Genomic DNA, 60948 nt, shown 5'->3' on the forward strand with positions numbered 1-60948 from the left:
CTAAAGCATGACTCTCCATTTGCTCTCCATTAAATCTCATATTTAAAGAAATCGGATTCAAATGTTCTTTCCTAAGGGCTTGTTTGTTATATTATGTAGCCTATATGTTTATGCAAATGAATGTCTGTAAATTAAGATTCTGCTTGACTACCTCATTTTAATCTCAGTAGTTCCACAGTAGTAACAGAAATACCAGTAATTATATACCAGTAATAACAGAATTATTGTATTTTGGCCAATACTTCAGTTACAATGGCACATTTATACAAAGAATGTTCAAGTCCAGTCAGTTTCCACAGAGTTTGAAGCAATTTATCATAATTCTCAGCTCACGCTCATGAGAAACATCTCTCAAACTGTGTTTTTACATCGTGACTTTCAGCAGAATGAAACGGGAGACGCCACCCAGAAAGCGATGACCTCTGACCTTGTCGTAATGCCAGCCTCCAGGCGTGCTGACTTCACAGAAGCAGATGCACACAGCTCTTTCTGTTGTGTTCTTCAGCTGCCAGGCTCTGGAGCCATGGGGAGAAAAGCTCAAGGACAGGGAGAGAGGAGACGGAGCCCTCGCCTCCGGGCCTGTTCTGGATGCCACTCTCAGCTGTTGCCCAGGTAACAGGACAGGCGGGTTTATGGGATAATGTGGGCGGCTGGTGTTCTGGTTTGTGGTTATCAATGCACAACATACCCTATAGCGTATAATTAAGCACATAACCAACAAGATTATATATATATATAATCAAAACAACCTCGAAGAGGAGTCCACTGCAATAAAAAAAACACAGATTATAAACCTAATGAGCCCGAGCAGGAGCGAGTGTGTGTGTGTGTGTGTGTGGACGGTTTGACAAGCCGAGGAGATTCCACTTTGCTTCAACTCTCCAGATGCCATCACCATGACTACACCAGGCTGGGAACCTGACCTTTGACCTCTCAAAGGGTCACTAAGTGACCCCTGCTGTTTGTACAGAGAAACTCCTTAGTGACGATCGAGGGAGAAAGACATCTGGCGGTGCGTGTGTGTGTGTCTAGTGAATTACTAGGCATAATGGACGAATCCATAACTCTGAATAAAAGTTTTGGACATTTACAATGATAGAGTGGGGTTTTGAATTTTTATGCCGTGCCGTGTGATGCTTGTGCGATTGTCTAAAATAAGTAATATTAAAGCGAGTGTCTAAAATAAGAAATATTAAAACGTTACGTCTCTATTTCTCCGATCTGACAAACTAGCCTATGTCGGGGGAAAAGTCTATCAATGTGCTATTTCTTTTATACGCCCTCACTTTTTTCTTTTCCATATTCATTTAACATGACATGCACTTGTTTTGTGCTCTCTCTCTCTCTCTCTCTCTCTCTCTCTCTCTCTCTCTCTCTCTCTTTATGTCTATGACGCCCACATTCTTAATGTGTGCATCTCCAACTCTATTATTCTCTCATGCTATTGGACATTTCTAACTACGCCCAATTCTCTCTCTATCTCTCTCTCTCTGCCTGTGTCTTACATATTTATATACTACGAGTACTAAATAGTATTAGAAATGAATGCATCCTAGATCATTTAAACGGAACTTTTTATTTTCTGTTTCAAATAAATGCTGTTTTTTGAACTTTCTATTCATCAAAGAATCCTGGAAAAAAATCTATCAAGATTTCAACAAAAAATATTAAGCAGCACAACTGTTTTCAACATTGATAATAATAATACACGTTTCTTGAGCATCAAATCATCACATCAGAATGATTTCTGAAGGATCATGTGACACTGAAGACTGGAGTAATGATAGGCTACTGAAAATACAGCTTTGTCATCACAGGAATAAATTACATTTGAAAATATATTACAATAGAAAACAGTTATTTTGAATTTTAATAATATTTCACAATATTACGGTTGTTTAGATCAAATAAATTCAGCCTTGGTGAGCATAAGCTACTTTCAAAACATTAAAAAAATCTTACTAACCCCAAACTTTTGAACAGAACATTGAAAATATGATGCCAAAAGTGCCCATATGGTTCAAATTTCTGGTGAATTTTGCAAATGTGTACAAACAATTAGTTAAATGCTGCTATTTGTCAGTATGTGTTCAATATTATATAAATGACTTCTCCAGTTCTCTTAGTTAAATCTATAGTTATCAATTTAATACTGCCATTTTGATGTTTCTGTGCCAGATAAATGTTTTAATTGCTAATTACATAGTTACATTTAATTGCTAATTACATATATGCTAATTATAGCTTCAGTGTAGTTAGTCTTGATAAGCTAAATGAATGAATGCAAATAAAAAACACTCAGTCATACTATACAGTAAAGTGGTTCATAACATCAGTATGCAAACTGAAATACAGCCATTATCTATTTATTATTTTAAATGGTATTTTATTATTATTGTAAGTTCTGCAAATAATTAAAAGAAAAAAAAGTTCTGTATTCCATTGAAATCTGCTTTTAAACTCATGGACTTTTAGTCTTGATTGAGTGGCAGCCTCAGAAGGAGCCCGGGGCCTTGCAGGCCACAGGGCAATAGTGCATGATAATATACAGAACAGAAACACGCGGGAGTCAAGCAGAGCCCAAACACACATCCTGTCTCCTGTAGGACTCCAGGTGCTGCGCCGTATCACATTTCCAAGCTCAGTCCCCAGAACGCTGCCAGTCAACGTGCCGAGAACTCGGAGCGAAAGACCGTCTGTGTGTTTGAGGGTGATACAGCACATATGGCCCAAATGATCTGGCAACTCTATTTATTACACACAAGAAGTTAAATTGAGCCTTATGAAGAGTGTGTGAACATACAGGCCTGGCAGCGGCCAACCAGCGTGATGTTGCGCAGGCCTGAACGAGTGTGTACGTGTGCCTGGAATTTCTATATACCGTGGTTAGAGGCCATTTCTCTCTCCCAAGCGCACTGAATCGAGCTCTGTCAACTGGTTTAAAAAAGTTTTCCACGTCTTGATTACTGTCATCTTCAATCACATCTCATTGGACAGCCATAAGGGAAGCCGCATTTTAATTAGTCATATTAATTAATACAGCTGTTAAGAGTCTCGGTCCAGTTCCCATTACCATCAAATAATTTCACATGCCCAAACTAGAGTTCATGCAACATTGAGTTGTACTTCTGATTTTTCGTCGTTGTTGTTGTTGTTGCTTTTATCTCACTTTCCAGGTGTAATTGATTCAAATTAGTTCCAAACTCACATGAGAATTTACTTAAATCTTATTAATGTTTGTAGCCAGATGAGTTTCATTAATATATAAACATCTCTCTGGAGTTTTGGTCCCAGGAGCTCTAATGCAATAAAGCATCTTTAACCACCATCTGCCCTGAATTATGGTCTAATTACCTAATAACCCCCAACATAAACGAACAGAATATAATGTTGTAATGTTTTAATGTAGCACCTGCATAATAATGTCATCTAAACTTGCTATCTGACAGTTGTAAACATCTGAATTTCTGCTGTTGCTTTAGTCGATGACTCCGGGTTTTCTTGTGAATGAGTGATGCTGTGTTTTCATAACCGAGACAGATCTTCAGCACTTACCGTAGATAATTCAGAGCGTACGTTCACCCCGTCACTTTATTACACACTTTATTAAAGCACTCTGACCAGAGATGAGAGGCTGCAATATCCACACCATTATTTTTCTTAATGCCTGCGATCTATCTCTGTGCATTAATGCACCCGCAAAGGATTTCACCGAGTGTGTGTGTGTGTGTGTACAGTAATTGTGAGCTTTTTACATTTAAAAACAATAAATTAAAGGAAATATAATGAAATGCTTTGTTTACAAGGAAATATAATTTTATGCAGACATGTCACGTCTTTGACGTTCTATTGAGATTCTTCATGTTTTTCATGTTATTGGTACATATCCAAAACATCATCTGAATTACCAGCTGTGCAGATCCAGACTCACTGATGTGTGTGTGTGGTTCATGTACACCCTATGTTATGGGGACATGTTTTGGTCCCCATAAGGAAAACAGCTTATAAATCACATTAAGTGATGTTTTTGGAAAATGTAAAAATGCAGGAAGTTTTCTGTGATGGGTAGGGGGTAGAATATACAGTTTCTACAGTATAAAAATCATTATGCTTATGGTAAGTCCCCATAAAACATGAAAACCCAACATGTGTGTGCGCGTGTGCTAGCAGCTGAGCGAGGTGAGGTGTGTAAATCGTGTTTGCTGATGTATGTGTTTGGCATTCTTATGGTAATGGTGTCAGATAGCATGTAATGAATTCATTATACTGCCTTATTGCACCCTCATCTGCCAACAGAGAGCCACCCAGGGACATACTGTACGTGTGTGTGTGTGTGTAGTTGAAAAATATTATATGGCATTATCATTTCTAATAAGATAATAAGGATCCTGCTTTTGTTTAACTATAGGGAGTGTTTCTTTTTATTTAACGACAAAGCATTTAAATGCTTGAATGTATTCACATTCATTTTTTTAGTCAATTTATTCAGTTATTTTTTCTTAATGTCTATCTGTTATATGGTGTAGCAGTCATTTGTAGTGTGTAGAGAATCTCGGGTCCCATACGGTTGAGTATATGGCGCTCTTTTGCTAATCTTCTCTGCCCGCCCTCGTTTCTTTAGTTATGAAATATTGGTTGTAACATGAAAACAATGGCTATGGAAATGTTTAAACAAACATTTGATTGCAAAATGGAGAGGATCAGTGACAGGCTCTAAATTTATTAATTTGTTTCTGTACCGATTAGTTACATCCCAAACTGCACTGCGTATTGCTAATTATGACTATATATAATTATTCATTACTGAAAATGATGATGGCAACGGAGGAAAAATAATTTGCCAGTGGAAATGAAGGTTGATGGAGTATTAGTTATGTTTGGAATGGAATACTGGCACACTGCACAATATGTACTGTATACTGCATGGAAATAACCATCATAGACACTGACAGGAACAAACCCCACCAAATATTTACATTAGTGGTCAGTCTGGATGAGTTTTTCTTATTTTATTACATTTGTTCCACCCGAATATGTGGTTACATACTAGCTATAAAGCCTACTATATTTTAAATAGCACACAAAATGCAACAATACTTTCAAACAGCAGTATCCTACGTTGACCTCAACAATGGCATGCTGCATTCAGCGAGAAGCTAGTGCCATCTGGTTATCGTCTTGAAAAATAAAAATATTTATTTTGCATTTTAAAACCAATTGAGTGTAAAAATTACTATCTGATCAAAAAATGTATCAAAAATGCATTCAAATTATTACAAACCATTGCAGATATTAGTTCTGGTTCATTCACATTTTGACAAACAGGCTAGGTCATCTGGATATTCAATGCATACAGAAAATGTGCATGTGGTGCACTGCGCAATGCATTATAGCCTACATAGGCTACAGCAGTAATACTGCAGTACTAGTAGCATACTATTTGAACAAAGCCACTGAGTAAAGTGTCAGATCAGACTGGGAGTAAAAAAGTCAAGCACCTCATGTTTGAGTAGGACTCTACACACAAACTCTTTACCTCACAAACACTCACTCACGAACTCAAACACACAGAATCTCCTTCCCACTTGCTCTGCTTGGCTTCATATTTCTCCATTACGCAGGTTTTTAAACACCTCTTGTACTCCTATTAGAGAAAAAAGAAGCAGAAGAAGAAGAAGTTCTGCACTATTTATCCCGTCAGACTATCAATCACTGTCGCTCTCGCTGCCCCGTCTTGGGCGCAAAGACAGCGCTACGCGGCCAGCCATTTGTCAAAGCGGCCCCGGAGGCTACGCATGGCTGTGTCCGGGGAGGACGGCCTGTCGTCGGGCCGACGTGGATGAACGAAAGCGCTATGCAAATTAGCGGCTAATCTGTGGCGGAACACAGGCGCGCCCGGCTCGCAGGTTCCATTACTCCTCTTTAGCTCGGTTGATTATGATTAAACTGATGCCTGCCGATCGGTTTTAACCCTTTTGCCCGCCAAAAAAGCAGCCCGGTGCGGATGCTTCTGTTTGGCTGGAGGCGCGTGGAAGATGAACTGTCTGTTTATATAAATAAACACGCTAAGTTTGAGTCACGATGGTTCCCCACAGAATCAGCAGTTTAGAGTGAAACTCACCTCTTTGAGATTATGTTAATGAAATAACCTTATCAAAATGAGAGAAAAGGAGTGGCTCAGGTTGCGTTGACACACTTCACACCATCTCCAATAGTTGAGTTTTTGCCACCTTTGCTGGAAAAAAAGCCTGAAAGATGAAATTTAAAGTCAGCTTGAAACAGTCAACATTGTCCCAATATGTAGTGAGCAGGCAGCGTCCTTTACTGTCCTTACCAGTACACGAATTCATGAACACAATATAGCCTACCGATTCATGAGCTATGGAGCTAGGAGTTGATTGAGACGCACCCTATATCTGATGCCGCTTTTCCACTGCATCATATATGCAACTATATGCTCTCTTTTGGGGGGTTTTCCACTGTAGGCTACCTAGTACCTGGTACTATTTTTTATAGCCTACCACCTTGGTTGAGGTTCCAAGCGAGCCGATAATAAAATGTGACGTGTAAACACTGCAGATCGCTGATTGGTCAGAGAGTATCTGCAATCACTGATCAGAGAATATCGTCACTACAGCGATTTGCGACAAGAGACACCAAACCCGCTGGATTTCAATAGTCAGCAACAGCCAACCGCAGTATAATTTGTTCACATTCATGACTTTTAATGACTTGCTTGAAACGACCGTTGCACACAACTTGAAAAAAGAAATGCAGTATCGGGGTCAGAAACCGAGGTGGCGGCGCAACTATAACGATCAGTCTATAATCCCACCCACTTTAAAGCGGTATTAACTGCAGTGGAAAAGCAAACCGAGCCAAAGTAAAGCGAGCCGAGTCGTACCTGCGCAGTGGAAAAGCGTCATGAGTGACCGGCTTCTCGAACAAGAAAAAAATGTGGGGCGGGTCTTGATTTTGTAAATGGGGAATTGATTGGACCATTATATGGGTGTGGTTTGCTGTTGCTGTGATGTCACGTGAGTGACAGTTTGCCCCGCGCTCACGCCAGTAAACACATCATCAGAGAAGAGAAGAGATGTGAAGTTACTTTGATTAAAGATTATGAGGACACACAAATTTTGATTAAATAATGACGTGGACGAATATATCATTTACAATAATAGTGCTATAGTTTGTTTTCATGGTGACTTTAAAGGTTCTTCACTACAAATTCTGAACTCAGAATCAAATGTTGGAAGTTGTTTATTTCATTCATTTTGATCACTGTATATGTTTTCAGCAGGAAGACGCAGTGGATAAAAAGCGATGGAAGCAGAGATGTTTTGATTGATGGGTTCTATCATTCACTCCCCCTTCACCACATCGACAAGAACGAGTGAATGAGGTCTGCTAGCCACAAAATAAGACCTCTCTGTAAAAACATGCTCTAAGCGAGATTACTGAAGAATGAGAGCAACAACCCTAATTTTCATTTAAGTTAGGCCTATGTAGTGCACTCATTTTTGTTTGCGCTTTTGGTACGTTTTTCAACCCCCATAATAATCCTGTTCAGGGTCCATTGTCCTCTCTTGTCCATACAATTTTACAGTTTTCTTTTATTCCTGAACAACGAAATCTTTATGCGAATACAGCACGCAGACCAGTTTGCTGTTTTCTTTCCCTGATGCATCCATTATAATGCGCAAGGGAAAATAAGGAACAAGGGAATTGGAGATGTGAAAGAGAGAGGGAGGATTCTATTCAGTAGAATAAAACAAAGAAACAACAAAATAAATGTCATCCTTTTTTTCCTCCTCCTTTAAAACCACTCTATCTGCACCAGTAGCCCATCTGTCTATTTCCTTCCCTCTACGGACTATGATATGACATAACTTCATTCTCTCAATAGATTGACAGTAATTTCATTTTCAATTTGTTGTGGTTCAAGGCAGTAATGATGACTGACGGGAGCTACTGCCACCTGGTGGTCAAATAGAAGACTGCAGCGCTTTAACCGCACAACTGTATCATCTCCACAGGACGAACCTGTTGTTCAAGAATCTCGCCACCAGGAGGAGCACTAATACAACACATACCACGATTTCAATAGACACAAGGTAAATAAAAACAATGTAATTCATGTTGATTGTGCTGTGCATTCCAAAGACATGTGATTTTTTTTAAGTCAAATTTGAATTGTAACAAAATCATTTCATGAAAAACTAGGCTACTTTTTATGCTATGCAGAATTAAATCGAGATTAATGAAATTAATGATTTTTAACTGAGGTAATAGAATAGCCTATGTTGAATTGTAATTTCAATGTGAATAATAATAATAATAATAATAATAATAAAAAAAATCTATTATACTTCCCATAGGCTACATGAAGACTTTTTCATAGACAATGGTGAATTTCCAAAAACACCTAGGCTTATATTATAACCAATAGCCTATGTAAAATGGCATCAATAGAAATTTGCATTTAATTAAGATGGCGTTTCAAAAATTGCAACAAATTATTATTATTATTATTATTAAATAAATAGTTTTAATATAGGCCTATTATTTGACCTATGAACCATGGTGGAAGACCACATTTTCCAGAATGTTCTAATTTACCCTGAAAGCTGGTTTACAAAATAGAAGCATGCCCATTTTGTTACGCTGAAGAGTTTTCTGTGTTGTGTCTGCCTTGAATATCTTTCAAATGCAATTCAGTAAATTCATCTTCCTGTCCTTACAATTCTTCATCCCGTAGACATTTTATTCAAATTCCAACTCATCAATTCTTAAATTCTGATTCTTTATTATGAACTGCTGAATGTTCAAAACTAAAGTCAGACAGCCTATATTATCAGGAATAGGCCAGACGCTTTAGATGCCCAAAATGTTCCCTTTAAATGAAAATGACTCTTGTCGGGCCAAATGAAGTTTCCCATCAGAAGCTATAAGATAATGATTAATGGACTGTGTGTTCTGCAGACTGTGGAGAGGCCGATCTTGGCTGCCATGAGCAAACTATCAACGCCAGAGCCCAGCTGGTGCTGAACAGCCTTTCGAGTGGGCCATCAAATGTGACTTGTTCTTATTTAATCCCCGTGTGAATGAACCCCGCATACCCTGTCCTACCGCCAGTTTAACACATGAACCAAGCAGCCCCCAGACAGAGGGCAAGTCCTCCTTAAAACACCCAGCTAGGGCAGCGGTCAGCCATTAGTCTCCCTCAAACAGCCTAATCGCACCAGTGGGCATCCTGGCATCAGGCACTTCACTGGCCAGTGTTCCTGTTCAAACTAATGCCAGTGCCAGGACTGATGACTATTACCTCTCAAATAGACAGGACTGAGAGTCTGCCCTCTACTGGTCGGATGTGGAATTGTTCTTTCTTTCTTTCTTTCTTTCTTTCTTTCTTTCTTTCTTTCTTTCTTTCTTTCTTTCTTTCTTTCTTTCTTTCTTTCTTTCTTTCTTTCTTTCTTTCTTTCTTTCTTTAAATATATATATAAAGAACAGATGCATTAAAAAAATTCTCTCTCTCTCTCTCTGAGAGAATTTTCTTCAAAATGCATCTGTTCTTTTAAAGATGTTTAACACATGTTTATAAACACATTTAGTGTGGACACATTTAATTTAGAAATATAGAATGTGATGTTTTAATTATTTTTTTTATTGGCTTGTGAATAAGTCTTTGTTTTTGGGGTATGATGAGACTAGTTGTTTTTAAATAGGCTATTGCCAGTCAAAAGTTTGGACAACTGTTTTTCATAATTTTAAAGACCTGCTTAAAGATCTGAAATGCTTAAATTAGTTTTGCGGACAAATATAAGTTGTGCTTATGTATGAATATCTTTACAAAAGCTGGATGAAGCTAATGGTTAAGGAAAAGCATTAAACAAGTGTCCTGAGAGAATATTAAAGGGTTAGTTCCCCCAAAAATGAAAATGCTGTCAGTAATTACTCACCCTCATGTTGTTCCAACCCCGTAAGACTTTTGTTCATCTTCGGAACACAAATCAAGATATTTTGGATGAAATCTGAGAGCTGGCTCACTCCTTCATGCTGCTAGGTAACCGATATTTGCTGGCCCAGAAAAGTTAGTTAAGACATTGTTAAAATAGTCAAAGTGACTACAGTGGCTCAACCTTAAGTTTATCAAGCGACGAGAATACTTTTTGTGAAAGAAAAATAATGACTTTATTCAACTCTTCATTTTCTTCTGTGTGGGTCTCTGAGTGAGTTCACGAGAGCGTCACGACGCATGTGTGAGAACTGAGAAGATGACGCTCACGATTATTTGATGGGAAAGTGTGAAAGGTAAGCCATTTATTTTGCGGCACTGATAAGGCACTTTTACATTTTCCCGTTGGTTTCTCACTATTTGGACATCCAGGAAATGCACACTTTAGAACTATTTTATACTCTACATCGAGACCCATCTGCGTCATCTTCTCAGTTCTCGCGCATGCGTAGTGGCGCTCTCGTGAACTGAAAATGAATTGTTGAATAAAGTCGTTTTTTTTGTTTTTTTTTTTTCGCACAAAAAGTATTCTCGTCGCTTGATAAACTTAAGGTTGAGCCACTGTAGTCACTTGGACTATTTTAACGATGTCTTCACTAACTTTTCTGGACCGGCAGATGCAATTACTAGCAGCCTATGAAGGAGTACCTTAAAGGCACACTATGCAGTTTCCGTTTTTCCGTTTTTTTCTCAAACAGTGACCCCTAGAGTCGCTGTGGAGTACTTGTAACGTTACTGTCGTAAATTAGCCTGGCAAGCCAGACCTACATCAAGCTGTTAGGTCTGGCAACTCACCATAGACACGGCTCAATCCGAGGGGCGGGATAAACGGCTGTCTTTCAAATTCCCTCTGCACGCAATAGGAAAGCGCTTCAACCAACCAGAGCGTTTTCCCAACAGCGGAGCTAACGTTAGTTAACTTTTGCCATATCTGGCCGGCAAAACTACGAACACATCTTCCTTTTTTTAAGAATGACTTAAGTGCCGTTCTTTGCTCTTTTCTCAAAGAAAAACCTAACTCCAAGTCCTCCAGAGTCGTGGCCAAAGCCGATTTGAAAGACTGTTCGCCAGCAGCAGCCGCCATTCTTTGTTTTCAAGTGGCAGGTAACCGTCGCAACTCTGTCGTCATTATGTTAAGTCCGCCCCGCCTACTCTATACACGACGTGATTGGCCTGACCCAATTTAGGTTTTTGCAGCTCTAAAGTCAACTGAGAGTTGCTAGACTACCGTGGCTGCAAAATACATTTTGCTGCCGCCAGGGTGCGTCTAGATTTCTCGGCTAGTCGTAAATACCAATCACGCAGAGCCATCTCTCTGCACTCTTCCGACCGCACTTTCTTTATTTTCTTCGTCGACTCTGCCATGATTCACGTCTGAAATGCGTGCTAGTGTCTTCCATAGAGGCTGCTTCATATGTTGTTGATGTATGTGACGTCGTGCCGTAAAGCAAGTCGTGATTTGGCGGGGCGCCACCTCTCAAACTTGCATTGCTGGTTTTGCCCCCCCCCTGCTTTGCTATCGGGATGATTCGCCCTACTACGAGTTCGTTTACCATCAAAATGATTTCAAAGCTGTTATATTAAGGTACAAATCTTGCATAGTGTGCCTTTAATTTGTGTTCCGAAGATGAACGAAAGTCTTACGGGGTTGGAACAACATGAGGGTGAGTAATTACTGACAGAATTTTTCATTTTTAGGTGAACTAACCCTTTGAGAGAGGAAAATAAAATATAACATAGTTTCTATATTTTTTTTACATAAAAAAATAAATAAGTAAAAACACACCAAAAGTGAAATGAATAAGCCTCAGGCTGGAAAGCAAATGTATGCCTCTGCAGTAGAAAGTGCAGCTCAAACCTATCAGCTGTGCTGTGCCTGTGCCATTCTGGATTGCAGAAGAAAGTTCAACGCTCCTACTTCAGCAATATAAACTAAAGTCATTTACTTATTTGTATGGTTAAACTGAATTAATGAAGGTCAGCAGCAAAGATAGGCCTATTGGTTAATAAGGTGAGATTAAATACATAAAGTATTAACATAGCAGGTTTGCATAATATTCTGAGTTTGCATTTCACAGTCCTTATTCATTTTGAGGAATACTGAATCTGTTTTTGTTAGTTAGATGAGAAAATGTGTGTGTGCAATAATGGGCCGTTTACACAGCAGTTTTTAACATAAAACATAAAACTTTTTACGTGCTTTGGCCGTTAATTTACACGACAACAGTATTTCGGGAGCCTGAAAACGCAAACTTTTGAAAACCGGTTTCAAAGTGCAAGTTTTTGAAAACGATATCATCCCGTGTAAACTACAAAAATGTGAATTTGTGAAAACGGTGACGTCATGCTCATGATTATTACATGTCCAGTCTATTGGTGCGTAGTGTTTCTTAAAGTGAATACTACAGTGTTTTTGGTCGTTTTCGCGGATCCGTGGGAACAGGGATTGTTTTGACAATGCTGACAATGGACAAAGGAAGAACTTTTCCGTTTTTGTACATCGTTGTCGTGTAAACGAACCCTTAGTCTTGAACTAAAATAACCATTATGTTTACACACAACGCCTCTGCACCTTTCTCTTGATTTCTCACTGCGCGGAGTGCTCTCAGCCATTAAATGAGAAAACAAAGTAACTTATTTGAAAAATTAACTCAGATATTTTATTGTAAATTTATAGTTACTTGAAAAAGTATGTCTTCATGAAAAACAAAAAAAAAACATTCACCAAAGTAAATAATGTCATTAAACAGATTTGAGAGAATTGTCAATATAGCATTTCAAGATACATTAAATGCTATTTATTTATTTTTAAAAGAATTGAACAAGAAAGCACTGGATGCCTGAGAGTCTTAAAAAAGAGAGAAAAAGTGACGCACTACTATTATTAACACAATCCCTGCTGATCACATTCCCAATGGCCATTAACTTTATACCCTCTTAAATATAAGCTAATGTAATATCAAAAGCTGATCCAGTCATTAATCTTCTACACCCAATCCAAGTATATATTTTAGCTATTGTTCCATGAGGCTGATGTGACATAAGCCTGTTTATCAGGCAGAGGGAGGAGGAGCCTGGTGTGGGTGTCTGTGGGAGGAGACATGCACCTGTGAATCTACACCTGCTTGCCAAAGAGAGCGAGAGGGACAGCCAAGCTGGAGAGGAGGCAGAAAAGAAGAGACAGAAACTATAATTAAAAGCTGGGTCCTATAAGGCGATGACCTCACCTGCTGGACTCAACCGAACCAAAGGATAGTGACCACTCTAAAGCAGATAACAAGTATCTCAACGGACGTACATTGACCTGCGCAGGTGAGAGAGGCTTATTATAGCTACCAGAATTCAACTCTTTAAACTCCATGGATTATCATCCAGTTGCATTTAGTTTCATATTAATTCGTTTACAGATAAGTTACTGTGTTACTTGTTTGCTAAAGGTAAAATCATATGGAAATGAATACTGAGTTCTGGAAAAAAATAGCTGATTAAATGGGAATTGATATTAAGTTCTAGAGAAAAAAGGGAATGAGCTGTGAATTTTAATAACCTTTGGACAGACACATGATTAAACATTCATAGCAAACAGTGAACCTTTATCACTGACTAACCATGCATAATGAGGAGCCTGAGATGAGTGTGTGTGTGTGTGTGTGTGTGTGTGTGTGTGTGTGGAGGGTTAGTGTGTGTGTGTGTGTGTGTGTGTGTGTGTGTGTGGAGGGTTAGTGTGTGTGTGTGTGTGTGTGTGTGTGTGTGTGTGTGTGTGTGTGTGTGTGTGTGTGTGTGTGTGTGTGTGTGTGTGTGTGGGGGGGTTATTGCAATCAAGTGAACACTTTGAAATGCAAAACATTTCTTTCAGTTGTGTCAATAGTACGAATTTAGCGGCCAAGGTGGACGTCTTTGAGCGATTTAGAATTTACTTATTAAGCTTGACAAAAACATTGCATTGGGAAGGAATCCAGCCAAGAAAGTTCTGAGCTCCTGAACTAATTCAATTGAAATTAAACCAATCCACAAACATTGATTTTTAGCAGGAATGACAGCGAGGCTTTGAGTGGTAGACAAGCATCTCTTCAGTGGGTTGTACTGTTATTTGATGTGTTTTTGAATTGTTCTGCTGACGAAACACTGCAAAAATATCTTTCCAAGAAAGTAGACAAAAAACTCCTGACAATATAAGCTGTGTAAAGTGATAGGAGCTTTATACAGATTTTTACAGCGGATGCCATTGAAAAAACGGTAAGTCTATCCCTCACAGCCTCGCTTTTTAAACCTGTCATGGCGCTTTAAAGTGAGTCTCTCTATAATTAGTGGCATTCATAGAAGAATACCAATGGTTTAATTCACTGAAGAGATGCTTGAAACAAATGACGTTATGAAGTCACAAGCAAATGCTATTTTTAGTTTAGTTTAGTGTTTGGTGCCTCTGCTGCCTGCTTTATATGTGCTTGGGTATTTGTATTTATACACAAAAACTGCCCTCTCCCCATTGGAAGGAAAATGAAAAACGTTCAGTTTTGTATGAGATCTTTTTCTCCTGAGAAAAAGCCCCAATGTTCTCGCACGTCTCCTCTACACTTTCAGAAGAGATCTCAAGTTCAACTAAGTCTCATATGTTCAGATTCGCTATGCCCAAAGTCTGCAATCAAAAGTCAGATCTCAATATGAGCTCAAACTCATCCATTTTTTTTCTAAACCAAATGATCTGCACTATACACATTCAATATACTCTTACTTTAGGTCAGCAATTGTCTTATTTGAGTGGGTTTTTTTTTTTTTTTGAAGAAGAAGAAGAAGATCAAGATAGTCTGGGGAGATCTTTTTCTCTGTGGAAACTTCTGACCAATTTCCTTTTCCTCCTTTTTAGCCAAAAAATCCAAAAGGGTTTTTTCCCAGTGATGTCATATAGCGGAACCATTTGCATTCCCTACCTTTCAGTGAACAGTTCTAAAAGATTTTTTTTCTTAGTGTAGAAACATTTTAATAATCTAAAGAACTTTTTGAACAATGGATTTTTTCCATGGATGTTAGAGGTTCTTCATGGAACCGTTGATGCCAGTAAAGAACCTTTACTTTTACTCTCGCGCATAGCGACTTAACAGGAGTGAGAGTAAAACAACATAAAAATAAACCTGAACTACTTTGTGAAATGCCAACGCACAATTTGGGCCTGCAAGATTAAACACAAGAATGTATTTACCTCAGTTCCTGTCAATTACACTATACTTTTACTCACTTTAACCCCCTCAGAGTGTGACTGTTCCCCGAGCGAAGCTCTCCAAAGACCTCCAGTTAACACCTGATGTTTTTTCCAACCACCGACAGGAATAATTAATTAATCAGGATGACTATAGAGACTGCTATTTCTCATGGGAGCTTCTGTTGAAACTAAATGTTCTTTGTGTCGTTATTATTGCTGCCTGATTTTTTTTAAAAATACTTTAGCTGTCCATAGTTTGCATAACAAGACAAATCAGAAGTTATATTTTGCCTCACCAAAGCCATTGGTTTTCTACATTATCGTGATATGTAAATCTTATCAAATCCTTGAATTATCAGCTCACAGAAAGTTCCTGCTCTATTGACATGCTCCCGGAAAACACTTGCTTTTCCCTGCTAACAACATGGAGTGTCCATGTGCTTTGCGTAGAAGTTCCATTTGCGTGCAAAGACAAAGCTTCCATATCCAAATCTAAACCATAATATTTCCCACGGTAAAACTGATTCGTGCATTGGGGTGCATTGATACAGAACATTTCAAAATCCATGTTTGTATTATAAATTGCGCTTTAAACAAGTGATAAATGTGCAGTAAAATGCAAGGCTTTGTGTAGTTTATTAAGAGCTGGCATCACTTTTTGTACAACCAAATCAAAGATTTTTATAAAATGCATACTTATAGCTTTTCGAATATAGAGCTAATGCAATATGGCTTATTGTTAAAACCATCTGGATTAAATGGCCTCTTTTTATAAGGTTAAAAGTGTCAGAAAAACAAGGCTGTAAGGTTGAAAGGGAGCTGGCCGGCACCACCTGATCTCTGTTTGCTCTCGTAAACATAAAAGCAGGAGCAAGAGTCAAAGCCCTGAGAGAGAGAACAGAAATTAGCATACTGTATGAAAATGACCACTTTGTTGCTAAGCAACAGAGCCAAGCCTTTCCCGTCAATGGATATTGTCACATGCTACAGCAGTTTTGTGTGAATTTGAGTGTGGTTGAGTTCATTTTTACATTTCACAGAAGGCTGATTCAGTTCGAGATATGACCATGGACAGTAAAGCAATAAACTTTTCCAGGATATGCAGCTCAAAGTGTTTGTTTATCGTTGTCTTTGTGTGAATAAGTGTGCGGTAAACCTCACAATATCATACGAAGTTTCATTTGGACAGTGTTTCACAGTGTATGTCAAAGGCGTGCTTGCTTTTATTGTAATGGTTTACTTCAAAGAAGCCATTCTATAGCACGTGTATGAACCATAAACTGTCTCTGGACGTGAGCTCTTAACACAACAATGGACTGTGTAAAATCACGTAAATGAATGAATTAATCACGTCAAATCTACAACACACTGAATATTATGGCTAAAATGAATACAGCTGCATCAGTCAGACCTAAGAAGTGAAGTCTCATGGGGTCAGAAGCTATAGTGAGTGTGTTCACGTATGGCCTGAATGGAGATAGTTACAAATCTCTAAAGAATTAGCATCCTCTTGTTTATTAAATATGATTAGGTCCATTTAACAAAATGTTTAGTCGAGTTAAGATAACAGTGTTAATGATTTCAAAGTGAATCACCACAATCAACCTTTACAGTTTTATTGAAGTGCAAATTTACCATTCAAAAGTTTGAGGTCAGTAAGATTTCTCTCTCTCTCTCTCTCTCTCTTTTAAAGAAATTAATATTTTTATTCAGCAAGGACCCAATCAGATGTGACAGTAAAAACATTTATAATGTCACAAAAGAGTTCTGTTTCAAATAAATGTTGTTCTTTGAACTTAATAGTCATCAAAAAATCCTGTAAAATGTATCACGGTTTCCAAAAAACATTAAGCAGCACAACTGTTTTCAAAATTGATAATAATAAAACATGTTTCTTCAGCACCAAATCAGCATCTTACATTAGGCTTGTTCGACTTGAACCGGCGCTGCACAGACCGATCGGTGAATGGCATCAAGGAACCGCGAGGGCGATTAGAGAGCTGACGTGTCCGTATGCTTTTCAATCAATCTCGCGGTACTTTGATGTCATAAAACGATCGGTCTGTGCAGCGCCGGTTCAAGTCGAACAAGCCTATTGATTTCTGGAGGATCATGTGACACTAACAGAGAAATCAATTATTTTAAATTGTAATAATATTTCACAATATTACAGTATTTTTGAGTGAACATTAAAAAAACTATAGGCCAAAAAACTTCTGAAACGTAGCATACATCGTCAATTTTATTCATTCAAAAAGATTAAATAAGCTGTAGGCTACTAATTGTGTTCAGGTCATGTCAGAAAGATCGTATTTACGAGTTGAACGCACATGGACGCCACCACAATGTCGTACGAGTGGGAATATTTACCAGTTTGGGGCGTGTCAGTGAGAAACATGGCCGAATACCACAATACTATTTAGCAGTGACATTGTCAGGCTTGTTTACAACAAAATAAGCTGACTGCCTGCACAAAATTTGATAGCATTGTAAAATAACAATATAATATGTAACGATAAAGTTCACAGTGGCTTCATAAATTAATTATTTATGTTCTTTCATTCTTTGTTCATTTTAGAAGTAGAGTTTAAAAACCTTGCTGTATTTTTGTGTAGTTAGGCTAATTAAGAGAAGGCACACCGCCATCTTTCTCAGACGAAAGTGAACCTGATATCGTAAACACGACTTCCCAACTCGTAAATACGAACTTCCCTAGAGGACCTGAATGCACAGTAAGCACAAGTGCTCTGTCATTTAGCATTAGCATGGTCTATAGCATTTCCATCCTCCTAGCATATAGCTTCAGTGCAGAGTGAGTGAAATTTGAGGCCTGTAACCAGAACTACTCAGGTTAAAACCCTATCATACCTCTGCCATATGGTGCTTATTGAGTTACACTAAAAAATTCATTTGCGGCTGCCCCTTCTAATGCAAGACACAGATCTTACATTAGTATTAGCTCACACCCTCAGGCCTCAGCTTACACATGACTATTTTTACATTTTAGTTTTAAATAAAACAGCTGGTTAACAAAAAAACAAGCCGGATTATCATTAATTTGCTTATTTAGGCATACTGTTTGGTCTTTAATCATAAAAATCACACTTTCATGTATATAAATCTCTCTTTCTGTCCTCCTTGCAGTCTGTTTTCATCTCGATGGCGACCGCAGAACCTGCACCGGCCTGGTGGAAACTGACCTTCTTGCGTAAGAAGAAATCAGAGCCGAAAGTGCTGTACGAAATCCCTGGAGACCACAGCAGCAACGCCGGGGACACACCCGGGACACCCGACGGAGCTGCGGACAGCCAGTTTAACGCCCGTTTGGAGCGCATCGTGGACAAAACGGCGACAAAGGGACGCCACGTGAAGGTCTCACATTCGGGCCGCTTTAAAGAGAAGAAGAGAATCCGCTCTACGCTAGCAGAAAACCCTGACCTGTTCCCTGAGGGAGAAACTAGTGAGAATAATACAACTGGAAAATAGAGTCACTGTGTAAACACACTAGCATGTGTGTGTGTAAAACAGCTCAAGAGGGCCTTGGTCTATGCAGCACTTCCATTGATGTCCTCTGCTGTTCACAATCACCTGAGGCTGAGCCTGAAGCAAGAAAAGGATCGCTGAATGAATTAGTGACTGATCTATACTAATGTTTGGGAACAAAGAGAGGCATAAACCCAAAGATCAGGTTTCTTCACAGATACACACGGCAGGACTGCATTGCGGTCGTCTGACATTTAGCAGATGTTTAGAAAAGAGAAGTACTCTGAGAGGGAATCAAATCAATCATATCAGCACAAGAATGCAGTAATGATATTGTTTTTTGTTTGCTTATTATATTTTATATGCTGAAAACTACAATTGCATCCAAAGCACTTTTGATTCAAAAGATTTAAGGAATATTATCAGCAACAATACGCTACCATGACTTTTATTTAGCCCACAAATTTAAATGGTAGCTAATTATACACTCTAAAAACTGCTGGGTTGTGTTAACCCAATTTTGGGTCAAATATGGACTAACCCAACGTTGGGTTAAAAAATGCAATTTAAAAATGTACAAATTGCATTTTGGACAAAATCAAAATGGACAAAAATGCAATTTAAAAATGGACAAATTGCATTGGTTACATTAAAAATGTAAACCAACGGCTGGGTTTGTCCATTTTTAAATTGAATTTTTAACCCAACGTTGGGTTAACACAACCCAGCAGTTTTTAGAGTGTATAAAATAGATCATCAATTTCAAGCAGCCTCTGTTTTATGGCCTCTGAACCACCAACTAGACCAAAATATATTTTTGAATACATGTGCCTGTTGCAATAATACACTTTTTAGCGCAATTTTCCACCGAACAAAATTGCGATTGTTAACTCTTGATTTCTGTTCTGTCTGTGCGCACCAATCTTGCACTTCTATCTCCTCAACCAGACCACCTAAAGACTTCGGGTTTTCGGCATTATGTTAAGGAAGGTCTAATCTCGGGAACGCACAAAAAAAATCCAGGAAAAGATTTACTATCTCTTAGTGTTGTGATCCCATGAGGTGAGAAAATTGCGCTAAAACACTCACTGAGTTTTATTACTTGTTTATGTCTGTGTTGATGTTTCAGGTTTAATTATGATATTTGATCTTGGTTGATATTTATTGTACAGAGAGTTTATTGATTTCAATTTGAACATGGTGGGGTTTTCAATTTTAGCCTAAATACTGTGTTTTTATGTTAAAAGAAATTGTCATATATTTGCACAATGTCTAGTTTGCTTAGCTGGGATTTTGTAAAAAAATTAAAATAAATAAATAAATAAATAAATAAATAAATAAATAAATAAATAAATAAAAATTAGGCCTAAGTGTTGTTTAATATACCTGTAGATAATAAAATAATGCATTCAAGATGTGAGTAGGCCTATTTTATTGTGTAAATTTCATGTGTTTGAAATAGAACCCCAAAACAAATTAGAACTTGCCCTGCCTGTTTACTACAACCTATTTCGTCTCTTTATTTAGTTTTGCCACCAGCAAGAGCAATGGCCTTTTCTTTCCGTTGTCTTTTTTTCCATAACAATAAATGCCATAAAAAACAACCGAGGCAAGACTCGCCCAGTTGTTTAGTTTTCGTCCAGCAGAGGGCGATAGATCCAACACTACATGAGGAGAATGTAACCTTCCCTGTTTGTTTTGATTGACTTTGTGCCATTTTTTACACTACAGTCTATGCTTTGTGCCCATGACACATTTGTTTGTCAATCTATCGGCAGACAGACAAATATAATGTTGATATCAACAGTCGGACTCTGATTAATCTTTACAATGATGTGTCTTAGCCCAATACCATACGTGTCCTTCATTTGACATTAACAAAAAAGACTAGGTGATCTCAAAATATTTTTGAATGAATTATTTTGATAATAATTTGATACAAATGGACTAAAAGTGATAGATCTATATGTTGTCTGCGCCCAGTAACACAAAACTAAACTCTCTGGCGGAAGGATATGTCTGAGCGGCACTGCGGCTCTATATAAACATCGACTCGACGTCATCACCCGCAGTTCCGTTCTTCTCACAGCTGATTATTGTTGATACCCGAGCGATTCTGCTCTCCGCCGAAATGGCCGTGTGACCTGCTGCCTGTAGACAGCGCTCAAACTCCTCAGTGCATCAACATTGTGCACTGGCTCCATACATTTATATAAAAATGGCGTAAGTATACTTTTAATTGTTTTTGCCTTAAAATGTCACGATCGTCTCACCCACCCGATTGGGCGGGTGTGTAACATTAAATAGCTTAGCCTTATGGCCATTCATGTTTTCAGGTTATTTCGTATGCGACTTAAATATATATTGTGGATGTATTGATTTTAATAGATTATGGAAATTGTTTGCGAATATTGTCATGACTAACGTCTCGCGCTTAAAGCACCATATGTCTACTTGACAGTGACAACGTCGGTCGATGAATTCGTAGTCATTCCTGTTTTAAAATGTACCATAATGTTTTTATTTTGCATTGTGAATTGATCTTCAACACGCCTGAATGTGTTTAATTCAAAATAAACATGAGCAAGATAGTTTAATTGACGTTTCTTTGTCACCTCGTGCTCTTTATAAAATGGCGTACGTTCCTGAAAAGGGAGCGGCAAGTCCCTGAAATGGCGGAGTCTTTATCCACCTTGATAAAACAATATAAAATAACATCGGCCTACCTTTTATCTCAAACAACAGTTTCAGCTAATTTTAAGATCTTATAAAAAGCCATGAGATTTGGCCTCTGTAAAATTGGTGTTGAGGTTTTAAAAATGGAACCCAGTCTGCTGACAGTAAGAGATAAAGAACGTCACGTGGTAATGTCCATATATGGGTAGGTTGTGGGCAGATGATGTCATTGTTAGTCAGGAATAACTAATGAGGCTTTATTATTTTTTCTTTAAAAGGCGTTAGTGTTTTAAATTGTTTTATAGCTTTTGTATTTGTTTACATTTATAAAATTGTTATACAAGTGATTAACTACTTTTAATATATGTTTGCAGGTCCTTCGTGGCAACTCTGACTTCTGCTGCACCTGACAGCACGAGATTATTCGAATTCTCAGTAGAAGACTCGTTGATTCAACTTGAAATAGATAGCCATGTCTTTGATGAGCTCACGGTTTGGCCAGGACGATATGGAGGTCCTTCTTTGGGACCCATCATCACCGATGGCTGACCCTCTGGGGTCTTTCCTAGATAAAGATGAGGAGGTTCTTCCTCTCGGAGGCGCTGAATCGCCCCTCTCATCTTTCTCTTCCTCTCCACTTCCCTCTCTCTCCCCACCCTGCACTCCTCCCTCCGTTCAGAGGGGGGAGAAGGCTGGGCTCAATCAGCTGTCTCTGGCCTGGTTCCCCTCAGATGAGCTGTGCCTAGATAATCATGGCGATGGTGAGGTGTACCAATTTATTTCAAATAGGCCTATACATACAAGTGCCCTAGTTTCAGCATACTAAGAGTTTAAACATGCAATCATAATATTTAACTCTTTTTCCCATTTCAGATCATTCATTCAGTGAAATGGATTGGATGACAGAGCGAATTGATTTGAGTGAGTTTGATCTGGAGTCTTTGATAGGCTCCTATGATTCTGAGGATCCGCCCAGTTCTCCTGAGGAGCTCATCACTTCTCTAGAGTCACAGATAGACCTGGAGTCCCTGCCTGTAGCTTCTGACAATACGCCTTCACCCTCTCCAGCAGCGTCTGTCCCTGAAATCGATCAACTTTCCAACTTTTCTTTCACTTTGAATACTCCAGTTGCTACTCCTTTCATTCCATCATCACCCTGTGAAATTTCAGATTCCTCCTCTGTGGTCCCTGAGCCCCAGGCTGAGTTTGAGATAAAGTCTGAACCGGCCTCCCCGGTCCCATCACCTTCCATCCTTCCACCAGAGTCCCCTACTGATACTCTTGAGCTTGGTTGCGAGGTAGACATAGCTGAAGTTCAGAGTCCACCCCCCGTCGAGATGCAGGTGCCCAAAATAGTCCTGTCACTCACCCCAACCCGCATTGTTCTTGTACTTTCTCCTAAAGAGGAGGTTAATGCGATGATTACCCTTCCAGGTGAGATGGTTGTGGAAAATTCCCAGAGTTCAACTTCCCCCGACCCACAAACCCCAATGTCCCCCCAGTCTCGCTCTTCTAGGGTAAAGCCCTACTCCACACCCGATTCTAAGCCCACCCAAAATCTGCAGTCAACAGTTTCAGAGTCAGAGTCAGAGCTGCCTACCCTCTCAGGAAGAGTGAAGTCAGCCAGTGGCTCAAAGGTTGTGGTTGAAAAGAAAAAGCTGAAGAAAATGGAGCAGAACAAGACTGCGGCAACCCGCTACCGACAGAAAAAGCGTGCAGAGCAAGATTCTCTCCAGTCAGAGTGTGCAGTCCTGGAGGAGAGGAATCAAGAGCTGACAGAAAAGGCAGAGTCCATTGCTAAAGAGATCCAGTATTTGAAAGAGCTAATGGAAGAAGTCAAGAGGGCAAGAGAGAGCAGAAGTGTGAGGTCATAGAAAGAAATGGACACAGAGGCTTGAAGCTGATAGAAATGGACGGTTTCAGCATAGCCTGAAGTGCAGAATACTAGGGATGTTGGTCCTAAAAGAAAGTATTTTATGAAGGGTTGAATAAATTCCTTTTTTTCTCTCTATTCTTTACCATTGTTTTGAGTAGAAACACTTCCTGTAAGCATGTCAGCAAAGCCTGATATTCTTGTACCAGTGCATTTTTTTTTGTCTTGTATATCTGTTGTATGCACAGTATTATATATCATGTGCATTGTCTGTTGATGATCTTTGTTTTTAATTTTCCCAATTGAAATTGTGCTGTACAAATGCTTAATATTTCAACTAACTTTATTCACAGATATGGTATGTGTGCATTTATTAAATTGTGTAGAACTCAATATTTTGTAGTTGTATGGGCCTTTCACTGCATATCAGTTAGCTTGAATGGTATTTATGTAATAAACACTTGAAAAAAATTGTGCATTTTAATTTTTTTTATTATGAAATGGAGGCAGAAATGAGTTTTAGTATTTTATAAAATTGTTTATTTGTTTGACAAATTCACTACCTCAGTAGTAGGTACACATGATAGAGATGAAACACTTTAAGGGACATATAGTATACAACTTAAAATTAGTTCAATGTATAAAAATATATTGACTATTTAGTCAATTTCCACAAACAGCATAACCCCACTGTTTATGGCCAAGGATAACTGGTGTATGGCTGGCATAAAAATCAGTTTGGTTCTTTTTATTTTCTAGGCTTTCACAAACCGAGATTAAGTAAATTCAGCCTGGAAGCTGAATTTGACAAAAACACCCCATGATATGCAAATTTATTCTTTATTAATACGAAAATATGAAGTGAAAAGCATACAAAAGCTAAACTCTAGTCATCTCAGTGTATTCAGTCAAACCAGTTGAAAGTCACATTTGTGGCTGATATAATGCAGTTGGGATTTCGTAGTATATTCTCATATTGCGCCGAATATTTGCGGACAAGATAAATATTACTATGCAATAGTAACAGCCATTCCCTGAATGCTCAAAACATATTGGTAAATGTGTTTAGGTAGAATGTAATGCTGCCATCAAAGTCCTAAGTAGTTGCTAAGCATATCAAATTCATAAAAAAACACAAGGTTCTTAAGGTTCTCAATGGAACAGTCTGTAGAACAATTGTATATTCAAGAATCCAGGTGTACTTAATGCCAAGTACTTAGACTTTATGATAATATAGTGAGTGCATTCAAAATAAATGTAAGCAATATTCCAACTTTGTGAAATGCAGTTTTACTAAATATCTGACACTGTTTGAATGTGCATGAAAAACGACAAGGCTGTGTAAATACTGTACAATACTGGGTATGAGTCCTGCTTTACACTGTGGAAATGAATAGTTTTGTGGTTTGTCTGTTTCCACCATGCGTTTTACATATCACTTGAAAATAATCAGCTCTGAAACTATTGCATGCTTTTGGCGATAGTATCAGTATTTGAGTACGGTTATCTGTGGTCTCTTACAGGATTAGATGTTTAAGTAAAGATTTTTTTCACCAGAAAGTGCTACGTGCTTCTAGCAAAAGTGAATGTTATTAATTTAAAACTTTATGAAAATGTGACTGAATCGTAACATTACTCAAGGAGCCAGAAATGTAGGTTGTAAGTCTAATTATATCAAGATGACATACAAACAGTGTGAATGGCCTTATGGGTAATAAACAGTTGCATAAATACCGCTTGTTTTGTGATCAAAAAGTTAAATAACTTCTACATTCCTTTTAGATTTACCAGAGTTGCACTTTATGTTGCCTTATGTTATGTTTCACTGTAGAATGCATCTTCCACTCGTTTCCTCCTCTTCCAGTTCTTGATTTACTGTAGAACAAGGATGCAATGATCAGGTTTTACATATATATGAGAAATATTCATATGAACAAATTATAATGTAAGCTGATGTGAAAACCAACAATAATAATAATAATATAAGATGCAAACTACTTACATTTGACAGGTAAGAAAGGTTTCTGTCCATTCTCTGTTACCATTTCCTCTATTTTCTGCAAGAGTTCAGTCACCTGTGTCTTGTCGTTGTTGGCTTTGGTACAGTCCAGCACATGATAGCAGTTCCAGCAATGCTGCATCAGTTTCAGCAGCTCTCCTCCATCCCGCTGGATGTGATCCTCGATGGACGTGCCATACAGCCAATCGCCACATGAAAACAGCACCAGTGTGTGAAGACACGCCTCCTCACCAAACATTTCCAAATGTCTCTTGAGGGCCTGCCTCTTTTTGGGAGTGAGGGTTGAGACTACAGGGATTACCAGTAATAGTGCATGTGGGCCAGGATGGAGAAGCCCTGCCCCTTGTTTAATTTCTTTTTGAATGTTCCTTGGTGTACGGTGGGCGGAAAACCAATCCCAACCTGGTGTGTCAACAATTGTGAGGCGCCGACCAGCAACCAATGCTTGATGACGGACAGACACCTCAGTGGGGCGTCCTGATTCAAACACACGACAGCCCAGTAGAAGATTACCTGCAGAGCTCTTACCTGCTCCACGCCAGCCTACTAGCAGAACCCGTAACTCTGTTAAAAAGAAAGTGGGATATTGCAACAAAATTCACATGAAAATGCACTTTGCATGTTCTAAGGAGACATTCTGCAAAGGTATCAGCAAAACAAAGGTACAAGAGAATGAATCAGATGCAAAACTCACCTCTTGGTGGAGATCTAAACATTGCTGCTGTCCTCTCCACGTCTGGGACTCCATCCTCTTCTCTTTCATTTTCTTCATCATCGAATCCAAGGCTTGGCCTCACCATTTCAAAGAACCAGCCTTGATTCTCCCGAACCATTTCCTCGACTTTTTGTAAAAGCTCTGCAACTTGAGCACTTTTGTCTGAGCAGGTGTTATCCAAGGCATGATACCTGCAGCCACACCTCTCCACCAACCTCTGCAGCGCTGCCCCGCCATCCACAATAAATTCCTCAACACCCTTATCCTGCAACTGGTCCGCACAGGTGAACAAAACCATGGTGTGCCTCCATATTCCTGCTCCCAGTTCTCTAACTCGGGCCCAAAGACCTTGCCAGTGGTTTTCGGTGAATGGAACTCCGATGGGAACCACCAGCAGCAGGGCATGGGGACCAGGAGAACATTGATCAATGAAGGACTGCTGGTTCTCTGAGTCTGTCTCATCAGTTTTGTCTTCGGTTTCCAGATTCCATCCTGGGGTGTCAATGATCAACAGTCGCCAGGTGAGTATGTCTACCCAATGTTTTTGGTCTGTTTGGGAATTGTCAGATGGGTTTTTCTCCTGGCTCAAGATGGTATTCAGTGTTGAGGTCTTACCAGAGCCCTGGAACCCCAGCAACAGAAGGCGCCACATGGGTGGAGAGGATCCCTCTGCTTTTGAGAGACCGAGATGAAAGCGAAAATTATATTGCAAGTGATCAAAACAACAGGCAGCTGAGTCCATGCAGACTACATCCACAACTCCTATTTGTTCACTCTGACATTCTGAGCAACCCCAGAGCATTACAACTAGGCCTATATCCATGTAACTTGCTGATGACCGCCATACTGTAAATTGAAAACTGGTGCATGTAGTCCTGCACTAAATAACCTGAACCGTAACCAGTCTTGTGATTGTAAAATAATAACCTAAAACACTTACATTTGACAGATAAGAAAGGTTTCTGTCAATGCTACCACATCCTTTATTTTCTGCAAGAGTTCAGTCACATGTGTCCTGTTTTGGTACAGTCCAGCACATGATAACTGTTCCAGCAATGCTGCATCAGTTTCAACAGCTCACCTCCATCCCTCTAACCCAAACCGTTAGCCTTATGATCTCATTCTAATGCTGAACCAAGATCAGTTTAAATTACATTTGTGTGGGCATCTGCTTTTGTATGATGGCAAACTGATCTAGACACAGCTGAGACTCTCCTGTCTGCATTAGAAATCCCCAGAGACACAGGAAGCGCACATAATGCAGAGGGGAAGTGAGTCAGCTGCCTGTGTAGGTGGGATTTGAAAGTGGAAAATTGTCTGACATACGAATAAAGTTACATTTTAATGTCACTTACCAGCATTTAAATCAGAAGAGACCGTGGCCATCTTGTGTCTAGCTGGTCCGTTGTCTCCTGCTCTCTCTCTCTCTCTCTCTCTCTCTCTCTCTTGCTGTTTTGTCTCAGTTGCCTGTGCTCAAAACATTGCTTTCTCCCCTCTTATCTCCCTCCTACTCTATTTCCCCCGCTCTCCCAGAGATTTTCTGATTATATCACAACCTTTCTCTCTGCTTCTTTTTCACTTTCTTTCCCTCATGAAATGATACAAGCAGGAGGAGCTGGAAGAAAGAGGCTAATAGAGAGCAGAGCGATATAAGGAGGGAGTAAGAAAAATATGTGGCTTGTGATTAATTTTAGTATAGAGTTAGTGGTTAGTATTTTACGGTAAGTAACCTCCTAAAATTCTTAGGTAGTAATGAATAATAAGTGTGGGGTGGTTTGCTGTTCTTTCATTGTGTAGTGTTGAGTTGGGGGTGGAGCACAGGCTGTCATTAGACCAATGAAAAGATGGAAGTATCCAGTTTAGCACCGCCCACCTGATTCTGCAGTATGACCTAAACCCAGCAGCACTGAAATACTAGAGCGAGTAAAGCAAACACTGGACACTTTTTTTTCCTTATAAATAATGTCATACGTCAAACACTAGTGTATTATAAAGCAGTCTAGTGAGTATGAAAAGTAATATTTATATGATAAAATAATTGTAAAAATCAGAACAAATAAATAAACAAACTAATTAATTGAGGGAAATTACATTAATTTGAAAAGCTTTACAAATTCCAAAGTCTAGGGTTCAGTGTTTCTTATTCGACAAAGTTTCAGTACTCATCTTAAAATCTGTTTTTACAAAAATAGTAAATGCAACTCTTGCTTTATGAATGTCCTCCTGTGAACCAGGAAAAAAAGGTTTGTGATTTTTTTTTTTTAATGTCTGCATTGTTTGGAGTATAAGAAGCAAATGGGAGAAAAAAAAAGATAGTTTATTCTTATTTTATGCTACGTCCTCTATAGAGGACACCAGGACTTATTTAAAAAAAGAAATGAAAAGAAAAGAAAAGAAATGTAAAGACAAAAAGAATGTTGTTTTTTGTTCATTCACCAATCAATTTTTAGTTTTTCTTTTTTTTTTAATGATTTTTTTTTAAATCAAACTTTGTTTAAGGATGATTCTCAACTATATATAAAAGATGGAACAGAATAATTTGATATACTATTTTGCTTTATACAATATGTGTGTAAAATGGCCATTGTTACGATATAGGTTAGCCAATAGGTGGCAACAGTGAGCTATCAGGAGAGGGGGGTCACAAGAGGAGAGGCATTGCATGAAAACAGTGAGATGCATGTGGAGTGCAATGAAAAGTGAGCGGAATAAAAGCAAGTGTTTTTTGAAGATTGCTTCAAGTGGCCTGTGATCACTGTGTACAGTGATGTGCTCTCTTCCATGTAGATACTGGTCGAATTTATCACATGCAAAGACAATGGCAAGGCACTAATGAAAAGTGAGCGGAATAAAAGCAAGTGTTTGACCCATCACAAGTCTCATTTATGAACATGAAACAGCCATAAATGGGTAGTCCTATTCGAAACAATGTATCTATACTCAATGTATCAGTGAATCTTATTTACATATTAATGTGTTCTTGGGGCAAAATGTGATAAAAAAATATGTGTAACAAGGAGAGTAATAACTTGGCAACATTTTCATAAAAACATTTCATAGGAATATTGATGTAATTTCTTTCCCTATGTACTTGTGTCTCTCCAAAATGCCTGATAAACATGCTGATGTGAAATCGATGCACTGTTTCGTAACAAAAAGTAATGTTCTGATTTGAAACCCCATAAACCCAACATCCTGAGATGTTTATTTACAACAAACAATTAGAAAGTTAGTCCGATGGCAATGGAGGCAATGGAGACCAAGGAGAAGGAATTGTCATGGTGAAACCTCCAAACATTTGGAATCTCTGAAAAACCCTGAATGTATTCTTTACAGGACATCTAGACTTAAACATATGCATGTATGTTGTCAGAGAACTCTTCAGAGGACAATAGGCCAGTGAGGACCAGTAGGATACTGTCTCAATAAAGAAAGCATTATCAAAGAGCCTTGCTTGAGATGATACTGTATATCCAATTTCATTATAGCTTTTGTGTAATATTTATTTAGTTACACATATTGAACATAAATATGTTATGGTAATATATATATATATATATATATATATATATATATATATATATATATATATATATATATATATATATATATATACACACATATAGCATTTATTTCAGTCTTAGTTTAAAAAAAATATATTTTGTTTATTAATTTTTCAAATGAATTAAAAACCTTAAACTAGAAACACTAGATGGCGTCAAAAGTCCACTGTGTTATTAGCCCGATCCTGTTTAATATTATGATAAATTATATTTTTATGAATGTTGGTAAAGACATTGGATCATCACTTTATGCAATGGTGGGACTATATGGAAAAGGGGGAAAAATACTAAACATGTGACTAATAGTATACAGAATGCTATATTGAATATTGAAAGATGGTCGTATAATGGGATTTAAAATGTCAATTGAAAAGTCATGCTTCATGCTTTTTACTAGAAAGAAAAGGACAGATAGAGTAGCTTAAATTATGGTCAAAGCATGGAAAGGGTAACAAATCTCAAATTCTTAGGGCTATGGTTTGATGAGAAATGTATATGGAGGAATCATATTAATCAGATTGAAACTAAATGTAAAAATGTAATAACCCTAATGAGATCAATTACTGGGTATGAATGGGGAGCAGACAAATGATCACTTATGGATATTTATAGGGCTTTAATACGGTCGTGTCTTGATTATGGGTGTATGGTATATGGAGCAGCAGCTAAAAGTATTTTGGAAAAACTTGTTAAATTCAGTTCAGAGCCTTAAGAATCAGTATTTAAGATGGCTATATTTAAGACGTTCAAAGTTGTCATTGGCATATTGGGTAAAGCTAAAAGGATCTGGAGAGGAACAGCCCGCTATAAAGGTGCTAAGTGATTGTTGTGAATATGCACAACAAAGAAAATGTAAAGGATTTGGTTGGAATATTTCTGAGGAATATGGACTAAACAGGGTTGAGTATGGACCAAACACTGTAAATATGGGGTAATGTTTCTCCATGGATATTCCCAGTGCCCAAGATGGACTTTCATCTTATAGAACAGAAGAGAGCATGGTCTGAAAGGAATGTGGATAATATTGGATATTTGGTTCATGTGGAAATGAATTATTATAATTACATGACAATATTTACTGACGGATTTAAAGACCCAAAGAGTGAGCATGTAGCAGGAGTATACCGGAGTTTAATGTTGTATTATGCAAATTAATTAATGATGGAGTATCTATACTTTACTGCTGAAATTATTGCCATAATCCTAGGATTACAATGGATAGAAGAGGTGAGGCCGGAGAGAGTTGTAATTTTTTCAGACTCTGCTGCAGCTCTTAATAGCTTAAACTCAAAAGAAACCTCTAGAGATGATTTATTGTTGGAAATATTTACAACACTGTTGACAATACAAAGAGTTGGAACTGATGTACAGTTTTGTTGGGCTCCTGCTGGTGTAGAGGGAAATGAGAAGGCAGATGAGATTGCAAAGAGAGCGTTAAAAATTAAACAAGAATGAAATTATGAAAGTTCCATTTGGAAAAGGTGAGGCCAAATCATTGATCAAAAAGGTAGTGAGGGATTTGTGGCAGAAGAAGTGGGACTCAGATAACAAAGGAAGACACTTTTATAACATACAAAAATCAATCACGGTGAAAACATATAAAGGGAGGTGTAGAAAAGAGGAATTGGCTCTTGCAAGGCTAGACTTGGAAACGCTGGATTAAAGTCAACTTTGTATTTAATGACAAAATGCGTTTCTGAGAAATGTGACAGTTGTAATGTACCAGAAAATGTTGAGCATGTTATTTTGTGGTGTAATATTTATAGTTCTGAGAGGATCATTTTATGTGACAAGATGTACGGATTAGAACGTGGATGGAATTTGGAAGGGATTTTAGGAAGGATTTTAGATTGATCTCATTAGGAGCCTCTCTTTCTCTTTTTAAGAAATTCAGGATTAGATCACATTATATAGGTTAGGTATAGTTATTTTGAGTTAGTTTCTTTTCTATATACGAGTATGTATATCTGCATGTATGTGTATATGTGTGTGTATATATGTATATAGCTGGGAGTGTATGTGTATGTGTATGTGTATATATATATATATATATATATATGTGTGTGTGTGTGTGTGTGTGTGTGTGTGTGTAGGCTATATATGTGTGTGTGTATATATATGTATAACAATTATTATTATAATTATTATTATTTTTTTTTTTTTCGTTCTTGACCTGAAGAATGCAAACCCCTGATATTACACACTCCTGTACAGTGGGGTGGCGGTATGCACCTATAAATGCTGGTGTGCGATCCGCCATTAAACTGAAAGAAGAAGAAGTCCACTGTGCCGCTCTGTGCCGCCGAGCTATGACAACTGTCGTAAACCCTGTAAGTCTCCTCTTGGACGCGTGATTTTTTTTCCCAAACCACTTCAGCGGAAATCCCGCCCTGATTGCCCTACACCAATCACTGATCCCTAAACCTACCCGTCACAGATTGCCTACACCAAACACTGATCCCTAAACCTACCAGTCACTGTAACCTGAACCAATTAAATAGGCTGCAGGGCGGGATTTCCGCTGAAGTGGTTTGGGAAAAAAAATCACGCCTCTTGGACACAAGTTGCAACAGAGCTCATCTTCACACAGTCTTGTGTTCGCGGCACGGGGCGCTTCACTGATCCGCTACTGGGATGGAGGGATCCGGGGACGAGTTCATGAAATACCGCTCTCCGCTGGTGTCGCGGTACGCCAGCAAAGAGATGGCCTATAACTTCAGCGACAGGAAAAAATTCACCACATGGAGAAAACTGTGGATTTTTCTCGCTAAGGCTGAGAAGGTCTGGATATTTCTCTTACGTGTATTTCTACAGACTGTCTAACGTTACTGATAATTTTGTTGTGATCCTCTGAATGCCAAGTGTGTGTGATACTGTCTTGAGTTTTTGACCTTGAGTGAGTGAGTGGAGATCTCAAGTTGCCAACTTTCTTAGTCTAAAAATAGTTTGAAAGTTTGGACATGAGCTGTGCTGTAATAATATTTAATGTTTTAAAAATGGACCAGGCTGACAAACTTCCCTATACAAAGAAGTAACTTACTGTGGTGGTAGCTAGAGGCGGAAAGTAACGAATTAAGTTACACTAACTCGCGTTAATTGTAACTTAATTGAGTTTTTTTTTGCGCACTTCCGCTTTTTTAAGTAGTTTTTATAATTTGTAATTTTATTTTTACTGAAGTACGTTTTACTTAAGCTACATTTTAAATCATATCCATTACTGAGAAAAAAAATTAACTAAAAAACGCTCCGGAAACTACTTAAAGGGCGGGAGAACAAATGTGCAAAAGAAAAAAATTGATGCAACACCGTGGAAAGCGAACCAATTATGGGCAATATTTTGATGTACAGTAACTACCGCGCGTTGTTGTCCTCGAGGATAGATATACAATTTGCAAAAAATGTGGATGCAAAGTGGCTGAAAAAAGAGGAAACGCATACAACACCAGAATCCAGTTATGCACATTGAATGTACAGTACCGTATAGGTAGGCTACTTGCACACTGAGTCAAATTTTCGTATGCTTTTTTTCGTATTCGTCATTCGGTGGCTATGAACTGTCAAAACACCATTGAAAATGCTTGCTTACGGACACGAAAAACGCAGAAAATCAAGACGTTAGGTCGTATTTAATTTTTAACATGCGAAAATTTCGGACTCATTGTGCAAGGACCTTAAAGGGTTAGTTCACCCAAAAATGAAAATTCTGTCAGTAATTACTCACCCTCATGTTGTTCCAACCATGTAAGTCTTTCGTTCATCTTCGGAACACAAATTAAGATATTTTTGATGAAATCTGACTGAATTTTGACTCCTCCATAGGCTTCCAGTGTGACCGAAACTCACCGGCCCAGAATAGTTATTAAAACATCGTTAAAATAGTCCAAGTAACTACAGTGGCACTACATTAAGTTTATCATGCGACGAGAATACTTTTTGTGCGCAAAAACAAACAAAAATAACGACTTTATTCCACTTTTCATTTCCTTCTCTCTGGGCCTCGTAGTGTTTTTGCGCTGCGCGTCTGTGTTGCACGTCATCACGCAACACACACATGACCGGCGTCGGCCAATAGTGAGCCTACGTGGTGACGTGTAACACAGACGCGCTACGCATTGTGCGCAAAAAGACTACGCGAACCAACTAGAGGCCCAGAGAGAAGGAAATGAAAAGTGGAATAAAGTCGTTATTTTTATTTGTTTTTGCGCACAGAAAGTATTCTCGTCGCTTGATATACTTAAGATTGAGCCACTGGAGTCACTTGGACTATATTAACGATCTCTTTAATAACTTTTCTGGGCCAGCAAGTTTCGGTCACATAGAAGCCTATGGAGGAGTGAAACATGGCTCAGATTTCATCAAAAATATCTTAATTTGTGTTCCGAAGATGAACGAAGGTCTTACGCGGTTGGAACAACATGAGGGTGAGTAATTACTGACAGAATTTTAATTTTTGGGTGAACTAACCCTTTAACGTAGATGTCACGTGAAAGACGCAAACTGATGGATGGATAAATAAATCGAAAGTGGAGCTGTGCACTAAATCACATCGCGACATGGTCTGTGAATATTAAAGCACAAAAAGACTGTTATATAACGTTACTCGCTTGATCTGCGTGTAGGCATGTGCCGGTATCAACTTTTCATGCTGCGATTAATTGATTGAGTTTTTACCACGGTATACGGTATTATCACGATATTTTAATTGCTCAAGAGAAATGAATGGATTGGTGGGGGGGATGTAGAAAAAAAACTACTAATAGTTTTTTAATAAAAACATTACAATAGTGATTGTCAAAACATTTGGTAACTAAATAGAATTTTACACAATTTTCACGCTTTCAATTCTTGGGATTTGATTTCAATCTTGATTCAGTATTGACTTTTTGGATAAATATTAGGTAGGCTACAGTAGATAGACGTTAATTTTTCTCAAGAAAAAATATATCTCACATAATGCTTTAAACATACAGAGAGCCCTGTCAGCTGGTATTATTAAAGGTTAAAAATTAACTAATTAAATTAAATATAATTTGGTTTTCATTGTAATAACAATTATGACACAAGTAAAAATATAATACAAATGTAATATAGTGCACATATTGTGCAAAATACTCCTCTCTATAGCTATTTTTGTCTAGTCAACTAACGTGTTGGTCATTAAATGGCTTTCCTGAGGTAAATGTAACGTTCTGTGACATAATTGTTCACCTGCAGTTTTATTAACCTCTTTCCGTGGTTGAAAAACACTGAATGATCGATATTATGTATGAGGCATACCTTTCGGTAAGTTGTAGCCTACTGTAACTTTAAATAAAAAGTAACAGATGATCGCTTGAACTGAGGCGCTACAGTGATCTGTCAAGTCACATTTACAAGCACCAAAACAGTATTTATTGTCTGAATTTCGTAATAAAATGGACAGAACATGAGAGCTGAGAGCTGAGAATTGTTTTCATACCATAATAACCTGCTCTGTCTAGTCTGTCGGTCTCCGTGTCCTCTTTGCTCCGCGATTTTTCTCTGCGTGAGAAACTGCATGTGGCGCGAGAGCGTTTGAAAAGTGTAAATTGCGTGAGTCTCACGCTGAATGCGTATTGACAGCTCTGCTTTTAGAAGGGGGATAAATCGTCGGCAGCGTGCCTCCTTCCGCCATGCTTCTTCTCCATGTGAGGGTTGTTTACATTAGACTAGAGTGCGCACTGCGCCGCATGCACACAGTGCTAATACATGTGGGGATTGTTTACATCAGAGCGCGCACGTGTTTCGCGCAGCATACGCAGTGTTTGTTTAAGCGGTTGATGGAAAATAAGCTAATACGCGTTCTATAAATATAAATTCTGATCTATTATTTTTCACGGTATTTTGAAGTGCCCACGATAACAATATCGTGCATTTTCATTACCGCGATTTATCGCATTACCGAATACCGGCACATGCCTATCTGCGTGTCTCTGTGGGAATGAGCTGCGCCGCTTCGTGTAATACTCAACCTCAAGGTGTTTTCACCGGCCAGAATTGCAATATTGTTGCATCCTCATATAATTTTGCTGTAACACATTTTATCAGCATATTTGTTTCATCATTAGCAATACACAGAGAGAGGGTAAAGGTCAACCCACATAAGTCACTCTCCTGTTACCCTGACATTTACATTAGTTATTTTGGAAACACGCACTTGTACAATCTTTCCCAGGGCTTCGTCTAGAACTGTGCGTCCCAAGGACTGGATTATTAAAGCTCTGCAGCGTGACTTTACTTCCAGAGCAGCAAACAGAAACCTTTCTGTCTCATCATCGGGTCAGAGAATGACCACCATGTGACCAGATGACTGTGTTCAGTTAACATTGCCCAGTGCTAATTGAACAGACTGCGGCATTTACTTGGAGATTTATTGGTGACTGGATGGGCGATCACAAAATCTTAGTTATTGATTTCTATACACACTTCAAAGAAACAACCAATATGCAAGCCTTCCCATGTCAGCTAAACCAGCAAAGTCCATCGGTCAACAGTCAATAATTTGATTTCTTATCAATTCAACTATTGTTAATCTCAGCAAACTGAATATCTGAATTTGAGAGTTCTCTTCTAATACTGTTTCTTACACTATCATCTAAACTGCTGAGTTACTGTGAGCTTATGTTTTGAGAGATTCAGTGACCTTTAACCTGACATATACGGAGCTAGACATGACAGTTAAAACAGAGGTATAAGTTTTATGTACTGCATACAAAACACACTACTACATCAAATTACATGGCACTACAATGGTTTTAGACACATAGTAATGTTTTGCTTTTTGGACTTTTACCATAGTACCACCAAATACCATGGAACATAATTATAGTAGGGATTCAGTATCATGGTAAATGTCAAACTACCATGGTATTAATACAATCACCAGCCATGCTATAACCACTACTTACAAGAAGTTCCAAGGTGCAATTTTTGTTCTGTTCATGTACAATGATAATACTCCTGAAAATGCCTTATAGCAGGGTAGCCTACAAAAATTTCAGTACTATGGTATATATTAAATAATGTGCAATGATATTACTATTTAATACCATCAGTGTACCATGGTAGGCTACCACCAGAGGTGGAAAAAGTACTAAAATATTCTACTCAAGTAAAAGTAGTATTACTTCAATGAAATTTTACTTAAAGGAGAACTCCGGTCAATTTTAACATTGAGCTCATTTTTTTATACATTTGGAGTGCTGTCAATACAGAGAACAACGACAAAAATCTGTGTTGCCTACACCGAGTTATTCTATTTTTAAAATTTGCACCCTGTTGACTTCAATGGGGCAATGTTTAAACCTGCTTTTAGCCTCTTAACATCCTTGATGTGTCATTACAAGTGCACAGAAAATGTGAGTGATTCCTTCTGAGTGAACACGACACGAGTGGATCTGACTGCAGTAGATGTGAAAGATATGTATAAAAATGATGTTATTTAAGCCAGCGCAAATACCTGTGTTTACATCCTGTTTTCGGTTGAAGTCCAAAGTAATCGATTGCCGAGTTCACGCGCATAGGTTTAGTTACCTATGATCACGCTCGTGAACTCGGCAATCGATTACTTTGGAGTCAACAGGGTGCAAATTTTAAAAATAGAATAACTCGGTGTAGGCAACACCGATTTTTGTCGTTGTTCTCTGTATTGACAGCACTCCAAATGTACAAAAAAATGAGCTCAATGTTAAAATTGACCGGAGTTCTCCTTTAAGTACAAGTCAAATTACAGGTCTAAATATCTACTCAAGTAAAAGTAAATGAATGAAAACAGTTTTTTTGGTTGAACAAATGCTTTTATTATAACAAATTCGAAAACCATTTGGTTTTGTTTATTACAATTTAAAATAAAACTTGTCTAATCAACTAAATTCAATAATTGATAATGAATCAGATCAACAACTTATTTTTAATATTAATAATTTATCAAACTGTTTAAGAATAAAAGAGTCCTATGAATTTTTTTTATTCAGAAAACTATTTTTTCTTTTTATGAATAAATACAAATATATTATCAAAATAATATGACATTAATCTCCAACGTTGGACAGACGTTGTATTGTGGTTGGAAACGAGAATCGGGTTGACGTCAGAAACCAACATCAGTCGGTTTCTGACGTCAATCCGACTTTCATTTTCAATCAAAATGCAACCCCTGCAATCAAAATCATCTCCTGACTGACGTTACTACTTTCTACTCAAGGACCTTGACAGATTTGTAGTGAAGTTAAAGTAAAAATTTTCCAGAAAAAATAATACTCAAGTAAAGTACAGATATTCAAAAAGTGTACTTAAGTACAAGTAAATGTACTTTGTTACTGTCCACCTCTGGATGTAATTAGCAAATAATTACTTAGAAATGTATATTTATGATCATTTTATAATAAATGAACTAAAGCATTAAATAAATAGAATAAACTTTTAAAATGCTACAAGTGAAGTTAGATATGACAACATTTAAAATGAGCCATATGAAAAATGGATATTCATTGTAAGATTTGCTAAAAAATGACCAAGAGAATATGATAAATATAGTCAATGATAAATACAATAGAAATGGGAATGCAATGCATTAATAATTAACATTAATTAATTATGAAAAAATCTCTGAAATTGGCTGATAACCAATATGATATTTGGTATATTGTGCTTCTTTAACATTGTTAACAATAAGCTTTATTGTGAATGGAGCTGTTCAGATTGTAGTCCTGCAACACAGAATAAAATAAAGAAATAATTTTCAAGCCCTGTAAAAGTTCTAATGGGTTTTGTGACTTTCATGATACTTGTTCTATCTACAACATAAAGTACATACAGTCATACCTCAAATGTTAAAAAAACATAAGCTACTACTAACAAGCTTCTACATATTGCAACTTGGTGCTTGAATTACAATGGGAATGTTAAATGCGTGAAAATGCAATCTATTTTTAATACATTTCTTTATCGCTCTAATATTCTGTCTGCAGGCGTTGGGTCTCCCCATAACCGATGCCCAGGTGAGTGAGATGGAGTCTCACGCGGACGACATTGATTTCGTTATGGCTGCAGAGGAAGAGAGGAAGTTGAGGCATGATGTCATGGCTCATGTGCACACGTTCGCTCATTGCTGTCCCACTGCTGCTCCCATCATCCACTTGGGCGCCACTTCCTGTTATGTGGGAGACAACACGGTGAGGCAAAAATATTATCACACCACTATCTGTTCCTATTAATTGGACTCAGTGGAAGTGCTGCTGAATGCAAAATCCATGCAAACCATGCAAAATCCTTCTAAGAAAAAGCATGTTGTTCTAAAGTCAGTATATTATTTTAAAATGGTCTTATTGAAATGTGTGTATGCTTTATCTGTAGGATCTGATAATGCTGCGTGATGGATTTGACATTCTGCTTCCCAAGGTTTGACTTTCTGATATTTTCCAGCTTATGACAACTGATGCTTATTAAGATTCTTAGTTCCATTTAAATATAAAATTAAGAAATCAATGATCAATGTACTGTATTCAATTATTTTGACAAATAAATAGTGTAAAATGGTCTAATTCATTTAAGAAATGTAGCATAAACAATAAATCACTTGTCAAATTGGCAAATAAATGTATGTTATTTACTTAATGCTTAAAATGTTAATTAAATGCAGTAATAAAATGCCTTAATCATGCAAATTTTAAATGTGAAAAAAAAATTGGCCATAATTTCCATCTACTGCAGTAAAGTGTTTGCTTTCAAACATTCTCTCTTCTATAGTTGGCTCGTGTCATAGACAGGCTGGCTAACTTTGCAGAGAAATATGCTGACCAGCCGACTTTAGGCTTCACCCACTATCAGTGAGTAAATTCAGGGTTCAGTGCATGTACTAAACCTCTCAAATAAGTATTTAGATATTAGAGCATGTTTAAAGTGTGCATGTAAAATTAATTGTTTCTACCGTTTTCCTTTCTTCCTCCCCATCGTCTATTCATTTATGATCTGTCCATCTAATCTTTGACACATCTTATCAGAATTCACTAATTTTTTAACCCATACAGCATTATTCATTTTCTTCAAATCTCTTATTTTTCATATTCCTTCCTTTCATCTTTTCTTCATTTAATACAACAATACTAAACTGGTTGTGGGTTTATTTCCCCTCTCCTCGTCCCCATCTTTTTCTCAGACCTGCTCAGCTGACTACTGTCGGGAAGCGTGCGTGTCTGTGGCTGCAGGATCTGGTCATGGACATGCGTAATCTTCAGCGTGCAAGAGAGGACCTGCGCTTCCGGGGCGTCAAAGGAACCACAGGCACTCAGGCCAGCTTCCTGCAGCTCTTCCAGGGGGATCATGAGAAGGTGAATGCGGCTGCATGAAAATCAACAGCTGAATCTGATTTTTATACCTTAACACTGGCTTGCTTTATACCTAGCAGTGTGCACTTTGTCTCCAGCATACATACTATACACACTACCTTTCAAAAGTTTGTGGTCAGTATGATTTTTAAATCTTTTTATTTTTATTTTTTATAAATAAATCAATACTTTTATTCAGCAAGGATGCATGAAATTAAAGGGTTAGTTCACCCAAAAATGAAAATTCTGTCAGTAATTACTCACTCTCATGTTTTTCCAGCCCCGTAAGACTTTCGTTCATCTTCGGAACACAAATTAAGATATTTGTGATGCAATCTGAGAGCTGGATCACTCCTTCACAGGCTTATGGACACTTTGACTTGCTGGCCCAGAAAATGTATTAAAGACATCGTTAATATAGTCCAAGTGACTCCAGTGGCTCAATCTTAAGTTTATAAAGCGACGAGAATACTTTTTGTGCGCAAAAACAAACAAAAATAACGACTTTATTCCACTATTCATTTCATTCTCTCTCTGTGCCTCGAGTTAGTTTACGTAGTGTTTAAGCGTAGCGCGTCTGTGTTGCACGTCACCACGTAGGCTCACTATTGGGCGATGCTGGTCATGTGTGTGATGCGTGGTGACGTGCAACACAGACGCGCTACGCATAAACACTACGTGAAAAGACTCGAGGCCCAGAGAGAAGGAAATGAAAAGTGGAATAAAGTCATTATTTTTGTTTTGTTTTTGGCACAAAAAGTATTCTAGTCGCTTTATAAACTTAAGATTGAGCCACTGGAGTCACTTGGACTATATTAACCCCCTGAGGTCGGCTGTCGCGCCGGCGCGATAGGCTCGTTTTTTTTCGTATGAGTGCAAAAAAAAAAAAAATAATAATAATAATTTTTATCTTATATGCTTGTTATACATCAATCGATCCTGTTTAGTGTGTATTTTTTTTGTGTATGCTCATAATAAAAACAAAGTGTTGTGCTTTTTGCCAAATAAAGAAAAATAAACATGATGCGAGTTCTGCCTACTCTCCGTCAGTGAAGTCAATTCTGAAACGCGTCCGAAAATGAACTGTAACTCAGCGAATACTCAGTCAAACAGGCATACAGTCACACAGGCATGAAGCTTGAATTTTCTTCTTTTAAATGAAGTAATTTTTATGAAAAACAAATATTCACAGTTTATGTAATATGTATGCAAAGAGAGAGATGTCAGTCGTTCTCATCTCAGCTAATTAAGTTTTAATGTGCTCCGCCCACGGAGAGCGCGCGCTATTCAAACGCAAATGTGAGGCGATCCAAACAAACCTGTGAAACGCCCACATCAGCTGGATAACACACCGCGAGTTCACTTTCAGACTTATGTACTTTACGATGCTGTGAGGAATAATACTATCTTGATAATAATCCTGCAAAAATTTAGCTCAGAAGTTCTGGAAGTATCATTTCGAGGAGCAAACGGATCCCGCTGAGGAATTAGGTCAGTTCTGTTTGCTTTGTTCTAATCTGAATGAATGAACGCACAGATGCGTGCTGTTGTGGAGCTACTACAGCTGGCAAAAATACTGTTTAAATAATATGAATCGCGTTTGAATGAATGAACGCAAAGATGCGTGCTGTTGTGGAGCTACTACAGCTGGCAAAAATACTGTTTAAATATGAATTGCGTTTCTGTGTATGAATGAATGAACGAACGAACGCACAGATGCGTGCTGTTGTGGAGCTACTACAGCTGGCAAAAATACTGTTTAAATATGAATTGCGTTTCTGTGTATGAATGAATGAACGAACGAATGCACAGATGCGCGCTGTTGTGGAGCTACTACAGCTGGCAAAAATACTGTTTTAATATGAATCGCGAATACAAAGAAAGATTACACTGGAAATATTGTTACAATTTTAAATGTTGTTGTAATTGTATAACCTTAATTGTATATAAAAAAAAATATATATATATAAGGATAGATGTAAACAAAATCTTAAAAGGTCATTATAAGCCTTCTCTTTAAATAATTTTATTATGCTTTATTAGTGACACATTTGGGAAGAGAATATATTCCAAATCTGAAAATACAGTATGAGAACAATTAACTGCACAATTACTAGAAATGTTTACCTTGAATATTGTACAATTTGCAAGCAAAATTTGTGGAAAAAAACAACAAACCAGTTATATATTGTCCTTGCATTTTTGTGGCTCATTCACACACCTGAATGAAAGGCTCATTACGTATGCAGCCTCATTATGCGGGCCCCATTGACTCCACAGGTGTGAATCACGCCCACCCGCATATGGCCTTTCCAAACAAAAAGTGTTTTACAAGATTTAAATCAATGTATTGTGTTATGTGAATGATTAGGCAGGATGATTTTCACATAATTTTGAAGAAAAAATTCTAGGCAACGTCATCCATTTGTCAAAAGTCTTATTTACATATATTTAGAATGTGTTTTATGGCCTTATTTCAGAAACTTTAGTTTTTTGTTTTTGAAAAAACCATGCATAAACATTATTCTATCAAAAATACAAACATGTACATGCAAGTTGTTCATATATTATGGTAGCCCTGTTTGTGCTAAATAGAGTGAATTTACACCTTTGCCATTAATATGTTTATAAGCAACTGAAAAAAGCACAAATGTCAGGGCATGTCAGAACATCTCAAGGACCCCAAAAACCCCTCAGACCCCAGAGGGTTAACGATGTCTTTAATACATTTTCTGGGCCAGCAAGTTATAGTGTCCATAAGCCTTCAGGAGGAGTGATTCAGCTCTCAGATCTCATCAAAAATATCTTAATTTGTGTTCAAATTAAGAAAAGATGCATTCAAAAGATGAACGAAAGAAAGAAAACACGCATTCAAAAGATGAACGAAAGTCTTACGGGGTTGGAACAACATGAGGCTGAGTAATTACTGACAGAATTTTCGTTTTTGGGTGAACTAACCCTTTAAGTGAAAGTGACAGTAAAGACTTCAGCATTATTAGAGGAAAAAAAAAAAACAGATTTGAAATAAATGTTATTTTAACTCATGAATAAAATTCACAAAAATATTAAGCACTATTTAAGAGTGAAGCTGTTTTCAACATTATAATAAGATAATTATGATAATAAGAAATGTTTCTTGAGCAGAAAATCAGCATATTAAAATTATTTCTGAAGGATCATGTGACACTGAAGACTGGAGAAATAATGCTGAAAATACAGCTTTGACAATCACAGAAATAAATTACATTTCAAAATAATATATTAACATAGAAAAGAGTTTTTTGTAAATTGCAATAATATTTTATAATATTACTTTTTTTCACTGTATTTTTAACAAAAACATGCAGCCTTGATGAGCGTAAGAGACTTCTATCATAAATATAAAAAAATCTTACTGACCTTACATTTGACCTAAATGTTAAAAAACTTACATTTTTGTGCTTTTAGGGAATGCATTTAGGGTACGTTTACACGACAAAGATGTACTAAAAACGGAAACGTTTTTCTTTGCGATTTTCGCGTACAGACGACAATGTTGTCAAAACGCTCCCTGTTCACACAGGTCCGCGAAAACGACTAAAAATGCTGTATTATTCATGCCAGGCCAGTAGTTGGCGAAGTCACTTTATAAAGAAACACTACGAACCCAAAGACTGAACACTTAATACGCATGCGCATATGACTTTAGCGTTTTCACAAATTCACATTTTTGTAGTTTATATGGAGACGATAACTATAGTTTTCAAAAACTTGCACTTTGAAACCCATTTTCAAAAGTTTACGCTTTCAGTCCCCCAAAACGCTGTTGTCGTGTAAATGAACAGCAAAATCGTGATATTATCGGAAAGGTGTATCGTCTCAGCTCTAGTATATTCTATGGTTGAGCTGACTTTTGACTGTTTTCTCTCTTAGGTGGAGGAGTTGGATAGGAAGGTCACTGAGATGGCTGGATTTAAAAAGTATGCTCAGGCTATTTCATTTCTGCTTTCGTTGTTTAATAAATGCTTCTAATCGCTTAAATGTTGTTGGCTGGAGACTTACAGTGGGCATGTTTTTGTGTGCACATGGTTATTGAGTTCTCTATTTGTCTAGATCATACTTGGTGACGGGTCAGACGTACAGTCGTAAGGTGGATGTCGACTCGCTCTGTGTGCTGGCCAGCCTCGGAGCCTCGGTACACAAGGTCAGACATGAATATCAGAACAGCTTTATGAACTATGAATAAATTAGCTGCTTTAACAATCTACAATAGTCACAGAAAAGCAACAGACAATATTTGTTTGATTAGAACAACCTGTTTTTGCTGTAGATTTGCACTGATATTCGTCTTTTGGCTAATCTGAAAGAGATCGAGGAGCCGTTTGAGAAGGAGCAGATTGGTGAGTTTGTATGTGAGACAGGGGATTTTGATCACATTTTAAATCAATCTCTGATCTGTCATGGTTTCCTCTGTTTGTAGGTTCCAGTGCCATGCCGTACAAGAGAAACCCCATGCGTGCTGAGCGCTGCTGTAGTCTTGCTCGCCACCTGATGGCGCTGGTGTCAGACCCTCTGCAGACCGCATCAGTGCAGTGGCTGGAAAGAACCCTGGACGACAGCGCTAACAGGCACTGTTATGACATCTGTTGTCTGACCATATGATGTGGCATTGCACCATTTTGGCTTTGTGAAGATGAAACTTTAGGCTCTTTCTTTCACCAACATCCTGTCTCAATATATATATATATATATATATTTTTTGTGCTTATTTAGGAGGATCTCATTGCCTGAGTCCTTCCTCACAGCTGACATCATCCTCAGCACTCTGCAGAACATCACTGAAGGGCTGGTGGTGTATCCTAAGGTGTGTGTGTGTGTGTGCAACAAAATGCGTTCAAAAGATTTAAGATTTAGTTTTTTGTTTGTTTTTGAAAGTAGTCCTTTATGTTCACTAAAGCAAATCTAAAATACAGTAAAAACAGTAACATTGTGAAATATTATTACAATTTAAAATAACTTTTTTTCCATTTTAATACTTTAATGTGTAATTTATTCCTGTGATGTCAAATCTGTATTTTAGAATCATTACTCCAGTCTTCTTCAGTCACATGATCCTTTTAATCATTCTAATATGCAGGTTTTCTGCTCAAGAAACATTTTCTATATCAATGTATTTATTAATGATATTTAAACCATATAACAATAGTTGATGAGTAAAGCCCCAAATGAAGATAATTAAAAATCTTTACATTAGACAGTTTATTATAGATAATTATCACATAAAATTGACAGCTGTACTGTTTACAGGGGTCATGAATTGAGAAATAAGATTTTCTTGATCTTTTGACTTATTTGATCTTACTTATTGATCTATTTGACTTATATTTTGACTCACAACCTCACAAATACATAAGGAATAAACAAATAAATGTGAGCAATTGGCACGCTGTCTTTGAGGTGTAGACTCTGGCTCGAAGCCTCGAACATGTATGGCTGAATTTTACTGGTTGCCATTTTTCAACATCGGAAGTTTTCAAAACAGTTGCACATGTGTAATGGTGGGGACATTGAAAAAATATTTGAATATGCAAAACTGTTACCCAATAATAGAAGTGAGCGTTTACTTCCAAGTCTTGAACGCGGCAGCATGTTTTAAAGAGAGGGTAAAAAACAGGAATGAAAATAGCCTATTACTTATAGGCTATAAAGATGTTTTTTATCTAAAAATCTTGATAACATTATGAGGGAATCTTAGAGAACATTATACATAAAAAAACAATGCAGTTCATGACCCCTTTAATCATTCTCTCTTTCTCTTTTATAGGTGATCGAGCGGCACATCCGTCATGAGCTGCCCTTCATGGCTACTGAAAACATCATCATGGCCATGGTGAAGGCTGGAGGAAACAGACAGGTCAGAACAATCAGCGATTAATGAATGAGAGCAATCTTGTCTTGTAAATAAATTTGCTTTGGCAAATCAACCCCAAGATGTTTGAATACTTGACTTGCTGTAAATATTGTTTCTGTGAGCACAGCAGATGTTTACAGTGCCCAGCATTGACTAACATGTCTGTACTGAAAACACACTCAGGACTGCCATGAGAAGATCCGTGTTCTGTCCCAGCAAGCTGCGGCCGTGGTCAAACAGGAAGGGGGAGATAATGACCTACTGGCTCGGGTTCAGGCTGATCCATATTTCACCCCCATACTCGGACAGCTGGACAGCGTTCTGGATCCCAAAACCTTTATCGGCCGAGCCCCACAACAGGTACACGCATGCAGCCTAGACACACCTGTACATCTACTGCTGTCCTATTAATATTTATCACATGATTAACATAATGTTTTAATCATGAGGTAGGCTGTAATACCCTTCCAATCGCTCCCTCTCTTTCACAGGTTACAAGATTTTTGTCTGAGGAGGTCAGGCCTGTTCTAGAGCCATACAAATGTAAAATGGACGTGAAGATTGAACTAGAGCTTTAAGACACACACACATGCGACTCTGTGACTGATGCATCTGTATGACAATAAATAAACGTCAAGCTGTTTAACTTTTCGTGTGCTCTTTTATGTGACATTTTGACAACATTTAGTTCTCAATCTCCAGGGTAGGGGTGGTTGCACCAGCCATTCGTAAGTTCTTTCTTAAATTGGAACGTTAAGTCCACTCTAGAGACTTAGTAACTACTAGCTAGTTTGTAACAAACTCTGTACTTTATTCGGTCGCACCATTTGTTCTTAAGGCAGAATGTAACTAGTTGGTCGTAAGGTCTCACTTTAGATTAATGTCCAAATCTCACTATATTAGTTAGTATTGACTATGACTTTTGAGTTTCAAGTTTAGGTATTGGTTAGGATTAGGGATGTGGATTATGGTCTTGCAGAATAAGGCATTAATATGTGCTTTATAAGTACTAATAAACAGCCAATATCCTAGTGATATGCATGCTAATAAGCAGCTAGTTAATAGTGAGAATTGGACCCTAAATAATAAGTCCTAAAGTATTGGAAAAAAAGGTATTTTTATGTTCCTGTCTATGAACTAGTTAAGCATATACACATGGTTTTAAGTAAAATGGCACTATTTAGATGTTTAAAGGTTTCCTTTACCAATAGCTTAACTGGCTGTATAATAAAACTAATGAGGGAGGACACCAACAGATTATTCACTTATGTGTAAGTGATATTGTGTCTCTTGCTATTCTAACCGTGGGTGTAAAAAGTTGAACAAGACAGAGCAAAGAATGTTCTGGACAAGCACGCACACTTCTAAATGACTCGCAATAGTTGTGCAGCTATAAATCAATTATCCTGGTGCAAAGTCCATAGTCACTGGGTTTAAAACCTGTTGTACGTTTACTATAACGTCAGCTTGAACCAGTCTGGCGTTTCTCCTCTTATTCCGCAGATTAACAGGGATTAATTTGCCTGCGGATACTCTGTCCAATCATCCCATGGTAAGAGTCACTTCTTATGTCATATTTCGTTCACATTTTTAAGTTTGGTTTGAACGGCTGTTTGCGTACAGCAAGTGGCTGCTCTTGATTGGCTGATTAGCTGATTAGCCTATTGAATTAAAATTAAAATTAAAATACTGCCCCCAAATGTTAGAATGGTAGTGTATGTGTATGCTTGCAAAACTTCAACTTCTTTTGCTGACTTCAATGCCAGTTCTTTACTTGTAGTTTAGATTTCTCACATTTTATCTTCTTAAATTGAAGATTTTAACAGGTTTTAAAGTGAATTCTAGGCAAAGTGGTGATTGTGTTGTCTTTTCTCTTGTCAAAAATAGTTAAATGGATCTCTTGACGTATGGTTGTGTGTTTGACATCTCAATGGATGCTACTGGTATAAGAAATAAATAATTGGTATACAATGGTATGATGAAAACAGTTTTACAGGATTTTAAACATCTTAAGTTATAATGGTTGGGAACAGTTTCCACAAAAACAAAGACGAAACCCTGAGAGAAAAGCTTTAAAGGGGAATGTCATTGCTCTGCTGGCCTGAGAAAATAATGCATGAGAAACAGACGGTAATATTAATTCCCACTGAAGCTGTAAACCGTAGTCTCAATATCTGCATACCAGACTTTGCCATTTAAAGAAAAACTGGCAGATGTACAGCTTGGAAAAGTGCTGAAAAAGAACAGTCAGTTTTAACAGTAAAGAGACCATTTTCATTTCTTTAGATGGTTGTTCAGAATAAAATACCTGTTGAGCTTCAACACCACTGTAACCAGGTCTGGTGTGTGGAGAAAAACGTGAATCTCCCATAACTCGCTGCTTCTGTGATAACATAGGCTACTGCTGGGGTTGTAAAAATCAAAGCAGATATTTGCTCACTCTGTTTATCTAGAGCTGCTTTCTGATTCACAGGTTCCCTATGCAGGCTTTTGTTATTCAAAATACATGATGGAATATATTGTTTCATATGTACATTTTTATAGAATATATATCCATTTTATATTAAAATGTATGAAATATGTATTAATATAATGTGATCTTTAACATAAAAGTAAACATATCTTGCTAATGCCGTTGTGTCACATCTTCATTTCCTCAAACAACAACACAGAGGTGAATTAACCTGAATACAAACGCCAGGCACTTGATTCTTTTGAACTGCATTTAGTTCAGTTTTGTGCAGTAACCTACCAATGCTAAAATATACCTTCTGACTGAATGATTGCTAAATTTCCCTGTGCACTTCCTGTGATGTGACCTAAACTTGTTCTCAATGCCGCTGCTGCATTTTAAACTGGCTCACTTAAGATGGTCGAATAGGCTGTCAAATGATTCGTAGGGAACAGTTAGGTCATTGGAATGTTTGTTTGGTCACAGTGATGACGGGATTTTAAATTTATAAATGCTAATAAATGTGATTTCATAATAGGTAAAGAGACGCATGATCTATCTACAGGTGATCTTATTAGTCTATCATGTGGGTGTGGGCGTTACTCCCTGTCATTCTGGCAGTGTTTGGAACAATTGGACTTTGGGTTGTGTGAGTATTTCTTTCAATTTCGCTCACTCTTTACAAAATCGTCTTTGTTTTGTTGTTGTTGTTTACTCTTTCTGTACTTGTTTGTGTGCAGGTATGCCATTGCAGTGTCCAATAACACTGTTAACATAACTGCAGAATTCCCTTACATCAGGTTTGTACCTTAAAGTGGAGTTTCTTGAGTAGTTGTACTTGACTAAGATTAAGTATTATTTTTTAGGAATTTGTACTTTGGTTGAGTATTGAAACTGAATACTTGGTACTCTTACATGATTACATTTACAAAGCACAAATTATACCTTCTGCTCATTGCAAGACTTGGAGGCTCATTTAGACCTCCAAGTACAAAGTGCATGTAGGCCTACTGTGAGTCATCATGACTTAAATCTTCCATCACTATGTTCAATTTACTGATCTTACAATACAATCTCCAATCTCTGACATTGGTGTAATCTGGTGTAAAAACTGTTTTCTTAGTGTTATTGTAGTATTGTTGAATCTCGTGAATCATTTCTGAATTTGCAAAAGTCATTCCTGATTGTAATCGATATGCTGCCTACCCAAAGATTCACACCCTACATACTACACTGCCCAACAGAGCACAGCATACAAGATGATACTAGCTAAGATTCCCTGGTTAAAAGAAAAATATTATATATGAATATTGTTTCCTCCAGCACATGTGGCTCATACAACCCCCAGAGCTGCCTGTTTTCTCAGATCTGCAATATTTGCTGTGTCTTGGGTGAGTCCCTGTCATCTCATTTTGAAAACAGGCCTCCTGTACTGTACCTTCTGCATGACCTCTTTTTCTTTCTTTAGCTATGTGGATTGTCACTATCAGATTTCAACAGATCCGGGACTTGAGTTGTGCGTCTCATTTAAATACAGCCGGTCTGGTGCTTGGCTTCATCTCTAGCATTGGCATTTCCATTCTAGGAAACTTCCAGGTACAGTTTATGTGTGTGTGAAGAACAACTGTATGTTACTTGATTACTTGTGAATTGTGTTGGGCTTATTTGTGTTTGCTCTTGCATTAAAATCCTGATATACTCCAAGCAAAATCGAAGAACAAACTGGTGTCATTTCAGAGCCTTTGTCTCTGTCCCAAATGGCACACTTCATATGCTCTTACGGGAAAAAAAACTCTTGTTGACTTACAATGACTTACAAAGTCCATGAGACCGTAGGGTGTCCCATTTGAAAATTTTAGGTGTCAGAAGGGTGCTCGCACAGTAGTTGATACACGCCCTCGATGCGCACTTTTGAACCCAAAACCCGCACTGGTGCGAGCTCAGCAGCAGACTTCTTCCCAACAGAAATGAAAGAGCAGACTTGTAGAAAGACTGCGAGTGCTTAGGATGCCATTTGGGACAGGGCCCTTCAGACTGGACTCCATCGCAGCTTTCATTGGCCAAGGCCCACCCAAGAGGACATTTGTCTGACATGTAACGCAACCAATCACAGTTGGTTTTGTTCTGCGTCGTGTTTAGGGGCGTGAAAATGTAAAGTTGATGTCCCTACGATAAAAGAATGGCGTGCGTCTAATGAATTATTCATTCAAGAACGTTGTGCAAGTTTACTGCAACAATGGAGCCTCGAACTTCACATACTTTTGAAAATCAAGCGTTTAGTTGATCCTGGTAAGCGCTCATTGTCACAGTTGGAAACATGACGGCTTTCTTCTTCCATGAGTGGGTTTGGCGTCATGACAGCTTTGTTTCTGGGCGGACCATTAAAGAACGCGACACACGCGTCTCCCAGACATCCTGTAGAATTCAGATTACAGCTTCGAAACTCCCGAAGTGTTTCCAATATTGTGTGCCTAATGCATCAGACGTTTAGCCTACGAAGTCTGAGGCTGAGACTACAGCAGGAGTGGCTCTGAGGCTCCGCCTTCTTTAACGTGGATAATATCTTCTCGGGTTCATTTCTTCTGTTCAGTCCGTTGAGATCAGACGCGAGTTTTAACATGAACACACTGGAGAGCTGCTTTATAGTAGACACTGAAATTAATTTAAAGCGAGACTGACACTTTCATGTTTAATATTGTAAAGCTGCTTGCTTTAAAGCAAAGGGGGGTGAAATGCTATTTCATGCATACTGAGTTTTTTACACTGGTAAAGAGTTGGATTTCCATGCTAAACATGGACAAAGTTTCAAAAACTAAGTTGTACGTTTGAAGGAGTATTTTTGTTCCAAAAATACTCCTTCCGGTTTGTCACAAGTTTCGGAAAGTTTTTTTCGAGTATGGCTCTGTCTTACGTAAGATAGAGCGGAATTTCCTTATATGGGTCCTAAGGGCACTTCTCCGGTAAGATCGCGGGCGCGCGCGCACTCGTAGACCAGACAGAGAGAGTGAAAGCAGTTCGCCATCAAAGCGCCCTGCCCGGCTTTTGGGAAGTCAATGTCACCAAAGAAGTGTGTTTTTGGTTGCCAGGGCACGATAACCCTGCACAGATTCCCAAAGAACCCAGCGTTAAGGAACCTGTGGATGGAGTTTGTTTTCCTGAGCATAAACGGAGTTGTGTAAGACTGCTGTTCCCTGCATTTCGACGATGATTGTTTTATAAACAAAGCCCAGATCGACGGATTTGCAGATCGTCTAATGCTTAAGGATTGAGCAGTCACAATGATAAAGTTTCGCGGTCGTGCGTCGGAACCGGACGGTGAATAAAACTGTTGAACAAATGTCTCTGTGTGTTGTCACTAGCTCGGCGCGTTAGCACAGCTAAGCTTCGCCCACACGGCCGCCCCCAGCCGCTTGTTTTTTTCCGGAAAGACTCGGTACAGCCTATCTTTCTTTCAAAAATATAATAAAACAAAAGACTTTTTGGAGATATGAAGGATGCAATATTACTCTATAGGTACTCAAGATTAACAGGAGATTGAGTGAAAATGAGCATTTCACCCCCCCTTTAAAGCAATATGTTGTTATGTGCTTGTAAATAAACATGACGTGACTTGGCTGGAGAGGCGAATTGCAGAGCTCGTGCAAACATATCCACATAAGATGCTTTCTCACCGCTGCCAGTTTTGTTGTGTATTTCGTTATTGAGAGGAAAGCGAGCACGAGCAGCACATATTTACATATTCATCTAAATGGCGCTCTTGGCAGGAGATGTTCGCAAACAGTATACTAGGGCTGTTTTCGACTAAGGATTTTCATAGTCGAATCTGATTCGTTAGATTTTGCCGTAGTCGACTGATAGTCCAACCTTTTTTTTTTTTTTTTAGCAGCTAGATTTTTTCCATTTCAAACAAAAGAGCTAAAAAAAACTAAAAGAAAAACATGGTGTGTAACAAATAGCCTACCTTTTATTCATTTAAAGCCAGATGAACAAAACATATCACACATATATCATAACATTTCATAAACATGAGGAGCAATATGAGAGAGAAATTTGGTGATCGTTGTTTAGGTACATTAAATCACGTAAAGCTTTTTCACGTCCATGAGAACTGTGTGGAGTCAACCCACAACCGCTCCGCTGCCCTGCTGAAAATGTGAAGCAGAAACGCTTAATGTCAGATAACGTCCATAATAATTGGACTCTGGGTTCGATTTTTTGACCATTTTCAGTGGTTATGAGGAGCAATATGAGAGGGAAATTTGGTGATCGTTGTTTAGGGACATTAAACCACGTAAAGATTTTTCACGCCCATGAGAACCGTGTGGAGTCAACTCACAGCCGCTCCGCTGCCCTGCTGAAAATGTGAAGCAGAAACGCTTAATATCAGATAACGTCCATAATAATTGGACTCTGGGTTCGATTTTTTTGACCATTTTCAGTGGTTATGAGGAGCAATATGAGAGGGAAATTTGGTAATCATTATTTAGGTACATTAAACCACGTAAAGCTTTTTTCACGTTAGCCCATGAGAACCGTGTGGAGTCAACTCACAGCCGCTCCGCTGCCCTGCTGAAAATGTGAAGCAGATTTTTGAATACATTTTTATTTATTTACATTAGTAAGCTACAGGACATCATCTTTCAAATCATGACCTGCGCGAAAGCGAAACATTTTTTTTTGTACCCAGCCCTTCTGAAAATGCGAATGCGTCTCTGTCCCCAGCACATTTCAAACCAAATTGACGCCCATGTAAATTCGACTACGAGGTTCATAGTCGAATCAGACCTCTCCGAATCGAATCGTCGAATCCTCGACTATTAGAAGTCAGCCCTACAGTATACCAGTGAAAAGGTGTTTTGAACTTCTTTTTTACCTCTAAACGATGAATGAAAAATAATGTTGATGTATAATCAGGGCCTTTATTTGCTATACATGCATGATTATGTCCATATGTGTGTGTCCATTTAGCAATCTGTATTGAATGAGGTTCATCTGCTTGGGGCACTCCTGGCCTTCTTCCTGGGTTTGGCTTACTTCTGGGTCCAGACGTGGCTTTCATACTACAGCCCGCCGTCACATGACCGCTGGTGGGTGGTGCCTGTGCGTGCCATCCTCTGCAGCCTGTGTACTTGTTTTGTCATCTGCAGTATCCTTCAGCTCTTACAGACAATACACTTAATTACAGAAATGAGTTCTGAAATTAGTGTGTTTTCACTACACTTTATCATGTGTTCATTTTGTTGTCCTTAACCCTCTGTCTTTTCAGTGTTTGCTCTCCATAGCGTAGGGTTTCCCTCTGAAGCTGCCATGTGTGAGTGGGCTCTGGTCATGTGCTTCTTTGCTCTGTTTGGGATTTTTGCAGCCGAGTTCAGACACATTGACTTTCACAAGCTCACCGTACAGAAGAAGAGGATGAATACCACCAGTGATGCTAATGGTGTGTGGACATTACAGGAGATTCACTGAGGGAGAGCTGGCAAGTTGTGGCTGTGGTAATCGGGAACAAACTCACCATATAATAAGGACACAACATTGGACTATAACCTGCAGAACTTTGCTCAATGCACAAATACACACACAATATAAAACACTCCCATTTTATACCACGTTTGGAGTTGAACTGTTCAATTACTGATTTTACAGTATAAATTATTTTGTAGAAAATCTAGAAATGATTCATGAGTGAATTCATGAGCAACATTTTTTACATGATATGTATATACCTTAAGATGATTATAGTGTATAATGTGAGAGGGTGGTATCAATGTAATATTCCACTTGTTAATGTTATTGCAGTACAACAAACGGTAATACCTCAAACCAGATCTCTTTGGTCTTTTTTTTTTGTAGCCTTAATGACTTTATTTGCATAATGTTATTAAATATATTCTGTTATAAATAATTTAATTTTGTCTGACCATTATCAAAGAAAGCTGTTATTGAATATAAAAACAAATTTGACAATATTAATAATTGCTGAGTTACAGTAGTTCCATATTGTAACATATGTCCAAGTGAAACGGCTTCTCGAACAAGAAAAAAATGAGGGGAATTGGGAAGTGATTGAATAGTTGTGGTTTGCTATAGAGTGTAACAGCCGGGTTCTGGAAGTAAAAATTCTATTTATTTTCTCCATAGGGGAATTGATTATTAGCCCTACTGTGAGCTCCGAGGTCGTTAATCGATTGTATTTGCTTCTGATGAAGCAATCAACCCACATTTTTCCCCAGGTCACACATCAGCCCCAGGTTTAAAATTGGAATTTATGGTGAAAAACTGCATTACCCATGATTCTGTACAGATAATCCCACCAATTAGAGCAGGGGTCACCAAACTAAGGCCCGCGGGCCGACTCAGGCCCGCCACCCCCCTTTGACTGGCCCCTCTGCCCCCCACTACTTGAACCGGCCCTATGAGGCAATCCCCAAAAGTTGTCATGGTACGGGCGTCACAGTTTGGTGCATACATTTACACGGAGAATACACGGTATAAAAATAAATAAAACTTGCGTGCAATTTAATTAATGTAATGCGGAACTACTGTTAGATACGCGGATTCTTAGGGACACCTAATCTGTAGCTCCGCCTTAGCTCTGAAGCTCTGAAGCAGGCTGCGGTGTAAAGATTGCTATGCTGGAATATGTTGAGAGAGAGGTGTGGGCGCGATCGAAAAGTCGTAAAGTGTTTACTTATATTTGTGTGTGTGTGTGTGTGTGTGTGTGTGTGTGTGTGTATGTGTGTGTGTGTGTGTGTGTGTGTGTGTGTGTGTGGCGCGATCGAACAGTGGAAACATAAAAACATACTCCGTCATTTAGTTTATGCAGGACATCATTCAAACTGCAAAGTGTTTAAGTTACTGTTAATTACATTTTTAAGGAAAACAAATATATTAATCTGAAATGTAGCAGATTAATTTTCAATTAATTCAGGTACAATTACCAAACATATCAAGGTATTTTTATTAATTGAATTAGGCTAATGAACTAATTATATAAAACTATTGTCAGTGCACTACAAATAAACTGGTTCTATGCCTTTACTTTATTAATAAAACTTACTTAAAAAAAATACAAGGCTTAAGACATTTATTTTTCTTTTGGTGGTCCAACATGCACAAGCCTTCTGCATTTTTGTTTTGCTTTTCCCTTCATTGTACCCAACCGTGATGTCTGAACCGAGGTATTAACCGAACCGTGACTTCTGTGTACCGTTCCACCCCTTTAAAGAGAGTGCAGAGTTTTTAAAGAACTGTGGACCAACCAGAGGTTAAATAGAGCATCACAGTCCCGCCCACAGCCCGAGAGCGCTTCGGTGCCGGAAGTAAATTTCCCATTCATTTCTCCCATTGACGTTTTCGAAAATCCGTATCTAAAGAGTTTTAGAGCATGTCTGAGGATAACCAGCTACGGCTGAACTCATAGGCATACAACATATCATTTCGAGTGAAAAAACGGCGAGAAAATCCAAAAAAAGTCAAAGGTACAAGACTGTGTAGCCTACATATTTTCATTTCCGAGCGAAGGAACTACTCATCCCATAAACCACCGCGCCTCACTGAAGTCGACTGAAGCCACAACCGCGAAAGAGCCTTTAGAGCGACTTTAAAAGCTGACGACAGCCACGCGAACTTTTTCTTGTGCCGTTTATAGCAGTTCTTTCAGTAGTAATTGTGTAAATAGACTGGAAAGCATGGCTGGCGGTCCGCGGCTCACGGGTGCAGATCTGGCGGTCCGCGGCGTTCTGCTCATCAGTTTCAGCGGCCCACGGGCAGGTTGCTGACAAATGCCTCAACAATTTCCCACTTGTGGTTTACACGAGCTCCACCAATCAGATGCATCACTGTGGGATTGTGGGATTGTTTAGGATTGTGGGTAATGAAGTACTTCTCCAAGACATCGCGAGTAAAAGGCATTTATCTCAAAACAAGGTTAGTGCCCCATGAACTTTTGGCGGTTATATGAGCATATACAATCACTTAGTAGCCTACTGCCGTAGCTGGTTTTAAGTCTACCATGTATGGTTACGTTTTTATGGCTTATACCCCAACTGTCAATGGAGAAATTGTATTGAATTTTTACTTCCGGCACCGGCTGTGGGTGGGACTGTGATGCTCTATTGGGCAGGAGCGCACCGGAGCGCAGCTCCGCCTCGTCAGGTCCACAACACACCCTGACAGAGCTCAGCTCCGTCTCCTTCAGCACCAAATATTGTTTTTCCACTTGAATTATTTTTCATCTCCTGGCAAATACATGGCATATATGAGACTGCATAATTAGCAAGACAAGACTACACAGAGACAACCAGGCTACATGGAATTATCAGACATCATAATGCATTAATCTCTGCGTTCTCTGGTTCAGCACCCCGCCCACAGTCATAAAAGGAAAACTGTCACAATTGTAAGCGTAACAGCGACATTACCATGGAAACCTGCAAACAGCTAGAGCGATCGAGCAGCTACCACTGAAGTCCTCTGTTTGTCTTGAATTATTATTTTTTTGCCGTTATCAAAAGTTTTTTTTTTTTTTGTCCGAATCAAATGTTTTATGGTTACGATTCATCTCGTAGCTGGCTGCCTTGGTTCCAGACTTAAAACTCTTTATATCAGCAGTTTAATGAAACGTCAACAGAGATATTGAACGAGGGAAATCAATTCGGAAACAGAGCCGTTAAAAATGGATGTCACTGTTGATATCTGGGTCAAATGAAAGCTCATTTATAAAAAGCTCATAATAATAATAATAATAATCATTTGTTACATTTGTATAGCGCTTTTCTAGGTACTCAAAGTGCTTTTTCATGGAAGGGGGAATCTCCTCAACCACCACCAATGTGCAGCATCCACCTGGATGATGTGACAGCAGGCATATTGTGCCAGAACGCCCACCACACATCAGCTTACTGGTAGAGAGGAGACAGTGATAAAGCCAATCAGTATACAGTATGGGGATGATTAGGAGGCCATGATGGACAGAGGCCAAGAGGCAAATTTGGCCAGGATGCCGGGGTTACACCCCTACTTTTTTTCGAAGGACATCCTGGTATTTTTAATGACCACAGAGAGTCAGGACCTCGGTTTAACATCTCACCCGAAGGACATAATAAAGGTATATTTATACAATGTATTATTACACTGCAATAAAGGTATAATTACATTGCAATAAAGGTATAATTACACATTTATTATTACACTGTAATAAAAGTATAATTAGACATTTATTATAAAATTGTAATAAAGGTATAATTACACAATGCATTATTACACTGTAATACATGTATACTTACACTGTAATAAAGTTATAATTACACATTCATTATTACATCATAATAAAGGCATTGTTACACAATGTATTGTTACACTGTAATCACTGATCTATACACGGGTTTCTTGTATACAAACAATACCGGATGCGCGCATCCAGGAGGCAGAAAACCGCTAGCTGTTATGCCGAGTTCTGTAAAAGAACATTGTAATTAACGTAGATTTCACATTGTTTGTAATTTCTTGTTGACTCAATAATAAACTGCAATTTCAGAGTTGGATCTGTTTGTTTGTGTTTCATATTAATATAACATTATGTAAAACGTCCAACTGTTTACGAATCAAAATCCGGACATACTGTGATGTATGTATGAATTATCATGTTAGACTAAGTTAGTAATGTAATTAGGGTGACCACCATCAAACAAACCAAATGTGGGACGATTATAAGTTTGTGTGGGACAATGTGGGACATGTTACCAACACCAAAACATAACCTGAAACTATAATGTTTATCTAATTTAATTAAAACATTTGTATTCTGCCTTTTAGCTGCTAAAAATTCTTTGTTCTTTAGTTCCTTTCCTTCCAGAAAACACCATTACATCATGTAACATAACATGTCTTTATTTTACATGTCATTTAAATTCAACATCACTGAGCCCAAAGGCAGCAGGCATCATGCGCATATATCTATATATAATTTATTATTATTATTATTATTATTATTTTAAACAGTTCTGACCAACTCCAACTAAAACCCAACAAAATAAACAATGAACAAATAAAATATAAAACATGAAATTAGATCATTGACAGTCTTAAGAATATATTAAACCAAAAACGTTCATATTTTTTTAGAAAGGATGTGAATTAAAACAACCACAGCAGGCAACAAGTTGATAAATTCTGTTAAATTTAAATTTACCAAATGATCTATTTGTTTTCTGACAGGGAACGCATGGAACGAATCACCGCTCCACATTTTGATTGACAGCCGTCACAACCTAGGCCTACTAGTGACCTGTTTACTCCTTTCCTTTCAAACATTGGATAGGATTTTAAAAACGGCTGTTGTAGGCTATTTATACTTCTGACGAAGCGCTGTTAAATATAGGCTAGGTGAAAAACTACGCCGCAAAAAGAATACATAAAACTTACTCTCATCAATGGTGAGATCTTGCCGGATGCCTAGATTTGGAATTACTTGCAACATGTATAATTTAAATGAGCAGATAAAACAACAGATAGACCTGCATGTAAATAAATTACGCAACAACTCCTTGGTATTTTGACTTAGCGACAACACCACTACTAGCCTAAACCCTTTACTCCAGTACGAAGACCGCGGCCTTTCTGCCTCCTGGTTGTGTGCGCAAGCAGTGATGACGTCGCCGAGAAATTCACGCAGCCGTTATTTTGAAATCGAAAGTGAGGCTCCGGTGGGAAGAAAACCGGAAGTGTCGCCTTTAATCACAGGAGAGTCGTGAATGCGATGGTGTATTGTTGTGTTTAATGATGTGTCAATTCTAAAACTGTACATACATTTCTTTAGACTATATACAGTAAAATTAATTTATAAATATTTTTTTTTTATATATATAATTCAGAAAGTAAAAAAAGAAGCAGGAATGAACTATATACATATCCTATATTGGATAATAACATCCAATAGTGTAAATCGCGGCTGCAGCTTCAGGTTGGTAGTCCAAAGGCATTGTTGTGTATCTTTACTTCCGGGGTTTTTCCCACCGGAGCCTCACTTTCGATTTCAAAATGGCAGCTGCGTGAAATCAGCGTATATAGAATGACTGGATAGCTCATGACGTCATAAACAGTGAAGCCACCGCGCCGCCATATTGGTATTCCCTAGTGAGCTCACGCGTTCTATTGAATCAATAGGAAATTTTATGATTTGACTGAAAAAACATGCCTAAAGAGACACAGTTTTTAAATCTAAAATCTCCCTGTACATTTTCACAATGCAAACATCCTAAGCATTTAAATGGGTATTTGTTTAAAGTCGGAAATTTTTCCTGCTTATTAAAAAACGGCAATTTCTTTGCAAAAGGAATAAAAAGCTGTACGAGAACAGCTTTTTTTGATTTGACTGAAAAAAGCATTGCCTAACGAGACAGTTTTTAAATCTAAAGTGTCCCTGTACATTTTCACAACGCAAACATCCTAAGCATTTAAATGGGTATTTGTTTAAAGTCGGAAATTTTTCCTGCTTATTAAAAAATGGCAATTTCTTTGCAAAAGGAATAATAAGCTGTACGAGAACACTAGTCGGCCTTTACTGACAAGCTATCTTCACAGGTAAGAAAAACAGTTTGATACTATTAATTAAATAGTGAAAGGTAAAGACCTATAATTTTTGTGAATTGGTGAAAATTCAGGTGAATATTGTTTCGTAGCCACGAATTAATAACTAGATGTACCGCATGGCGGTACAAAATATGACCGCCGCTCAGGCCTGCACTGGCTTTCCACAAAAATAAATGACGTGGAGCAATTTGGCTGTATTGCGTGTTTATGTATATACCTAAAAAAAGTAGTAGTATGTGCATGTCTGTCTGTGTGTGTGTGTATGTGTGTGTGTTTGTGTATGTGTGTGTCTGTGTGTGTGTGTGTATGTGTCAGGATACAGACCAGGAGACAGAGGTAAGTGAATCAAACACAGCTTTATTTACAGATGATCAGAGTGCGAGGTGAGTATTCACTCAATTTAAGTGCAGAAGTCGTGAAGGAAACTCGTTGTGGGGTGAAAAGCAGGTAAGCACTTTCACTTTGGATAAGTTGACGTCAAGCAATCTCAGTTCAGTAATCTTTGTCTCTTCTCTTTCAGATGCAGATCGGCAATCAAACAAACTCAGTTGAAACACTGGAAACTCAAAGGAACACAGGATCTCAGGCAGCATGGACTCAGACAGGATTTCTGAAGACAGCACAACAATGACATAAAGGTGAGTGTTTCAGGTAAGTATACATTACAGCTTGAAGTCTGGATGTGTCAGAGGAAACGGAGACAACGGATTATGGTCTGTTCCTGTTGGAGGCTTGACCCAGACTGAAATCACAGGGAATGTTTTATGTGTTGACTGATGAGGTTAATGATTGGGAACAGGTGCGGGTGATTAATGATGCTGAGAGTGAGTGCAGGTGTTCTAGAGGGAATCTTGGGTAATGTAGTGCAGAAACCAACGGTAACCGTGACAGTACCCCCCCCTCTCCGAAGGCGCGTCCTCGCGCCGTATAACATCCAAAGGGGTGGGAGGGTGGGCATCCTAGATTCCAGGACGGTCCAGGCAGAGCAGGCTGGTCAGGGGACCAGGGCGGAGCAGGCTGTGGGCGTGGCCAGGGCGGAGCTGTCGGACCCTCGGGTGTCCAGGGCGGAGCTGTCGGACCCTCGGGAGTACAGGGCGGAGGTGACCCTTCGGGTGGCCATGGCGGTGAG

General features: G+C 38.2%; 5 protein-coding genes across 6 annotated transcripts; 4 read left to right on the top strand and 1 right to left on the bottom strand.

Annotated features, from left to right (window-relative positions):
• The first annotated feature begins 13175 nt into the window (after positions 1 to 13175).
• On the top strand, positions 13176 to 19123 carry prr15la (proline rich 15 like a). Its single transcript, XM_081378088.1, has 2 exons — positions 13176 to 13330; positions 18360 to 19123. Exon 2 carries the CDS (start codon positions 18375 to 18377, stop codon positions 18699 to 18701), a length of 327 nt encoding a protein of 108 aa, XP_081234214.1. The 5' UTR covers positions 13176 to 13330; positions 18360 to 18374; the 3' UTR covers positions 18702 to 19123.
• Positions 19124 to 20762: 1639 nt separating this feature from the next.
• On the top strand, positions 20763 to 23711 carry atf4b (activating transcription factor 4b). The gene is made up of 3 exons (XM_081378108.1): positions 20763 to 20921; positions 21749 to 22135; positions 22248 to 23711. Exons 2-3 carry the CDS (start codon positions 21847 to 21849, stop codon positions 23246 to 23248), a joined length of 1290 nt encoding a protein of 429 aa, XP_081234234.1. The 5' UTR covers positions 20763 to 20921; positions 21749 to 21846; the 3' UTR covers positions 23249 to 23711.
• Positions 23712 to 23767: 56 nt separating this feature from the next.
• LOC308698176 (GTPase IMAP family member 8) lies at positions 23768 to 27679 on the bottom strand. The gene is made up of 4 exons (XM_081378099.1): positions 27338 to 27679; positions 25962 to 26654; positions 25250 to 25831; positions 23768 to 25122 (listed from the first exon to the last, which is right to left on the bottom strand). The coding sequence occupies exons 1-4, from the start codon at positions 27366 to 27368 to the stop codon at positions 25070 to 25072; spliced, it is 1359 nt and encodes a 452-aa protein (XP_081234225.1). The 5' UTR covers positions 27369 to 27679; the 3' UTR covers positions 23768 to 25069.
• Positions 27680 to 31863: 4184 nt separating this feature from the next.
• adsl (adenylosuccinate lyase) lies at positions 31864 to 46429 on the top strand. The gene is made up of 13 exons (XM_081352880.1): positions 31864 to 32326; positions 38533 to 38736; positions 38918 to 38962; positions 39311 to 39390; positions 39720 to 39891; positions 43801 to 43847; positions 43981 to 44071; positions 44198 to 44267; positions 44348 to 44495; positions 44641 to 44731; positions 45692 to 45781; positions 45962 to 46138; positions 46270 to 46429. The coding sequence occupies exons 1-13, from the start codon at positions 32180 to 32182 to the stop codon at positions 46354 to 46356; spliced, it is 1449 nt and encodes a 482-aa protein (XP_081209006.1). The 5' UTR covers positions 31864 to 32179; the 3' UTR covers positions 46357 to 46429.
• Positions 46430 to 47198: 769 nt separating this feature from the next.
• On the top strand, positions 47199 to 54126 carry tmem150b (transmembrane protein 150B). Of its 2 annotated transcripts, none has more exons than XM_081364320.1 (7): positions 47199 to 47330; positions 48769 to 48879; positions 48971 to 49030; positions 49554 to 49621; positions 49699 to 49826; positions 53199 to 53376; positions 53497 to 54126. In XM_081364320.1, the coding sequence occupies exons 2-7, from the start codon at positions 48815 to 48817 to the stop codon at positions 53694 to 53696; spliced, it is 699 nt and encodes a 232-aa protein (XP_081220446.1). In that variant the 5' UTR covers positions 47199 to 47330; positions 48769 to 48814; the 3' UTR covers positions 53697 to 54126. The 2 variants fall into 2 exon arrangements, with proteins under 2 accessions (XP_081220446.1, XP_081220445.1); XM_081364319.1 differs by having other exon boundaries at positions 48796 to 48879.
• Positions 54127 to 60948: the final 6822 nt, after the last annotated feature.

This window comes from Scardinius erythrophthalmus, assembly GCF_964197995.2.
Source record: "Scardinius erythrophthalmus genome assembly, chromosome: 1".
Classification (NCBI taxonomy): domain Eukaryota; kingdom Metazoa; phylum Chordata; class Actinopteri; order Cypriniformes; family Leuciscidae; genus Scardinius; species Scardinius erythrophthalmus.

Coding starts and splice junctions, on each gene's coding strand:
- adsl (XM_081352880.1), top strand. CDS start 32,180: ATGGAGGGATCCGGGGACGAGTTCATGAAATACCGCTCTCCGCTGGTG. Junction 44,072..44,197: donor TCGGAGCCTCGGTACACAAG/GTCAGACATGAA, acceptor TTTTTGCTGTAG/ATTTGCACTGATATTCGTCT. Junction 44,732..45,691: donor GGCTGGTGGTGTATCCTAAG/GTGTGTGTGTGT, acceptor TCTCTTTTATAG/GTGATCGAGCGGCACATCCG.
- LOC308698176 (XM_081378099.1), bottom strand. CDS start 27,368: ATGGCCACGGTCTCTTCTGATTTAAATGCTG. Junction 26,655..27,337: donor CTCTTCTGATTTAAATGCTG/GTAAGTGACATT, acceptor GTCTCTCAAAAG/CAGAGGGATCCTCTCCACCC. Junction 25,832..25,961: donor GTTTAGATCTCCACCAAGAG/GTGAGTTTTGCA, acceptor TCTTTTTAACAG/AGTTACGGGTTCTGCTAGTA.
- tmem150b (XM_081364320.1), top strand. CDS start 48,815: ATGTGGGTGTGGGCGTTACTCCCTGTCATTCTGGCAGTGTTTGGAACA. Junction 49,827..53,198: donor CCATTCTAGGAAACTTCCAG/GTACAGTTTATG, acceptor GTGTCCATTTAG/CAATCTGTATTGAATGAGGT. Junction 53,377..53,496: donor TACTTGTTTTGTCATCTGCA/GTATCCTTCAGC, acceptor CTGTCTTTTCAG/TGTTTGCTCTCCATAGCGTA.
- prr15la (XM_081378088.1), top strand. CDS start 18,375: ATGGCGACCGCAGAACCTGCACCGGCCTGGTGGAAACTGACCTTCTTG.
- atf4b (XM_081378108.1), top strand. CDS start 21,847: ATGTCTTTGATGAGCTCACGGTTTGGCCAGGACGATATGGAGGTCCTT. Junction 22,136..22,247: donor CCTAGATAATCATGGCGATG/GTGAGGTGTACC, acceptor TTCCCATTTCAG/ATCATTCATTCAGTGAAATG.